The following is a 51,482-nucleotide window of genomic DNA, read 5'->3' on the forward strand; positions in this document are numbered from 1 at the left end:
CTCGGCGTCACCTAGTGCCGCTTGTTCCCCTCTTACCGGGCACAGTTCACTGCCCTTCGTCTACAAGGCAGTCGTGTAATTGCGGCTTTCTTGACATATTGATGAAGGTCTGACTGGACGAGCGAATGATGCCTCTCCCCCATCCTCAAGCTCGCTGACAGATTGAAATGGAAAGTGCTTCTGTGGCTCGTTGGTTTAGTGGTATGATTCTCGCTTAGGGTGCGAGAGGTCCCGGGTTCAACTCCTTGATGAGCCCTTGTGTGCTCTTTTCCTCCTCTTCCACAAGACTGGGAACTGATATCCACATCACTTCGCAGCATCTGCTTATGGCAAACGATGGAATGTGACTAATGACTGAACGAGCCTGGTGAATTCTCATCACGTGGCACAATGAGAGCGTGCAGTCAGCTGTCCGAGGCGGCAACCTCATTGCTCGTTCAAAAGAACACGTACTGAAAACTCATCACCACTATGTCGTAGATGAGCACCGCGATCGCTTGTTGTCATGCGTCCTTACTTGGGAAATGCAGAAGCAAGAACTGCCCTCTCTCAGCCACCGAAACGTGTGCGGCTCGCCTTGCGCTCTCTGCGCCTCGCATATTTGTGGAGCTGTCTGCTCTTCTTTCTGTTGAAGTAATCAAGTTACGGGGCGTCCTGCAGCCTATGATGTTCTCACTGAGAGCTTTCAAGATTTGAAGGAAAACTACGAGCTTGATTGCTCAAGTCGAACGAATGTGATTGTTAAGCAATCGATGATCAAAAGCACGTCTTCTAACAATTCCTGAGAGTATTATCAGCACTGTTTTCACTCGGATATACTTTTCACTTGCTAAGCTGACAAATTGGACGAGAAAATGCCGGAGACGCACTCAGTGCAGACTGAGGTTGGGAAGGAGGTGTGGCCCTTCAACGCTTGACAATTGAAGGACATTCTCTCCGCAACGGAGGAGCACCTGTCAGAAGTCACAGAGGCTAAATGAGAGCACCAGGCTCCTGGAGCTCTAAACTCAGACCTGGAGGATGCGGGCATCAATCCCGCTACCTCTCGCATGCTAAGCGAGCGCTCTACCATTTGAGCTCATCCCCCTTGGTTCATGCTTCTCGGCATCATGTCTTACCGCCTCTGCCCCTCTTACCGGGCACTGCCCACTGCCCTTGGTCTGCAAGGCAGTCCTTTCAAGTGCGATGACGACGCTGGGACCTTCGTTGCCTATTGTACGAGCTGAACTTTTGTGCTCTTTCCATCAACTCATCTTGTCATCTTACAGTCTGGGTAATTGGAGACTGCACTGTTCTGCTTCCTAAGGTAATATACGGGTTTTTCGCATGAAGCCGTATTGAACAGTATTTCTCGCATTGTGAACATGTGCACACAGCGGTCCCCCGGGTTCCAGTTAGTGCATAATTATGCATCAATGAAAAACTAAATTAGCTCACTGAAAGTTTGATGTAGAGAATGTGGAAATTTCCAGAAGTTGTGGTCTTTTAAATGCATTTGGTTTGAAGACGTTCTGTGCTTCCATTGTGAAGATATGGACAAAACAATATTTGAGCGTGGTAAAAAAAAGTCATAAAAATGACAAAGTGAAGGCTGAGAAAGCATTCACAATGCATTTTATACACAAAGCAAGTGTTTTTGTAACTCTAAGAGATTTCCCGAAAGCACTACAGGCGTGCCAAAATCGTTTTCGAACTTCAAGCTAACTTTACCCCCGTCTTAGAGAAAGGACTGCCTTTCACTTCTCTGTGTTTTCTTTCACAGCACTGTGCACCTTTTCATTGCTCTCGCTTTCAGAGCCTCTGCACAGCACACGACTCGACATCAGGAGGCACATTGAAGTGAAAGCAGAAAGCGCTGCGACATGCACTGTGCAGATCCCGCCACACTAAGAGGTGAGTGGGTCTGTTCGATCACAGCGCATAGGCGAATCCCCAAACAGTGTGCGTGGCAACAAAAAAAGCTGCTCTGTTTTGAACTGGGGACATTGCACGTGTGAGGCTAACGTGATAACCACTACACTATGGAAACGGTGGGAAATTGTGCCCAGTGGCCCACTGCTGAGCTTCACCAATGCTAGTCAGGGACCAATGCTATTCGATGTGAATTAAATGCTATTCATCTGTCCAATTCTATTCAGGGGTGGAAAAGGGTGGAGCCGTGTGTGTCTTTTGTTCAAAGACACCCCCATCTCAGAGCCGGAAGTACAAGCCTTCCTCCCGCAGGTCCACAAAGATGTTATTGTTTAAGAAGATCCTGCGAAAGTCGGCCATCTGCCTTTCAGCCCTGCAGTAGTCCAGGCTGAAAGAGAAGCAGCCCTTCACCCTGGCAATGTACAGCCTGACAAGGTCTGGCTTCAGGCCATTGTACATCATGAGGTTCCTCCTCTCCCAGACAGCTGTCCTCGTTAGGCTGAGGAGGAGGTTCACTAAAATGGCATTAACCCCCCCCCCCCCCCTCAGACCCGCGGTACCCAAAGAGGAACAGCTCTTTCTAGGGCACCCCGTCAAGAACAGCTCCTCGAACAGAGCGAAACAGACAATCCAGCAGAACCATCAAGTACGCCCTGGCTCGAGCTGGGGGAAGATCTTACCCCAGAACACCTCTGAGACCGGCACTCTGAAGCGTTTCACCATCATCAGCCTGTAGAACATGCTGGTGGTGCACCCCAGGAGGTCCACCCCACGGTCCCCCCACTTCACCCTCAGCTCCGGCCAGCCCGGGCCTGCTGCCCCGTCTTGTAGATGGAGCTTTTTCAGCCAACTGTCCGGGAGACCGAGTTTGAGCTGCTCGTAATCCTGACGGATCTTACTGACAGGCAGCTCGTCGTCGACCTCTCGCACAGCGTCGACAATAGCCTGGGTGGGCAGAAATCCGTCCTTTACTTCATAAAGAAGATCCTTGACCTTGGATATGCCAGCCCCGTAGAGCTGCCTGTTCCATCGAGACACCAGCAGGGGGTTGAGGAACAGAGGCTGTTCCAGAAGCTGGGCCCGGGTCTCCGGCGTGTAGGAGACATGCTGGGACATGAACTACCCCCTCGCCAGCAGGACCTCCCTGTAAAAGGAGGGCAGATGTTTTATCAACCCCGGAGTGAGCCTCACCAGGAGGGTCTCCTGCCCCAAGCCCCCGCAAGTCTCGAGGTAGCTTGCCATACCAATCTTCCAAATGCTGACATTATCCAGGTCAAGGAACTTCTTCACTACTTTCAGCCTAAAGCTTTTCAGCTTCAGGCCTACATCACACAGCTTCAGCCCACCCCTGGAGATTTCCCCAATAAGGATGTCATGAGTGACCCGCGGAGGCTTCCCCTCCCACACGAATCCAACCACCAGTTGCCTGATCTCATTCTCTACCCGTTCAGGAAGAGGCATCACAGACAATGGGTACCACAAGAGGGACAGGCACAGTGTGTTAACGAGCAGGACCCTTCCCTTTAGGGTCAGGGACCTGTGTCTCCACCGATTTAATTGGCCCTCATCTTAATGAGCTTCTCCTTCCACAGGAGAAGCCCAGTGGCCTGCTCATCAGCGTTAATGTAGACGCCAAGGACCTTCAGGTGACCCGTCTCAACCCTGAAAGGGTAGCCGAAGAGCGGGGCAAGGTCTGCCCTCCCCACCGGCATGACCTCAGACTTCTCCAAGTTTACCTTGGCGCCCGAGGCAGCGCAGTAGGCCTGCACCACCTCTAAAATGGCCGAGATCTCCGCCAACGTCAGTCTGGTGTCGTCAGCATATTGGTAGATCAACGAGGTGGCGGTGCCCCCAGGCAAGGTCACTGGAAAGAAGCTCGTGAGGGAACCATTCACCTAGACACAGCTCACGATCCCCTTGTCCCCTTGACCCTCACACCTGAAGAGTGCTGGCTGTGATGAATTAAACCAGTTTTACAGGTTTCAATCACAGACCATGTGACATGGGACTCAGTAAACTAACAGCGCCATCGGATTTGATAATACCTAACCAAAATCCGCAATATGGAAACAGAACCTGTGTGATTGTTGATAGATGATGTACTCGTAACATTTTTTCAAGACGAACTACAACATTTAAAAAATGACTTGTATGTACTTGATATCTCTAATCAATCCACGGGTTCCAGCACAAAACGAAAGTAAAACGCATACCGTTTCGCGCTTCTTATTAGTTGCTCAAAAGTAATTTGACCGTATGAAATGCATAATATAAACCTAGAAACATAAACGTGAGCAGTACTTAAGCACTGTAGTATCGGTGTTAAGACATACCTCTCAAAAACTGTAAATCAAGTTAAAAATATCTCAAGACCGATTCTGGTCGTAATGAAACCATGCAAGGGAGTTTTTATGTCCGTTGCAGTTCTTTTGCAACATGAATATAATTATATCGTTATTAATTTCTTGAGATACGCGATTCCATATTATATTCCCTTTTAATCAAATTCTAAAAGTATGCTTGTTGACTCCGGTATCACGTTAGTTAAAGACTTCGAAGCTTACAATGTTTAGGGAGAAATGGAATACTGGTGTGTATTTTTTTCTTTTCATGATAGGTGTCGCATTTTAAATCATTTTCGTAGTTAGAAATTATGAAACGCCCTGTTAAAAGCAAGGAAGTTTTTATGCCCGTTGAAGTAAAACAAAATGCCTGACAAAGTATGGCTTGGACAGATTCCAAGTGCTTGTACAAATGTGCTAAAGAAATTATACTTTGAGTATACAGCTTGTCCAAGGTCATCCATTATTAATACTATTAGTAATATCTTCAGTAAAGGCTTTGATGCATATATATTTCTGATAAAGGTAGGTTGTGTACTTTTGTCCAACTGAGCAATCTTGCTTTCATAAAATATACCAACATTTTAATGACTGATGATTAACATGCTGTAATACACAGTTCAAAATTAAAGGCTCAAATGCTGTACATGAGAGGTTAAGCTCCCCCTGGCGGTTTTACAAGGCGACGCCGGATAGTTAGTCACGTGACACACGTGAACTGCGTGATACCGCGTGATACCGCGACACGCCCACCGGGGTATGCCGCGAAATACCTCACCCATTTTGAATGGCTGCATCTGTACATGCTCGGGAAAGCGAATCCGAACAAACCTCATGCAATCAGCAATGGTGGTCCCAGGGTAGTGGCGCATCCTGATGTCCGAAATCACTCTCACCCCCCAGCTACTCAGCTTCTCCTTGATAGTCTCGTTTGAGATATATGCCGGGAAATGGAGGAAGGACACCACTACCTCCTTCCGCTCCAGCCAGCGGCAGTAGCAGGGTGTGCCCTGCACATCCAGCCCCACAGCCACCGCGTCTGCATGTTCCTTTGAGTCCAGAGTCAGTTCAAACTCTTTTGGCGTCCGGCGGTGGCAGGCAAAAAGAGAGCCCTCCCCACAGACGCCGTGCACAGCTGCGATAATAGCACCCGCAGACGGTTTCTCCACGCCGCTCACATCCACCACAACAGTATGCGCCCTTGCAAAAAGCCGCCGGGGGGGTCGGTCCGAATTCCTCATCCTTCTCTTTCCTACACCACTCTCCTCCTCCACTACAATAACATTCTCTGCCTCCATGTTTTTTCCTTCCATTAAAACACAAACAGGACTCAGAAAGCAACAAAAAAGCAACAAAAAAAAAACCAAAAGTCTCTCCCCTCCCCAAACAGAGCTAGGCTGAAGGGGAGGGCTTCAAAAATCAACAAAAAAAACCAAAAAAAACACAAAAATTCACAAAAAACAAAGTCTTACTAAAGACAAACAAATCCTCTTCTTCTTCTCCTTCTTATAGAGAGGACAGCTCCGTCACCTCTTTTACGACGCTGGTTTTTTTCCCTTGCGTTTTTCTCTTCTTCCCACGTTCTCTCTCTTCACTGCCTTCGTCCCCGCTCTATTTCACTTCAGCCTTTCACTCTTGCTTCCTTCCAATGAGGACGGAGCTGAAAGGGCGCTATAGAGGATCGCTGTGGAGAGCTGCTGCTGTGCTTTGACATCTGAGCTCTGTGGAAAACGATCTCAATACAATTCTGAAAAACGCGACTCCCCGAACGCCAGCCGAACAAGTCTCCACAGCCGAAGCGCTGTGTCTCTTTTCAGCTGGCGATAAACCTTTCCTCGATCCTTTGCGGACTTGTAAAACTGTTCATGATCAGAATAAAAAACGCTCACGCTAATACACAAGCACCCGTGTCTCGCCAAAGCTGACAAATAAACAGACGGACAAGCCGCACTGCACGTGTGAACAGGGGAATGAGCGAGCGGGGATAGGGCGCCTCCTGCGCTTAAAAGCTTACAGCACCTGGTATTCCCAGGCGGTCTCCCATCCAAGTACTAACCAGGCCCATCCCTGTTTAGCTTCAGAGATCAGACGAGATCGGGCACATTCAGGGTGGTGTGGCCACAAGCGAAAGCAATGGTGCCTGACTCGCTACTTGAAGCTGTGTGTGGCTGGGGCTCCGTGCCCCCCGAGCGGGACTGAAGGATCGTTCGTGTGCAACTCTTTGGAAAGGAGCTGCTTTCCAAATCACATTGCGTACCTGGATGTTGGCAAATGTGCTCCCTTGTGTTGGCTTGTCCCGCACTGGAGGAGAACAAACAAACTGCTTGGAGGAGCACAAGGCAAGTCTTCACAAGACAAAAACCTCCAGTGCACAGCACTCAAAACATTTCTGGGCTGTCGCGTGTTTATTTCAGCACATAAAGCACACCAGTCCAACATGTCGGCCGGGCGCTCTGCGCCTCCGCCCTCTTGTGGCCTTGCGGCGTCAGAGCAAGAGGCTCCTTCTCGCTGCCTTTCCGCTGTGTTGCAGAGCCCCGAGAGGGAACCTGGAGCGCACACTTTGTGGGGGGCAGGGGACCGCGTTCGCGCTCTCTTGCGCGAGTACTAAATCTCACGGCGCCAGCCAGCGGCCAGGGGACAAATACAATATCGCGGGACAGGGGGGCCTCGTCATTGATTGTTACATAAGAGACGGGGATTAGGAGGAGACCCCGACTGATTGGTAAAGGGGAACACTAACACCAGAGTGACACCCCCGGCGGCTCTTTTTGAGAGACGCCCTGGGATTTCTTAATGGCCAAGGAGGGTCGCCATCAGGATGCTGGGGCATAAGAAAGCCACACAAACCGCAGGGTGAGCGCTCCCTACTGGTCCCAGTCACACCTCTTGCAGGAGCAGCAGCAACCTGAGCTTTTCCGGGGGGAATCTCCCATCCGGGTGCCGGCTAGGCTCACACCTGCTGGGCTGCCGTGGGTGAGCCCAGTCGAGAGTCGCAGGGTGAGATCTAGTCACAGGGGAGAAACGATACAAGCGAAGGATTACTCGGCTCCCAGCACTTGAAAAGACCGACAAATGACTCGTTCCCGCCGGAGCTGAATGTACCTGCATGTGTCGTGTCGTCTTCTTCCCCCGCCACGCTGTGTTTGCTTTATTGTCTTTGAAGCCGGCCCCCAGGACGAGACGGGCTGTTCCTGTGCCCCAATTAACACTTTACAGGTGCCATTCCCCGACATTGTGGCCATTGTCGGTGGTCACACGCGATAAGATAAGGTGGAGGAGAGTGGGGCATGCCCAGCGCCAGACATTCGAAGAGGGGGCTGTGCGAGGTGAGGTGAGGTGTGACACGCCGGAGCCCTGACGCCGCTAATGCGGAGCACTTGTTGAACTGGCATTGAAAGGACGTGTGCACACGGAGCGAGCCTTCCCTGCGGCGGAGCGTGTTGTGTGCGCTGCAGTGGTGCCGAGAGAACAGCACAGAAGGCAGCAGGCTCTGGAGAGCGGGTAAGAGACGGAGCCTTGTGGGCAGGCGAGCAGGCCCATTTTTTGGAAATTGCTGAAAAGGCTCCAGTGTTTGTTCGGTGCGTGGCAGGCGCACGACGCGAGCCTGCGTAGCGATTTGTGGGTCTGGTGTTATGCAAATGAGGCCGAATTGCATCCCGGGACATGCAGCGAATGCGCATTGGCGACTGCAGATGTGTAGGAAACGGCGTGCTCGTTTTCTCGTTTTGCCCACCCTTTTGAGTGTTAGTGTGGCGTGTGAGTGTGCGAAAGAGTGGGCCCAGCAGGAGGCAGTGGCGTGCGGGGCGAGGAGCTGGGCTAGGCTGCGCACTTTGTGCTGTGGGTCCGGGCCGCTTGCAGGGCCTTATATAACTTATACTTACCTGGCAGTGGAGATACCTTGATCATCCTGTAGGTGGAGTAGTTGGATTGTTTGCTTGTTTTGTGGAAGCAGTGTTTGTTTTGCAGTTTACGAAATGGCAACTTTTGGATCCCGCAAGAATGCTGTGCGTTTTGAGGTTTTGGATGACCTCTTCATGGATCGCATGCAGTTCAGTAGAAAAGTGTTGCAGAAGGAACTTGGCTTTGAACCTCGGCACTTGGATTTCATCTTCGCTCTCCCAGGTCAGAAAGCATTTGAGGTTGTTTTTGCTACCTATTCTCTGTTTGAACGATGTGTGGATGTGTTTGAGGCAAAAAGAGGGAAAGTTCCTGCCCTTGAGAAGATCAACTTGCAGCCTCTGACACAGAGAGAGAGGAAAACAGTGCATGTTGTTATGTTCTCGAATCTGGCAAAGACGGAGGACATTCAAACCTGGCTTAACCAGTACTGCACCGTCCACCATGGAACTGAGGTTAGAGATGTTGACAGTATAAAAACAGGAGGCAAGGAAATTCGAGGTTCGTTTGCTACCGGACAATGTAAATGGAGGCTTAAGGCACCTGCCCTCTACAATCCGGCTGGGCACCTGCAATGGCTATGTTTTTTATGTGGGACAACCAAAGGTGTGTCAGCGCTGTGGTGCTGTGGGACACCTGGCATTGTCCTGCACTGTGAAATGCTGCAAGACCTGTGGCAAACAGGGACATTTATCCTCTGACTGTTCAATGCTGCCAAATTGCAATTTATGTGGCTCGGAAGGACACGTTTTTAAGAACTGCCCTCACGCCTACGCCAATAAACTCAAAATGAGAAAGGATGAGGCAGTGCTTGTTTCAGCCAAACCGGCCTGAAAATCCAAAGCAAATAACAAGTCAAACAAAGAACCCTTGTTGGACAAAGACTCTCAGCCTCCAGCCAGGATCAGTCCTGCTGTGGCTCCGGGGCCGGTGGAAGAGAAATCCACTACGCCCCCACAACTGCAGACTGCACCAGACAAGCACGAGGGTTTGAAAACCCCCGAGAACAGCGAGGACCCCTCCCCCACTCCTGCTCCTCAGAACGAGTGCCAGTGTGGGGCCCCCCGGTGAAGCGGGTCCAGCGAGGATACCCAGGATTCAGCAGAGCTGCTTTTCTCAGACTCTGCAAGTCCTACAGATGCCCTCCTCTCCTCCATCCAGTCCATCACGGAGGATCTGCAGCAGCTGGTGGGTGAGGGGGAAGAGGAGACTGGTGCATCGGCTGCACCCCTTTTCCCTCAGTGCTCCCAGGAGCTGGACTTGAGGAAAAGGAAAAATGACTCTGTTTTCTCCCCGAGCGAGGAGGAAGGAGAGCATGGTGATGGGGACAGCTGGAACCCCTGCACCCCTCCCTCTACCCCCTTCCCTGAAATGGACTCCGTGAACGCTATTACTGCTGCCACCCTGATGAAGGCTCATTCAGAGGATGGCTGGCAGGAAATTGGTAAGAAGAAAAAGAAAAAGAAGTAAATCAAGAGAGGTATAAAAGCTTTGAAGATAGGTGGGATAAAGGGCCTTCTGATTGGTCAGGGGACAATAACAACAGAACCTCTGGCGTGGCCATTCTTTTCAAAGGATGGGCATTCAAATTGAAAAGTATTCAGAGGGTCATAGATGGCAGGTTGCTGTGTGTGGATGTGGAATGGGGGACCGTTAACCTGCGTCTAATCAATGTGTATTGTCCTACTGACGTTGGAGGAAGGGTGGAGCTACTCAAAGCACTCTCTCCCCTATTGTTATGTAGCACAGACGTGATAGTGGGAGGGGATTTTAATTGTATCTTAGAGCACACAGATAGGCAGTCTAGCTCTCCGATAAAATTGGATTCCAGCTCACTGGCCCTGCAAAACTTAGTTCAAGACTTTAAACTCTCAGACACATATAGATGTATATATCCCACAATAGCAGGATATACATGGTCAGGGAGGAATAGCAGCTCCAGAATTGACTATTGCTTTGTTTCAGAGAGAGTGAAAGTTGTTGGGGTCACTCTTCAGCCTGTCTTCTTCTCAGATCATCAGGCTTTAGGGTGTAGAGTGGAACTCCAGGGCGGGACTGTCTTTGGCCCAGGCCTCTGGAAACTCAACACAAAGCTGCTAGAGAATGAGGGGGTAGTATCCCGCTACAAGGAGAAACTATCACAGTGGCTGTCCTTGCAGTGTCTGTACGAGTCAGTAGGAGAGTGGTGGGAGGAGGTGAAGGTGAGGACAAAGGCCTTTTTCATGGATGAGGGAAGGAAGGCTGCTGCCAGACGGAGAAGAGTGCTAGCCAGGAAACAGAGGCAGCTGCAGCGTCTCTACACGAGACAGTGGCTTCGATGTGCTCGAGGATATCACCCTTTTAAAAAAGGATGTCCGGAGCATAGCGGAAGAAAGTAGTCGAGGAGTGCTGTTAAGAAGCAGAGGTCAGTTCTTGGAAGAAAATGAGAAGTGTACTCGCTTCTTTTTCAGTAAAGTGGTAGGCTCCAAGTCTGTCATGGAAAGTGTAGTTGATGAGGAGGGAAGAGAGAGTACAGAGCTGAGTGCTATCCTCTCCTGCATCGAGGCCTTCTTGTCACGGACGTCCAAGGGGACTAACCGTGGGGAGCAGGAGGGCGGAAAAAGACCCATATGCTTAGCGGCGATACGGGAAAAAGGCCCGGGCTCATTAGTGCAAAGAGTTCAGGAATGCCGTATAGAAACCTGTGCCCTCAGGGAGCGGACGTGGGGCGCCCTGGTGCTAGGCGGGTCTCAGGACATCCGAACGTCAGTGCTGAGCGAGGACAGAGTGCAAGACCCTGAAATATTTAGCCAAGGGAAAGAGAGGGACAGGAAGGACAGCAGACCAGAAACTAGGGACAGGACAGAGAAGGACCGCCCTCTGGCTGCAGAGGGCGTGACACTTCTACTCAAGACTGTACAGCTCTACAGAGGTAAAGGATGAAGAAATTCATTTTTTTACCTCAAAGCTAGAAAACGTTTTGAGTGAAGAAGATAGGGAAGTACTTGAGGGGGATTTGACAGTAGAAGAGCTGAGAGGCTATGGAGAGCTTACAGAAGGGGAAAACGCCGGGTGCTGACAGGCTCCCTAAAGGGGTGTCTGCTTTTACTACTTGCACGAATGAAGGCAAAAAAAAAGCCAATCGATGTGAACGAACGGCGCTTTACAGAGGAGTACTGCCTGACTGGATCGTTGATGAACGACAGAGGCCACTCCGACCTCTTCTCGGTTTTCTTCAATGACTTACTAAGGATCTTCTTCACATTCGCCCATGCAGGGGAAGCCAGTTACACCAAAGCAAACGCAGGAAAGTGCATTTCAAGCAGAGACCAGGAGGGACTTGTTTACACCGACAGTGGGCGGAGAATGGAACAATGCGCCCAGCCCTGTTGCTGGAGCCGATTCTTGATGAGCTCTTGGGCTCACTAAGAGGCCCCCGCTGGATGCTAATCTTTCTGTTGTTCTTGCAGGTCCTGCGCTGCTTTTGAGCCGACAGAGCTCGTCCTGGTTTGCCGGCACAGCCCAATTGCAAATGATCGGCTACGCGTACAGGAGGAACGTGCGTTTGGTACAAGAGTGCACGAAGGCACCGGAAATACATTGGGAACAAATGACCGGTTGCTCAAGACCTCTGTGAAGTACAGGAGCGTGCAACACGAGGCTGTTTCCGCCCGGTCTCGAACCGGGGACCTCTCGCGTGTTAGGCGAACGTGATAGCCGCTACACTACGGAAACCTGCAGGGACTGCTGCTGGTGTCTCGCTTGCGTTTCGGGCTGAGAAAGGGACGCGTCACTTTAGGAAGGGGGTGCTGGAGAGAGGAACAAAGGGCGCGATGAAACAAAATGCCGAAACCCGGGATCGAACCAGGGACCTTTAGATCTTCAGTCTAACGCTCTCCCAACTGAGCTATTTCGGCGGTGCGCAAATCCCACAGCCACCTGCTCCAGCCTTCCTGTGTTGTGGCATGAGCGCACCAAGAGTAGCGGGAGAGTGTTGCAGGAATGTCACTCAGAAGGAAAGCCACCCAGCTGCGCCCTCTGAGCTCTGTCCAGCGCATCTTCCTCGCATGGACTCCTGCCTGCGACGGGCAGGAAACAATTAGCAAGAACAGAACGACACCCCATGGGTGTCTCATGACCGCACCTTAGGTTGTGACACGTGCAGGTGTGAGGGGTTGCCGGGCTACTTTGGAGCAGAGCTTGGGCGGAGGGGGGGCGGGAAAGCAGACAAAGAGGTGACACCTCAAGGTCTGCACGATCACAGCTCTCCGCCGCCCCAGGCTTCCGCTCGATAAGCTACTGGACACACCCGCCCCTCCTCACACAGACCGTGGAAAAGCCCCCGAGTGAGAGGGCTCTCTCTTCCTCCCAGGAGCTCTTGGACACGACGCACAGACAGGGCGCGGGGAGCCGCTGCCTGCAAACACGGCTCCAGGAAGGACTCCACTCCGCAGGAGCCGCAGAGCAGAGGAGATGAGGGCAGCTTAGCTCCTGTGCAGAGACCTGAGCTGTTGTTGCTGTGGATGCTGTCTTTTCTGCACTCGGGGTAGGAGTGAATGTTGAGTTGCCCTTAGAAATGAAGCAGAGCACTTCAACGGCACGGGTGTGTGTGTGTGTGCGCCCTGGTGATTCTGGGAGACAGATCGAACCTGGGCTAAAAGAGAGGGGGCTTAGCCCTCTTCCATTTGCTAGTTCAAAGTTGTACAACCCATTTGTATCTGCTAGGCGGCGCAGTCGTCGTGCACAAAGAACGCTTTGAAAAGCGTCAAAGGCAAGTCATTCCGAGTTGGTCGTTTGTGTTTTCCGTTCAGACGCGAAATGCTGAAATGATCTCTCGGCTCCTCGGTTGTCATTTCTGCTCCGTAAAGGGATCACAGCACGCGTCGGCTTCCAGCATGCTGGATCGGGACACGATGCCGGGGGTTGGAGAGAGCGATGTCTTCCTCGTTAGTATAGTGGCAAGTGTCCCCGCCTGTCACATGGGAGACCGGGGTTCGATTCCCCGACGGGGAGTAGCTTTTCTTTCACCTCCTTAGAGAAATGACTGCCTTTCACTTCTCTGTTTTCTTTCACAGCGTCGTGCACCTTTTCATTGCTCTCGCTTTCAGAGCCTCCGCACGGCACACGATTCGACATCAGGAAGCACATTGAAGTGAAAGCAGGAAGCGCTGCGACATGCACTGTGCAGATCCCGCCACACTAAGAGGTGAGTGGGTCTGTTCGATGCACAAAGAACGCTTTGAGAAGCGTCAAAGGCAAGTCATTCCGAGTTGGTCATTTGTGTTTTCCGTTCAGACGCGAAATGCTGAAATGATCTCTCGGCTCCTCGGTTGTCATTTCTGCTCCGTAAAGGAATCACAGCACGCGTCGGCTTCCAGCACGGTGGGTCGGGACACGATGCCGGGGGTCGGAGAGAGCGATGTCTTCCTCGTTAGTATAGGACCTGTCACCTGTCCCCACCTGTCACGCGGGAGACTGGGGTACATCAGGACACGCATTGAAGTGAAAGCAGGATGCGCTGTGACATGCACTGTGCAGATTCCGCCACACTAAGAGGTGAGTGGGTCTGTTCGATCACAGCGCTCGACGAATCCCCAATCCCCTTTTGTGCCTGGCGACAAAAGATGTCTGTTTCCGCCCGGTTTCGAACCGGGGACCTTTCGCATGTGAGGCAAACGTGATAACCACTACACTATGGAAACGATGGTAAGATGTGCCCAGCGGCCCAGTGCTGAGCTTCGCCAATGCGATTCAGCTGCTTCCAGTGCCTTTATTGGAGTGCACTGATGGACCGTGCTCTCTCTCCAGAGACCAGCACGCCTGTCATGGACAGAGCAGGAAAGGCGGCGCCACATTCTACAGCCCTCTCCACGCAATCGACAAAATCGGGCTACTGAAGTGGAGAAAAACGCCTCTCCAGAAAGTGCAAATATCATCTTGGAGACTATAAATCCTATTGCCGAAGGTCAGCCCTGTCTACCAGAGTAACCCTCCCACAGCGATGATCAGCTCGTCTCACACGCGAGAAGTTTCGGTTGGAAACAAGCGCCCCCTCTTCTCGCACGTTTTGCACGTTCGAGTAGTTTTAATGCGGCTCTTTCGTACACGGTGCTGATCTTTTGGAAAGCAGGAGGCAAAACCGAGTCGAACCGCCTGGGTGAAAACCAGGAACCCTAACCGCTAGACTATATGGCAGCGAACAACCATGCTGTTCCCGGCATCATGCAAGCAAACTACATAAATATGAGAAAACACGCAAGAGAGTTGTCACTCAGAGTGTCAAAGGGTCGATGTATACTGGGGCTCAGTTGAAATGCAACGTCAGGACTTTTCCGAATTATGTCACACGAAGAGAGCACAGCCCTTTCCGCCCTGCCGCGTGTGTCTCGGTAACTCGCTGTGATCGTATAGTGGTCAGTACTTTGCGTTGTGGCCGCAACATCCCTGGTTCGAATCTGGGTCACGGCAGAATAGGGGCGTCTGCTTTTACTACTCGCACGAATGAAGGCAAAAAAAAGCCAATCGATGTGAATGAACGGCGCTTTACAGAGGAGTACTGCCTGACTGATCGTTCATGAACGACAGAGGCCACTCCGACCTCTTCTCGGTTTTCTTCAAAGACTTACTAAGGATCTTCTTCACATTCGCCCATGCAGGGGAAGCCAGTTACACCAAAGCAAACGCAGGAAAGTGCATTTCAAGCAGAGACCAGGAGGGACTTGTTTACACCGAGAGTGGGCGGAGAATGGAACAATGCGCCCAGCCCTGTTGCTGGAGCCGATTCTTGATGAGCTCTTGGGCTCACTAAGAGGCCCCCGCTGGATGCTAATCTTTCTGTTGTTCTTGCAGGTCCTGCGCTGCTTTTGAGCCGACAGAGCTCGACCTGGTCTGTCGGCACAGCCCAATTGCAAATGATCGGCTCCGCGTACAGAAGGAACGTGCGTTTGGTACAAGAGTGCACGAAGGCACCGGAAATACATTGGGAACAAATGACCGGTCGCTCAAGACCTCTGTGAAGTACAGGAGCGTGCAAAACGAGGCTGTTTCCGCCCGGTCTCGAACCGGGGACCTCTCGCGTGTTAGGCGAACGTGATAGCCGCTACACTACGGAAACCTGCAGGGACTGCTGCTGGTGTCTCGCTTGCGTTTCGGGCTGAGAAAGGGACGCGTCACTTTAGGAAGGGGGTGCTGGAGAGAGGAACAAAGGGCGCGATGAAACAAAATGCCGAAACCCGGGATCGAACCAGGGACCTTTAGATCTTCAGTCTAACGCTCTCCCAACTGAGCTATTTCGGCGGTGCGCAAATCCCACAGCCACCTGCTCCAGCCTTCCTGTGTTGTGGCATGAGCGCACCAAGAGTAGCGGGAGAGTGTTGCAGGAACGTCACTCAGAAGGAAAGCCACCCAGCTGCGCCCTCTGAGCTCTGTCCAGCGCATCTTCCTCGCATGGACTCCTGCCTGCGACGGGCAGGAAACAATTAGCCAGAACAGAACGACACCCCATGGGTGTCTCATGACCGCACCTTAGGTTGTGACACGTGCAGGTGTGAGGGGTTGCCGGGCTACTTTGGAGCAGAGCTTGGGCGGAGGGGGGGCGGGAAAGCAGACAAAGAGGTGACACCTCAAGGTCTGCACGATCACAGCTCTCCGCCGCCCCAGGCTTCCGCTCGATACGCTACTGGACACACCCGCCCCTCCTCACACAGACCGTGGAAAAGCCCCCGAGTGGGAGGGCTCTCTCTTCCTCCCAGGAGCTCTTGGACACGACGCACAGACAGGGCGCGGGGAGCCGCTGCCTGCAAACACGGCTCCAGGCAGGACTCCACTCTGCAGGAGCCGCAGAGCAGAGGAGATGAGGGCAGCTTAGCTCCTGTGCAGAGACCTGAGCTGTTGTTGCTGTGGATGCTGTCTTTTCTGCACTCGGGGTAGGAGTGAATGTTGAGTTGCCCTTAGAAATGAAGCAGAGCACTTCAACGGCACGGGTGTGTGTGTGTGTGCGCCCTGGTGATTCTGGGAGACAGATCGAACCTGGGCTAAAAGAGAGGGGGCTTAGCCCTCTTCCATTTGCTAGTTCAAAGTTGTACAACCCATTTGTATCTGCTAGGCGGCGCAGTCGTCGTGCACAAAGAACGCTTTGAAAAGCATCAAAGGCAAGTCATTCCGAGTTGGTCGTTTGTTTTCCGTTCAGACGCGAAATGCTGAAATGATCTCTCGGCTCCTCGGTTGTCATTTCTGCTCCGTAAAGGGATCACAGCACGCGTCGGCTTCCAGCATGCTGGGTCGGGACACGATGCCGGGGGTTGGAGAGAGCGATGTCTTCCTCGTTAGTATAGTGGCAAGTATCCCTGCCTGTCACGTGGGAGACTGGGGTTCGATTCCCCGACGGGGAGTAGCTCTTCTTTCACCTCCTTAGAGAAATGACTGCCTTTCACTTCTCTGTTTTCTTTCACAGCGTCGTGCACCTTTTCATTGCTCTCGCTTTCAGAGCCTCCGCACGGCACACGACTCGACATCAGGAAGCACATTGAAGTGAAAGCAGGAAGCGCTGCGACATGCACTGTGCAGATCCCGCCACACTAAGAGGTGAGTGGGTCTGTTCGATCACAGCGCTCGACGAATCCCCAATCCCCTTTTGTGCCTGGCGACAAAAGATGTCTGTTTCCGCCCGGTTTCGAACCGGGGACCTTTCGCGTGTGAGGCGAACATGATAACCACTACACTATGGAAACGATGGTAAGACGTGCCCAGCGGCCCAGTGCTGAGCTTCGCCAATGCGATTCAGCTGCTTCCAGTGCCTTTATTGGAGTGCGCTGATGGACCGTGCTCTCTCTCCAGAGACCAGCACGCCTGTCATGGACGGAGCAGGAAAGGCGGCGCCACATTCTACAGCCCTCTCCACGCAATCGACGAAATCGGGCTACTGAAGTGGAGAAAATCGCCTCTCTAGAAAGTGCAAATATCATCTTGGAGACTATAAATCCTATTGCCGAAGGTCAGCCCTGTCTACCAGAGTAACCCTCCCACAGCGATGATCAGCTCGTCTCACACGCGAGAAGTTTCGGTTGGAAACAAGCGCCCCCTCTTCTCGCACGTTTTGCACGTTCGAGTAGTTTTAATGCGGCTCTTTCGTACACGGTGCTGATCTTTTGGAAAGCAGGAGGCAAAACCGAGTCGAACCGCCTGGGTGAAAACCAGGAACCCTAACCGCCTTACTATATGGCAGCGAACAACCATGCTGTTCCCGGCATCATGCAAGGAAACTACATAAATATGAGAAAACACGCAAGAGTGTTGTCACTCAGAGTGTCGAAGGGTCGATGTATACTGGGGCTCAGTTGAAATGCAACGTCAGGACTTTTCCGAATTATGTCACACGAAGAGAGCACAGCCCTTTCCGCCCTGCCGCGTGTGTCTCGGTAACTCGCTGTGATCGTATAGTGGTCAGTACTTTGCGTTATGGCCGCAACAACCCCGGTTTGAATCCGGGTCACGGCAGAATAGGGGCGTCCGCTTTTACTACTTGCACGAATGAAGGCAAGAAAAAGCCAATCGATGTGAACGAACGGCGCTTTACAGAGGAGTACTGCCTGACTGGATCGTTGATGAACGACAGAGGCCACTTCGACCTCTTCTCGGTTTTCTTCAATGACTTACTAAGGATCTTCTTCACATTCGCCCATGCAGGGGAAGCCACTTACACCAAAGCAAACGCAGGAAAGTGCAATTCAAGCAGAGACCAGGAGGGACTTGTTTACACCGAGAGTGGGCGGAGAATGGAACAATGCGCCCAGCCCTGTTGCTGGAGCCGATTCTTGATGAGCTCTTGGGCTCACTAAGAGGCCCCCGCTGGATGCTAATCTTTCTGTTGTTCTTGCAGGTCCTGCGCTGCTTTTGAGCCGACAGAGCTCGACCTGGTCTGTCGGCACAGCCCAATTGCAAATGATCGGCTCCGCGTACAGAAGGAACGTGCGTTTGGTACAAGAGTGCACGAAGGCACCGGAAATACATTGGGAACAAATGACCGGTCGCTCAAGACCTCTGTGAAGTACAGGAGCGTGCAAAACGAGGCTGTTTCCGCCCGGTCTCGAACCGGGGACCTCTCGCGTGTTAGGCGAACGTGATAGCCGCTACACTACGGAAACCTGCAGGGACTGCTGCTGGTGTCTCGCTTGCGTTTCGGGCTGAGAAAGGGACGCGTCACTTTAGGAAGGGGGTGCTGGAGAGAGGAACAAAGGGCGCGATGAAACAAAATGCCGAAACCCGGGATCGAACCAGGGACCTTTAGATCTTCAGTCTAACGCTCTCCCAACTGAGCTATTTCGGCGGTGCGCAAATCCCACAGCCACCTGCTCCAGCCTTCCTGTGTTGTGGCATGAGCGCACCAAGAGTAGCGGGAGAGTGTTGCAGGAACGTCACTCAGAAGGAAAGCCACCCAGCTGCGCCCTCTGAGCTCTGTCCAGCGCATCTTCCTCGCATGGACTCCTGCCTGCGACGGGCAGGAAACAATTAGCCAGAACAGAACGACACCCCATGGGTGTCTCATGACCGCACCTTAGGTTGTGACACGTGCAGGTGTGAGGGGTTGCCGGGCTACTTTGGAGCAGAGCTTGGGCGGAGGGGGGGCGGGAAAGCAGACAAAGAGGTGACACCTCAAGGTCTGCACGATCACAGCTCTCCGCCGCCCCAGGCTTCCGCTCGATACGCTACTGGACACACCCGCCCCTCCTCACACAGACCGTGGAAAAGCCCCCGAGTGGGAGGGCTCTCTCTTCCTCCCAGGAGCTCTTGGACACGACGCACAGACAGGGCGCGGGGAGCCGCTGCCTGCAAACACGGCTCCAGGCAGGACTCCACTCCGCAGGAGCCGCAGAGCAGAGGAGATGAGGGCAGCTTAGCTCCTGTGCAGAGACCTGAGCTGTTGTTGCTGTGGATGCTGTCTTTTCTGCACTCGGGGTAGGAGTGAATGTTGAGTTGCCCTTAGAAATGAAGCAGAGCACTTCAACGGCACGGGTGTGTGTGTGTGTGCGCCCTGGTGATTCTGGGAGACAGATCGAACCTGGGCTAAAAGAGAGGGGGCTTAGCCCTCTTCCATTTGCTAGTTCAAAGTTGTACAACCCATTTGTATCTGCTAGGCGGCGCAGTCGTCGTGCACAAAGAACGCTTTGAAAAGCATCAAAGGCAAGTCATTCCGAGTTGGTCGTTTGTTTTCCGTTCAGACGCGAAATGCTGAAATGATCTCTCGGCTCCTCGGTTGTCATTTCTGCTCCGTAAAGGGATCACAGCACGCGTCGGCTTCCAGCATGCTGGGTCGGGACACGATGCCGGGGGTTGGAGAGAGCGATGTCTTCCTCGTTAGTATAGTGGCAAGTATCCCTGCCTGTCACGTGGGAGACTGGGGTTCGATTCCCCGACGGGGAGTAGCTCTTCTTTCACCTCCTTAGAGAAATGACTGCCTTTCACTTCTCTGTTTTCTTTCACAGCGTCGTGCACCTTTTCATTGCTCTCGCTTTCAGAGCCTCCGCACGGCACACTACTCGACATCAGGAAGCACATTGAAGTGAAAGCAGGAAGCGCTGCGACATGCACTGTGCAGATCCCGCCACACTAAGAGGTGAGTGGGTCTGTTCGATCACAGCGCTCGACGAATCCCCAATCCCCTTTTGTGCCTGGCGACAAAAGATGTCTGTTTCCGCCCGGTTTCGAACCGGGGACCTTTCGCGTGTGAGGCGAACATGATAACCACTACACTATGGAAACGATGGTAAGACGTGCCCAGCGGCCCAGTGCTGAGCTTCGCCAATGCGATTCAGCTGCTTCCAGTGCCTTTATTGGAGTGCGCTGATGGACCGTGCTCTCTCTCCAGAGACCAGCACGCCTGTCATGGACGGAGCAGGAAAGGCGGCGCCACATTCTACAGCCCTCTCCACGCAATCGACGAAATCGGGCTACTGAAGTGGAGAAAATCGCCTCTCTAGAAAGTGCAAATATCATCTTGGAGACTATAAATCCTATTGCCGAAGGTCAGCCCTGTCTACCAGAGTAACCCTCCCACAGCGATGATCAGCTCGTCTCACACGCGAGAAGTTTCGGTTGGAAACAAGCGCCCCCTCTTCTCGCACGTTTTGCACGTTCGAGTAGTTTTAATGCGGCTCTTTCGTACACGGTGCTGATCTTTTGGAAAGCAGGAGGCAAAACCGAGTCGAACCGCCTGGGTGAAAACCAGGAACCCTAACCGCCTTACTATATGGCAGCGAACAACCATGCTGTTCCCGGCATCATGCAAGGAAACTACATAAATATGAGAAAACACGCAAGAGAGTTGTCACTCAGAGTGTCGAAGGGTCGATGTATACTGGGGCTCAGTTGAAATGCAACGTCAGGACTTTTCCGAATTATGTCACACGAAGAGAGCACAGCCCTTTCCGCCCTGCCGCGTGTGTCTCGGTAACTCGCTGTGATCGTATAGTGGTCAGTACTTTGCGTTATGGCCGCAACAACCCCGGTTTGAATCCGGGTCACGGCAGAATAGGGGCGTCCGCTTTTACTACTTGCACGAATGAAGGCAAGAAAAAGCCAATCGATGTGAACGAACGGCGCTTTACAGAGGAGTACTGCCTGACTGGATCGTTGATGAACGACAGAGGCCACTTCGACCTCTTCTCGGTTTTCTTCAATGACTTACTAAGGATCTTCTTCACATTCGCCCATGCAGGGGAAGCCACTTACACCAAAGCAAACGCAGGAAAGTGCAATTCAAGCAGAGACCAGGAGGGACTTGTTTACACCGAGAGTGGTCGGAAAATGGAACAATGCGCCCAGCCCTGTTGCTGGAGCCGATTCTTGATGAGATCTTGGGCTCACTAAGAGGCCCCCGCTGGATGCTAATCTTTCTGTTGTACTTGCAGGTCCTGCGCTGCTTTTGAGCCGACAGAGCTCGTCCTGGTCTGTCGGCACAGCCGAATTGCAAATGATCGGCTCCCGTTACAGAAGAAACGTGCGTTTGGTACTGTTGTAACAGAAGGAATAAGGTTCTTGATCCCAAGATGAAGTAAAACAGATGAGTTTATTGCATGCAAGGAACAATAAAGCCGAAGTCTTGTTTCCCGCAAGAAACAACAAAACCGAAGTATTGTTCGATGTGCCGGTACAAACTTTTAGGTTATATAGTCCTTGCTTGCTGCTTCAGACGTCATTCAATGTTATGGTAAGGGGTGGGGTCATGGTATTTGGCCAGTTAAGAGGCCCTGGCCAAATGGTCAGTCTAAGATTATGCCCCCAGGGGGTTCCTTGTTCGCATCTGGAATCCTTATCAGTTAACCCCCTTTCCTGCCATAAACCCCTGTTGCTTAGAAGTCTAATTTTCAGGCAGAACTGACTTAAGTTAACCCTTTTTACATCTTATCTCTTACTTCATTCCCCCCTTATAAAATATGGCATACGTCAGGACTGCCTATTTTTACACATACAATGTCAGGGCAGATCTTTCCTTTTTAGATGTACAGGCATGCATTACCATGACATTGTGTGTTCCACAGTTACAACAATATGTTATTGATGTTTTTGTACAAGTGATAGTTACAATTATACATATAAAACAACCCTAATCCTACAAATACATAAAGTCCTACTCCAGGACCCAAACGCAGACCTCAGCCATGTGAAGATCTATCGTCAGGATCTTGGAACAGCAATACTGACCCAACTCCGATAATAATTTTTTGGCTTATAGATATGCCAACACCCGGAATGTATTGATACCATATCCCCAGAAATGCTCCTCAGGCCTAACAAGCACACTGTTGGTCTTAGGAAACATCAGACACAGAAACGGTAACAACATCCTTCTTTCTGTTCACTCAGTCTCTGGTGCCGTGGGTCGGTGAAAGTGCGATACGCGGATCCAGCGATCTCATCCTGTCACTCAGATGGCACAGTCAGTAGTTGGTGGCACTTGATATGGTCCCTCCCAGCAGGATTGCAACGTCTGGCAGGGTATCTCTTCTTCACCTACACCCACTCGCCAGGTATCCGGTCGTGTCTCACCTCTACTGGAGGTCCCCAAGCGTCCGGCACCTGTTCACGAGCCCTGTGCACTGCTTCAGTTAACAAACCTACAATACTTTAATAGAGAGTTAGTTAATTCATCAGTGCGTTAGCCAAACTTGGCCTCCAGGGAGTTTCTTTGGCTGCCCGTGATGATCTCAAATGGGCTCAGTCTCACAGTTCTGTTTGCTCCAGCCCGCAAACCGCACAGGACTGCAGGTAGAGCATCTACCCACGGTGTTCCTTCAGTTGATATTTCCTTAGTTGGTCTTTCAGACTGTGGGTGATGGGGGCAATGTGACTTCTAACTTACCCCTAGTGAGGCAATTACAGCCTGGCACACCTTCCCAGTGTAGTATGCCCCTAGATCAGTATCCAAGGGGAAGGGCAGTCCGTACCACGGGATCATCTTTGTCATACACTTGGGTATGTGCCAGCCCACATCCCATCATTATACAACCCCACATTTTTACACATTTGTTCTAACCACTATTAAACATCTATTAAAGCCCTCAACCTGAATTCTCCCCTTTCCCCAATAGAGGTTTCACAGGGGTCTCAGACTCCCGCTCTCCCAGTGCCGCTCGTCTGGCATCTGCATCTGCATGGTTGTTACCTTGAGTTACTGGAATTCTTTATTTATTGTGTTATTTACACCTTACTCAAGCTGCTTCTGTCGGCAGCTGTAAAACTACAAATCAGTTCAGAGACAAGCCCAGTATTCTTAACTGGAGTCCCTGCCGTTGTGAGAGAATCCTATTTCTCCATAGCCATCCAGAATTGTGGCCTACATGCAACAAATACATACATTATATACATATACAGTAACCCTTTGTCCACACTTACATATAAAGGAATGGTTGATCCATCTGAGGAAACCCCAGTCTCAGCACCTGTAAGAGAGCTTGTTTCAAATTATTACAGGCGGCTTTTGCTGCTGGAACCAAGGCAATCTTGTCCTTGTACTGCACTCCCCCCTTAAGCAGATCTGTTAAAAGTTGTGCTCACCCCGTAAAAACATTGCACCCTGGCCCTGTTAAAATTCCACAATGCTCGACACAAAAGGGCCTTATTATAACTGCTTAATATTAGACACTCTAAAGCTGAAGCAACTCAGACTTGTGGGTTTCCTCGTCAGGGGAAGAACTCAGAATACCATCAACATACTGAGTGATCACAGTCAGTTGAAGCCACGTGATACCCTGTTCTGGATAGTCATTCTTTGTAATGCATAATATTCCAACCCAATAGATCTGGGATAAAACCACCCATTAAAATCTGGTACTCGGCAAGTAAAACCTGCTGCCCCAATACTCCTGTGGCTTCCTGCCGTCTCCCCATATACATTACTCTATAGCACACTGTTGAACAGAGGAGTGAAACAAGCATGACAGTAGTGCTCCAGTATCCCCTAACAGAGAAACCAACACTCCATTAACAATACATTTTTATCCACTGGACTGGGACAGACTTAGGGAGGCTACAAGGGATTTACAGGATCTAATCGTTAGGTAAACAGATCTTCTCACAAGACGTTATTCTCCCCAGTCTCGATTCTAAACCTACAGCGTTTCAGCATGTCTGGTTTTGAGACATTCGAAAAAATCCAAATTGTTTCCACTATTGCAACTAATTGTATAAAAATACAAAAACTGTTTATCTAACTACTTTTACGTCCACCTGTACTGTACTTATACGTTTCAGACGCTCTTATATTTTCCAATCTCCTTACAGATGCAGCCATTCAAAGTGCGCGGTACAGACACGTACCGGAGGTAATTGGCTACGGCGTCGTGCATCGTGACGTGCGATGACGCAAAATACCGCGGTGCGTGATTGGTTGACCGACAGGGGCACTCGTGGTCCGTTGGTCTGTCGTAGAAAGACTTACTGTAAACGTCTTTACTGTGCCCGTTGTAGATATTGAATTTTACCACTGAAGGGAAATCTTAGTAGCTGAGCATAAAAAGAATAGGAGCTTACTGTAACGCGTGTGTAGGCCATAAACGATATTAATTTTGGAACATAAACATACAGTATATAGCTGGTCTTGGTACTTTAAAGAAAAAAATACACACCAGTATTCCATTTCTCCCTAAACATTGTAAACTTCGAAGTCTTTAACTAACGTGATACCGGAGTCAACAAGCATACTTTTAGAATTTGATTAAAAGGGAATATAATATGGAATCGCGTATCTCAAGAATTTAATAACGGTATGATTATATCCATGTACTGCGACAGGGCTCTGTAGGGCTGTTTCGCCTACGTGTTCATGCGAGCTGTCTTGTAGCCCACTGGTCTAGGTGCGTGACTACCAACTGGCAGGTTGTGTGTTCAAATCCAGCTGGTGCTGGACTTTTCATTTTTATTTATTTATTTTTTAATCGCGTAACATAAACATATTACCGTATGCAAACTGTACTGTATACAGTATGAATATGTATATTTAATGTCTTAACTGTGCCCATTTAAGTATTGAATATTCATATCTAATTTACCACTGAAGGGAAATATTATTACATGGGGATTCAGTTGTCTGAAAAAACGCGTTTATTTCGGGCTGAAAAACACGTTTTGAAAAGTGTGCTGTTACTGCCCCATAACTTACATGGGGTTGACCAAACTTGCAGAAACATGTTTATTTCTGCTGAGAAACACGTTTTGACCCTTTCTGCACACTGGGGTTAAGAGCTGAGTGTGTGGGCTCTTCTGAGCATAAAAAGAATAGGAGCATACTGTAACGCGTGTGAAGGCCATAAACGATATTAATTTTGGAACATAAACAGACAGTATATGGCTGGTCTCCGTACTTTAAAGAAAAAAATACACACCAGTATTCCATTTCTTCCTAAACATTGTAAGCTTCGAAGTCTTTAACTAACGCGATACCGGAGTCAACAAGCATACTTTTAGAATTTGATTAAAAGGAAATATAATATGGAATTGCGTATCTCAAGAAATTAATAACGATATAATTATATTCATGTTGCAAAAGAACTGCAACGGACATAAAAACTCCCTTGCTTTTAACAGAGCGTTCCATAATTTCTAACTTCGAAAATGCCAGGTGAAAGGATTTGTAAACATATTTTGTTAAAGCAAGTCAGTTTTTTCCGCAACATATAAAATACATTTTTCCAAGAAAGTTTAGCCTTTGTCACTAATGAAACCACTAAATAAAGACATAAATATAGAAATCTTAAGATTTGTTTTATTTAATGTTGGTAGCAGGATGAACTGTCAGAGTGTATATTTTGTTGCAGAGTTGCTGCAAGATGTTAACAGTGAAAAAGGTATTTAGAAATGAGTTATTTCAAGATGAAAAAGAAAACATACACGAAACATGGTTTCATTATGACCAGAATCGGTCTTGAGATATTTTTAACTTGATTTACAGTATTTGAAAGGTATGTCTTAACACCGATACTACAGTGCTTAAGTACTGCTCACGTATATGTTTCTAGGTTTATATTATGCATTTCATACGGTCAAATTACTTTTTGAGCAACTAATAAGAAGCGCGAAACGGTATGTGTTTTAGTTTCGTTTTGTGCTGGGACCTGTGGATTGATTAGAGATATCAAGTACATACAAGTCATTTTTTAAATGTTGTAGTTCATCTTGAAAAAATGTTACGAGTACATCATCTATCAACAATTACACAGGTTCTGTTTCCATATTGCGGATTTTGGTTACGTAATATTATTTTCTAGATTTCACGTTGTGAATATATGATTTGGGCAAACAGAGCCGCAAAGAAGTACATTATTGGTTGTTGTTTTTTTTTTTGCAGTTTTATCTAGAACAAGTGATGCTTAAACCTTTGTCTGATTCTTGTGAAACTATCCACACTACAGTTACAGTACCTAAGAGTTGACTTCAGTGATGTCACTGATGGGATGTTTCTAAAAATCCATCCTCTGTAAAACGTCTTCTCTAGTTGTCCTGCATATGTATTCGCTAATGAAGCTGTGTGTTCTGAGCCTGGATCTCTACATTTCTGTATGAACCAGCTTAGAGGGCTAAAGACAGCTTGTGTTTAAATTGAGTGTAAGGCAATTTATGCTTCTAAAGTCATGGTCAGCATTTATTTTTGTACTGCGCTGTAAACTTGTTCTGTTAAAGTCACATTATTTTATAGCGTTTTTATAGCGTTATCAAATCCAGTGGCGCTGTGTGTTAGTTTCCTGACTCCCATGTCACATGGTCTGTGATTGAAACCTGTAAAACCGGTTTAATTCGTCACAGCCAGCACTCTTCAGGTGTGAAGGTCTTCTGCTCAGAATGAAATGCTAAAATGTTTGTGTATTTTCTAATGGTAGTGGGGGCAGGGTGTGTGGGAACAGGTTTGGTTGAAATTGCATTGGAGATCTATGTTCTTCACACCTGAAACATTTTCTCTGAAAGCATTTTCTTTGCAGTTTAACCGATCTTGTTACAGCATTTTACAGTTTACTATTATTAACCATATTAATTTTAAGTGCTTAATGTAAAATCTTGTAAAATATATTTTCATTGTTCAAATATACATTAAGTCTGACTATCATATAATAAGTTAAATACAAAACTAAAGAAAAAATAGGGTTAAATATAATTCAAAATATTTTGCTAACAATGTTAACTGTTGATGAATAATAAAATGTATTAACTAAGGAGTAGGATGGCACAGTTGTTAGTATGTTTTTTGTTTTGTTTCTTTTTCATAAATACAACAGTAGTACCTGATGTCTCAGTGGCTTTCAAAATTAAATTATGCATGCAAACCTGTGAACTAGAAAGATAACTAAGATATCCATCCATTATATTCCATAATATCCATGAAATATATGGCGCTGAAATATGTGTGACGCAGTGGTGGCCTGACACGGTGAGGTGCCCTGGCAGCTGTATGATGCAGTGGTGGCCTGGCACGGTGAGGTGCGCTTGCAGCTGTGTGGCACGGTGAGGTGCGCTGGCAGCTGTGTGATGCAGTGGTGGTCGGGTATGTAGAGGTGTCGTGCGAGGCATGCTTTTTGCACGCATGAAGTAAATCCCACGATCGCTTTTGAACTTGGACAAAGTACTTCCAAAGGAGCGCTATGCGCAAAGATTTAACAAGCTCAACCCCCGCCGACGATTTGTTGTGAAGAAGCAGAACATTCAAGTTTCACAGACAGAAGCAGCACGCCAGCACAGCCAACATTAAAACGGAGGGCACACTACGATTTGCATTGACACAAAAGTGATCTGGGCAGACGTCGTTCCCTGCATAACGCAAAAAGTGGCAAAGCGCTTTTGGGTTGAGAGGACGCAAGAAGGTTTTTGTTTTGTGCCTTGATGTCAAGCTGAGAAAGTATCTTTAAACACTTTGCTTAGTTTCTCGAGAGGTTGCCAAAAAGCAGTTGTTTTTCTCCCTTCCGTCTGAAGCCAGCTGAAAGGGGGTCTCGACAGAAGCACCTGGAAGCGGTGGGATTTGAACCCACGCCCCTGAAGAGACTGGAGCCTTAATCCAGTGCCTTAGACCGCTCAGCCACATGACCCGCTGCGTGCTGTCTCTTTGTCTCATTACTTGCCTGGAGGAAGCCGGGTGGGTTTTGCTCTTGTCGCCCGACTTAGTGGCGTTATGACCGTGGAACTGACTGCACCTGCTTTTTCTGAGATGCTTCCCCTCTCATGGCGAGATCTCGACTTCTTTAACACCTCTGGATAAAGATCTTCTGTGGAGCAGGTTTCAGACCTCTGCGTACAGCACCCTTGATGTCATTTTATTTTTACAGCAGCCGCATCTGGAAAGTTGTGTCTTTTACGTTTTATTTGAACAACAAAACTACATACAATACAAACAAGAGCACATATAACGTATCAAGAAAACCATCAAGGGCACATGCTATAATACAATTACACTTTATGAAAAACGATTACACAAAGGTATTCGGGTTTGCTTGAACCTTTAAAAAAAAGTGATCTGAAACTACCCAGCTTACAATCTCTGAGGTAGTTGTCACTAAACTCGGACGTGATGTGCCACACATGTGCCGTGTGCCTTTACTTTTGTAAAAAAACTGGTATCGGGAAAATTAAAGTCGAAAACCAAAACAGTAACATATTTAAGAGTAAATGCCTTCTAATAGCTAGCAAGCGCTCCTAGTTAGTAAAGTTGTTTGTGTCCCTGCCTGTCACGCGGGAAACCGGGGTTTGATTACCGACGGGGAGACAGCTAGTTTTTTTAATGTCCAGATTCCAGTCTTTAATGCTGTGTGTGAGAGTTTACGTAACTTTCCTTTTCTCACATTTTCTGACGACTATTCTGACTACTCCTAATACTTTTCAAAAATCTGCCTGCATGTTTGATTAGTTTTGTTTTACTTAGAAAAAATTCAATATCGATCATAACTAAAGAAAATTATGATCAGAAACAAAAACAAAATGTTGAAGATGCAACTCGATCTTGAATCAGTGCTGGGTGACATGGGCAAACTTGTCCTGCACTGATCAGACTAATTGAAATGGTCTGATTCAGAGCCTGTGCAGCTTGTGCTAATACAACAACACCAGTATTGAACCCTCAGCACCATACTGACTACTGAGCACAAGTTCAGCTGCTCTCCAGCTTTGTTACGCATGTTTTTTTATTGCAAATGGAGCTGATCTCCAGACAGTACAGTGTTAGTCAGCAGCCTCTACTAGTAATACATCGCCCCTGTCCAAAATCTCTAGGTAAAAAAAACACATTTTATACATTTGTCTGTTTAAAGATATAATCTCTTTAAAAAAGACAAAGGGTTTGTGTGTCAATTGTTTCGAATTAATTTCGAACGCAAAGAAAAGTAGTTTTCTTCCTAGAAATCACACATTTGTCGCATCCTCCATACTATACTTCTCTCTTGTAGTAGTAAAGCATTTTGATTTAAACTGAACAATATATTAAATGTTTAATCTATACACTTACGATTAACATAGGCAGCCTTGAACGGATTGCGGAAATCAAATATACAGATGGATTCAGAGTGTGCTTTCCAACTTTTGTGTAACATTTTCCTTTGATAGGGCGGAGTTGTTTTTAAAATCTGGATTAAATAAAAAGGAGTGACGTCAGTGTAAAACAGCTTTACTTCATGGGGAACAACGGTTGTGTTCCATATTTCTAATTATTTTGGTTTCAAGATAGCAATTTAGTATGAAACATAAAAGCCAGCTGGATAAATCTGTTACACATCATTTACAATGGTCTTTCAACTAATAGCCCGTGCAGGGATCAAACCCCAACTGTTGTTGCGAGTTGCATAAGGCTCTGCAACATGCAGATGAGAAACTAACCTCCGCTTCTTCATTATATACACAGTGAGCTATATTTGCGAGCCTACTGCCCCCTGCGGGCTCTGTATTTGATTGCGGTACAAGACCGGCCGTGGAGGTAAAGTGAGACGGGTGTGTACATTAAAAGGCTCATAGCGTCCCTGGGAAGGCTCAAACCACCACCCTTTTTGTTAACAACCGAGCCACAAAGACTCATGTACAGCTTAACACTCCTCGGTCTCAGTGAAAGTGATACACTCCGTAAAATTTCTGGAGAATCATTTGTCAGTTTCCCTACGGGATTAATAAAGTATTATCTATCTCTCTTAAAGGAAAATCGCCAACAGTGGCCGATATCTATTAGAGTTTTTTTTCATTCTATACTGCAATTTCTGAAGGGTACAGGCTTGGGGAATTGGACCTTATGGTGAAGGCTGCGGGCTCAGCAGCAGCAGAACCTGATCAGTATTGGTTGACTCTGATATACTTTGACAACTTAACTTCTGGATTTAGAGACATTTACCTTAGTGTCGGTATACTAAGATGTTTTGGTAACGAGGAAGGAGGGACAAAGCAAATTGGCAGAATGTGTGCTATTTTGTTGACTACAAGTCCTCACATGCCAGAGGGTCAATATTAAAAAAAACGTAACAGTATAATCTCTTGTACTTCACAATTTAATAGTGTCTGTTACATTGTGTCTCACACCTCAGTGTCAGAATTGTGAGACGAGTATGTAATCAGGAGGGAGGGCAATAGCAATTCAGCAGAAATTGCATTCATCTTTTCCCAATGCATTCTCACATGCCATTTTCTCACATGCCATGCTCAGAGGGTCATATTTTTAAAATGGTATCATAAAATGTCCTGAAGTTCAGGATTTTGACAGTCTGTTATATTGTGTCTCACACCTTGATGTCAGAAATATGAGATGATTTTAAAATCAGGAGGGAGGGCCCTAGAAATATAGCAAACATTGCATTTACCATTTGACAATGTATTCTCCCGTGCCATGTTCAGAGGGTCGTATTTAAAAAAAACGGTACAGTACAATGTCCTGAAGTTCAGGATTTTGATAGTCTTTTCCATTGTCTCTCACACATCTGTGTCAGAATTTTTAGACATTTTTATAACCAGGAGGTAGGTTCGATCACCCTCTGCTCATCCTCAGTTAACCATATAGTCTCATATGCCATGTTCTAAATGTCCCATTTAAAACTGCTATATTAAAATTTCTTGCAAAATGCAAGAGTTTGAGACTTTTTATGATCAGAAGGCAAGGTCGTGGAAAATATGCAGGAAGTGCCAGTGAATTTACGTTTTGCCTTTGTCTTATTTACTCGTGGTATAACATGCCAGTTTGTTTTATTGTGAGTTGTGTTTCTGAAATGTGTTTCATACAAAAATGCAATTTGGACAGTCTCTACTTACATATTCCCCTTTACTGAGGAAATGTACAATAATACATCCGGATAAGTATTTTTAAAAATGACTGTAGAGAGCCATCTACAGGCGAAAGACGACATAACATCACAGCAGTAGCATTTAAGATGGAACGAAAAACACAAAGCAGCAGCTGGCGAATAAGAAACCAACTTAAGCCTCGTTAATGCAATAGCATTAGGTGAGGTGGAAAAATATTTCTTGCTCTGAATCTTAACATTTTTATAGGAGGTGTTCTAGGACCTCTTACCTCAGAAAAAAAACTGCCAGTACATCACTTATTTCTACTCCATCAATAGAAGCAGTGTTATCAGTACTGAGCCCTAAATGTACAGTAGGTCCTATCATCATATAAAAAGTCGAAAGTATCGACTGCATTCAACTGATAAAATGTATCTTCTATGAGAGTTATATCGTTATCCAAAATACATCAGAAACAAATGTGCACGTTTTTTGGGGGGGATCCTGAAGACTGAGACTCAAAACTTTTTTTTCCTTCTTTCCAGGAGGAAGGATTATTCAGATGCAAACATTGTCCCAAAATCGATGTACTCTTCAATGATATTCAAATCCTCAAATTCTTCATCTGAATGTCGATATTGAAATATGATATCGTACAAATTGTGGTTTTCTTTTTAAAGCAAATTTTATGCTTTAAATTAAATAAATTGTATTTATTATGAATGTGCCGGAATTTTTTCAGTACTTTAGAGGGTTCTGCCATTTTAGATGTTATGCTGTTCCTGTCTGATTTATCAAATGTGTCATTTAAATCTCCCGTCATTTCTATATCAGCCTGAAGGCCTTGAAGTAAAGATTGCAATTCATCCAAAAATGCAATTCATCCAAAAAAAGTTTCTCACTGGTGATAAATACAAGGAAATGAATGTACATTTTCCCCCCAAATCAACAAATTTAAAATCAAATACCTCCCTCATTTGCAGGTAGAGAGAATAATATCAGAATAAATACAGGTTTAAAAGTCAGGAGCATTGATAGTCCTATTTTAAAATTACACTAAAATGCTCACAATATATTAAAAAGCTCTGTAAAATAATAAAAAAATTAAAAAAGGTAAAAAGAAATAATACACAGTTATAAAGCTCAGGAATTATCAATGGGAACTTACAATGGGTTGATATGATTTAAAAAATAAAATATTTGAAAAAATCCACTTACAATATGCTAAAAATGGCAAGAATACTTAAAACAGGTTTTAAAATTTTTAAAAAATAAAACAAGTTAAAAATAAATACTAAAAGGGTTTAAAATTCAGGAATGTGATTGGTCAGATGCTTACAATGAGTGTTGCTGGTGTTTCGTGTGATTTACTGAAATGAAAAAATATTCAATTTAAAAACGGCAAGAGCTCGTATGAAAAAAAAGTTCTTAAGTATCTTTGTTGTAAGAGCTGCACCAGAACTAGTGTATTCATATACATCAGAAAAGTAGCTGAACGTGACTGGTTTATATTCAGTTATATGCATTGGGGACGAAAAGGAGACTTACATGGATTTTATTAGGTTTTAGGAATCAGAACATTTATTTTTACACATTTATGCCTACGAGCAGAAATAACTTCCTGCTTTCAGCGCTTTTATTGTTTCTGCTTGTAACCTCGAACAGAGAAACCTAGTACTGACTCACAGAAACGCCCCGGAGTTTCTGTGTTTCTGGGATTTAAGAGGGATGTACTGTATGAAGACAGTAAAGGGAGTTTTTTTTTCCCGCTATAGAGTATGAAGGCGGTTTGATGAGTCTGGAGGGAGGAGACGAGCATTCCGCACGGGGAGCGCAGAACAACGAGTTTCACCTGCAGCTCGCCGAGTCCTGTCCTATATAACCGCTGAGCCTGGGACACACTGAGTCTCTAACCAGTGTTTGAGATGTAAAGGGTTAAACCCAGAAGTCGAGAGTGGAGTTTTTGTATAAGTGTAAGATTAAGGGAATAGGGTTTTGGTGGGTTTGGTGCACAGCAGAGGTTTCGGTTTAGGTTAAGTTTGCTTTTGACACATTTGTAACGGCCATGGTGGCCTGTAGAGTCGGCATGCACCATTACTTTTGCTCACTTTTGGTGTATAAGGGTGGTGAGGGTTCGGCTCACTCGGGTGATATTTCACGGTTGGACTTTTCAAGGAAGGTGTTACAGAAAGGATTAAGGCATTAGATGTCAAATGCTTAATCACTTTGCTGAAGGGAATTGGTTTTGACATTAGTTTCAATCGGCGAAGTTACTGGATCAATTTTGGATAAAAATAGAGTAGAAAAAAAGATGTGGGCCTGATTAGAATGTTTGAATGGCAGAAGCTGATGGATGTTTCTAATGTGGTGTGAGCCTGGTCAGTACCTGGAGGGGAAACCTCCTGGGAAAAACCAAGGTTGCTGCTGGAAGAGGTGTTAGTGGGGCCAGCAGGGGGCACTCACCCTGTGGTCTGTGTGGGTCCAAATGCCCCAGTATAGTGACGGGGACACTAGACTGTAAACAGGCTCCGTCCTTCGGATAAGATGTAAAACCGAGGTCCTGACTCTCTGTGGTCATTAAAAATCCCAGGGCGTTTCTCGAAAAGAGTAGGGGTGTAACCCCGGTGTCCTGGCCAAATTTCCAATTGGCCCTCACCAATCATGGCCTCCTAATAATCCCCCCCTATGAATTGGCTACATTACTCTGCTTTCCTCCCCACTGATAGCTGATGTGTGGTGAGCGTTCTGGCGCACTATGGCTGCCGTCGCATCATCCAGGTGGATGCTGCACATTGGTGGTGGTGGAGGGGAGTCCCCATTACCTGTAAAGCGCTTTGAGTGGAGTGTCCAGAAAAGCACTGTATAAGTGTAAGCAATTATTATTAATTAATAGGACTGTGATTGTTCGCATGTTTAATGAGATGGTGATGAAGGAAGATGTTTTGACATGGTTGTCTAAGTATTGTTTAGTGAAAGGTGAGCTTCAGAAAGTCTTGGATGATGATGGCATCTGGAACTGTGCATGGAGAGTACCTGTTTCATTGCATGAAGACAAAAAATGGTTATGGTGGATTTAAACACATTCCTTCTTTGATTGGATTAGGTGAAAATAGAGGCCTTGTGTTCTACCAAGGGCAGCCAAAACCGTGCAGGAGATGTGGGGAGCTGGGTCACTTTGTGGATGCCTGTACAAAGGTGGTGTGTGTTAAGTGCAAGGAAATTGGACATGCATATACTGAATGTACAAGCGTGAGGAAATGTAATCTCTGTGAGTGTGAAGGTCATGTGTTTAAAGACTGTCCAAATTCCTTTGCAAATAGAACAAAACTGGGAAGACCATTGCTCTTCCAATAGCCTGCCACCTGTGGAGACTGAAAGTGCTCAAATGAAATGTACAGAACAGAGGGTGCAGTCTAAAAGAGACATTGGATTTAGAAAATGATTGAACTCCGAGTAGAAGAGTGAGAGAAGATCATTTTCCGAGTCCTCAGGTAGGTTCTCCCATGGGTTTAGATGTCTCTAATATATGTGATCTTACTGACCAAGCTTTAGAACCAAAGACTCAGGAGGGCAGGTGGTGAAATATCCTATGGATTGTGGGGGTGGTGGAGGAGGAGACAATTAAAGCAAAAGGGGGGGGGAGGCCTGTTGGGTAGGTGTCACCTACTGAATGATTGTAGCCAGAGCTTTTAGTCTCCCCTGGTCCTACTTTAAGTATGGCTCTTAATATTGTGTCAATAAATGTGAGAAGCATTCGCTCCAAGTTAAGGGCAAGGACTATACTATCATTTGTGAGGAAGGTAAATGCTGATATTGTGTTGTTACAGGAGTGTGGGTTACGCTTTAAAAACTGCTATAAGGATATGGAAGAACTGTGGACATTGGGCCCATCAATCTGGAGTGGGTCCAAAGAAAATAAATCTGACGGTATAGCTGTTCTAATTAAAAATAAGATGGTAGAGGTACGTCAGCACCTTGTAGTGAAACCAGGGAAAGCACTGGTGGTGTATCTGGGTTTCATGAATGTCTAATTTACACTCTTAAATATATATTGTCTGAGTTGCTCACATGACAGATATGTCCTAATTCAGAAACTGAGTATATTTATTGTGATGGGAACCAGTGGTTTTAGCTGGGGATTTTAATTCTCTTTTAGAAAGAGAAGGCAGAATGAGGGGCGAGAGACGGGTCAAATTTGATAAATCATCAATATTATTGCAAACATTATGTAAAGATTTTAAACTGAAAGATGGCTTCAAACTTCATAGTCAGGGGAGGGCAGGTTTTACATGGGACTAGTCTAATGGGACCCAAGCCTCACGCATTTTGTTTGATACGTGATTTTACTTGCACGACCGCAGGCCTAACCCCTGTTTTTTTTTCTCTGACCATTGTCTGCTGTCATGTACAATTTCTATTCCAACAGCTGTTACTGTGGGGAAGGGTGTGTGGAATCTCGATATTTTGCTTCTGGAAGGTGAGGAAGTGACGCACAGGTTCAGGGAAAGATCTAAGGAATGGCGGTCTTTGTATGACCTGTTTGACACAAGAGCACAGTGGCCGACCCTGCGCTCTGACCCCCAGCTTCTCTCCCTGTCTGTGTGTCTCATGGAGTTAGAAAGACTACAAGCTGTGCAAACTTCCAAATCTTTAACATCATTTCAAGGGTGTATGATAGATCATTCACAAGATCAAATGGCTGTTTATTATTGTAAGAACTGTAGTTCACTACTGTTCTTTTTACTCTTTTGCTTGCATTATACAGCCGTTAAGTGCATTTAGAACCTAAGAGATATCCAACTGATTAACCTGTCTGATGAATGTTAAATGGGTTGTGACGTTTGGCAAAGTTTTTTGCAACATTATTTGTTTCATGAATACCATTCATCTCTCTAACAACTTTCCTGTACCCTGAACATATGTTTTAAATTGCTTGATCCCATTTGGTGCAACCTTTCCGTTGTACTCGTAATGTGTTGTTTGCATTAGGAGTGTGTTAAATAAGCAGAAAAGAAGCCCGTTTCTTCTACTGCTTCTGATCTTATACAGTGGTCAGAATCTCTCATCCAAAAGCTGATGAGTGGGAGGGGGGGGATTAGTGCGTAAAAAAACATTAAAGAGCATAAGGGTTTTCATCACATGGACTTGTTTGACTGTTTAGGATTAATGTTTTGGTGCCAGATCAATTAAAGGACAACAACCAGAAACACTGGTTCTCAGACTGAACGCATTCTCCTTCAATAATTTTTTTTACCAACAGGTGAGTGGAGTTGCCATGGGCACCAGAATGGGACCCAGCTATGCCAATATCTTTGTTGGCTGGGTAGAAGAATGCTTCTTCGCTTTTATACACTGGCTATGTCCCTGACCTCTACAAGCGATATATTGATGACTGTGTCAGTGCCGCCACATGCTCCAACGATCAGCTTAAGTGCTTCCTGCATCATTTCACCAACTTCCACCTGTCCCTCAAATATATGGTTAACATATCTTCCACTACTCTTCCGTTTCTGGACATCAACTTCTCCATCAACTACCCCAGACTCTCCACTTCTGTTTATTACAAACCCACGGATTCACACAGCTATCTCTTGTTTTCACCCCAAACATACTAAAAATTCTCTCCCTTTTTCACAGTTCCTTCGGCTACAACAAATATGCAGCAACGACATCGACTTCCAGAATCAAACCCTCAAAATCTACTCCTTTTTCATCAACAGAGGATACCCCAGCAGTGTTATTGACAGGGCCCTTGCCCGAGCCAAAAACACCCCTCGGACCATCAACCCAATCAGGAACTCCCACCATAACAACCGCATTCCTTTGGTGCTTCCCTAACACACTTCCTATCCCCAGGACTGTTAACGACAACTTTTCCATCCTACAGGATGATCCCTCCATTGGGGCCCTCTTTTCTGACCGCCCCATCATCTCTTATCGCCAATCACCTAATCTGCGCAACCTTCGTGTTCACAGCTCCCTTGACCGCTCTCAGCAACCATCCACACCAGGTACTTTCCCCTGCAACAGAGCTCGCTGTATCGCCTGCAAGTACACATCCAACACCACACTCATTCAAGGCCCCTCAGGACAATTCTGGATCACCTAGATGGCATCTTGTACCTCCAGCAACCTTATTTACTGTATCTCTTGCAGTAAATGCCCAGTTTCTCTCTATATTGGAGAAACAGGAAGGAGACTTGGAGACCGCTTCAGAGAACATGTCAGGGCTGTGAAGATTGAAGATCTCTCCAAAAACCATTGTTTCTCATTTCACCTCTGATGGCCATGACCACTCTAATCTCTCCGTCTGTGTTCTCAAAGATGGTTTTCTGAACTCATACATTAGAAAGACTACCGAAACCAAACTTATCCTGCAGCTAGGATCACACCTTCCCCCTTCTCTAAACAACAGACTACTATTCTACTAAATTTTCTCCATTCATTGGAAGTTGTATTTCACACCTCTCAACACCTATTCTGACTTCACACCTCTTGATTGCCCTCTCTTTCTGTCCCCTGCTCCCATCTCTCACTCCTCCTCCCTCCCAGCCTTTGTTCTCCCACTACATTACCTTTGCCTACTGCCTTCTCTCTCTCACACCTGAAGAAGGCTCCACAGCCGAAACATTGTTTTCTCTCTTCTTTTTTTTTCAGCATGGAATAAACCTATTACTTGTTCCTTAACAACCGGAAACAATATCTTCGGTCTTTCCAGAGCTGTAAGTAGTCATTCCAAGTTTATTAACTTGTCTCTGTGCTTGTATGTACTCTTCAATAGCCACTGATGTTATTTACAACAGCTATTTTAAAAAAGTAAATTTGCATTCTTTTGGACTTCTTTCTAAAGAATTGGCACATTTGGCAGAATGGTGGCTCTGTGGCTAAGGATCTGCACCTGTGGCTGGAAGGTTGCTGGTTTACATCCCACCGTCGGCAGAGGAATCCTACTCCATTGGGCTCCTGAACAAGGCCCTTAACCCCAACTGCTCCAGGGGTGCCGTATAAATGGCTGACCCTGCGCTCTGACCCCCAGCTACTCTCCATGTATGTGTATCTCAAGGAGAGCAAGCTGGGGTATGCAAAATAGGAATTCCTAATGCAAGAAATTGTATATGGTCAATACAGTGATCATATCTTATTGGCACATGGTAATATCCAAGGAACAAGTAATAGGTTTATTCCATGCTGAAAAGAGAAGAAGAAAACACAATGTTTTGACCATGGAGACGTCTTCAGTTATGATTTGATTTTTTACAATCATACCCACACAAACTTTGCAATTTTTAAAAATCTTGCAAACACAACCCAGATATGTTGACTTTTAAAAAACAAAAACAATTTGGGGGTATTTTTTTTAAAGAAACACATACTTCTTTTCTAGTTTTTTTTATGTGGCTTTGACTGTCAGAAATCCTCAGTGAAAAGGTATGCAGATCCTATGCAGATGCAGGAGCAAGTAGTTATTGAGACAGGCGAACAATCTAGAACGTCAGGTGAGATTGTTAGGTGAAAGGTAGATTGAAATACTTGAAGTACAGAGAGAAACAAACAATCCAAATCGGAAGGTGAGGTCCAAGGTCCAGAGGCAAAAGGGAGTTCAGTAACCAGTAAGCGATATTCAGAGTAAATGCGAGGTAGAGCTCTAAAAGAGAAGACTCAATACCAAGTAGCGGGAAGCGGGTTTGAATGGTTAAAACAATGCTGCTTGCCGCACAGTAGAGCATGTGCTGGTGGATTAACACATGTTATTATTAACCCGCTGCTGGTACTGGTTAGTTCTTTTGTGAGTTGATCTCCCCGGGCTGGTGGTCGTGACATTGACAGAATGCTGTTTTGTGATTGATGCTATATCAAAATATAGGGTCCCTCAAAAATTAAACACAGAAATAAAAACATTTAATGGACTTGTACATCTGTTGGGTATTGAATTTCAATTATGTTTCCACTTCATTCAGATGTGTTCCCTATTTTTCAGATTGTTGGCAATGCCACATGTTAAAGGAGGACAGAGAAGTAGGAGGCCAGAGCTGTGGTCAAGGGCTGGTGGAGTAGGGAGTGAGATCAAAGAATTTCTGAAGTTTTCTAAGATAGAAAAAAAAATTAGGTGGCATGACAATACAGTATGTGGTCAACACTGTCAAACAGAGTCCTTGGAGAGGATTACTCCAGCAACAGGAAATGGTTATCAGTGATTTGGCATGAAGATAGAAAAAAAGTAAGAATCCAAGTGCTTAGGGCGCAGAAGGGGGTGAGTATTGGTAAGGATTCAAAACCAGATGACAGTACACAATCTATAGTCCATATTTCAAGTCAAAGTGAGGGACATAGTTTGGAAGGCAACACAGAGCTCAGAAGTTCATCAGAAGATACAGAAGATGCATGGGCTGCACACGGCAGCACAGACAGTGGTGACATGTTTGAAGGAGAAAAAATCTGTGTAGAATCAGAAAAAAATCCTGAAGAGCACAGTGAATATTCCCAGGGGGCAAGCTCGTCTGGGACGTCACCTCAGGATAAAAGGGGATTAAGAAAGATTATGTCTGTGCCTAAAACTTTCCAAGTATGTTTAAAGGCTGAACAATGGAGAAAAATAGCACCTCTAAAAGGTATATCTAAACTAAGACGACCATGGACCCAGATCTTATATAACGAGTTCAGGAAGATAAATCCTTGTTGCCCAATAGCCTTCAAATACCAATACATCAGGAAAGAGAACAGCAGAAAAAAAAAAACTTTCTGATGATAAAAGCAGTCTGTACCTTCAGGTCCTGCAATGTAAAATACATTATGACAACAAGACAAACCAATGGGCAATGATGACATCACAATTGATGTTGTACGAGCAGGGCAAATACAGCACAGTAAAAGGGAAACAAAATTTCGACAAGCACGTCAGCCTTATCGTCGAAAGATTGCCCGTGCCCTCACAAAAGGAATCAGCAATGTGTACTACAGGAACCTGAGCAGAACACCGCTTGCTGAAATTGCAGCAGGCAATTTATCTAAACCACTAACACAGAATGTCCTGAAAGTCATTTCATCAGAGTTCAGGAACAGTAAACGCATTCACTATGATCCAGTGTTTGAATTACATATGGCACAAAAATATATGAAAGCATGCGACTTCGACATTGTCCATTTCCCAGGATATATACAGATTTTGCAGTTAGACACATTTGCTGCCTATCTTTACACAGAACAGAGTATGCGAATTCTTATTGCCCATCTAAAGATGAAGGAGAAAGTCAGCCTTTACCTGGATGCAACAGGAGGGGTAGTCAGAAAAATTCCATCGGAGAACAAAAGAATTTTGTACTACAGTCTTACGTTACCTGGAGGTGGAAAAAGAAAGCCTCCATTACCAGTGTCTGAAATGTTGACAACTGACCACACCATTGTCAGTATAGAACGTTGGCTACGGAAATTCATGTTTGACATCTCAACATGTACTACCAAGAGAGTGCAGCATGTAGAAACTGACTACAGCTGGGCCCTGATTCACAGTGTTCTTTTTGCCTTCAATGGGGACACCATCCATGCATACTTAAATCGTGCAATGAAAGTCTGCCAAGGCAAACTTAAGTACACAGAACTTCAGATGTTCACTGTTCTGCACCTTTGCTCTGCCCATGTCATAAAGGCTGTCTCTCAAGCAATTAGTAAAAAAACAACAGACAAAGGACTGCGAGACTTTGCAACATTTTCCTTTGCCATCCTGCAAAACAGCACAACTTTGAGTGTCGCCAGAAATGTTTTCAAACACATGTGTATTGTACTCTCAAGCAGGAGGTTCACAAATGAAGTCCAATCTAGTGTCTGCCTCCTTAACGCTTACATTTCTCAAACAACCACACCAGACCAGATGGAAAAGGAAGCAGAAGTCAAAGACACAGATGAGGTACTGTACCCAAAAATGAGAGGCAGCCTGGGCCGCTCTCCTTTCGCTGTGGAGTTCAAAGGTATTTATGAAGACAGCATATCAGCTCAAGGACATGATGACTATGGGACACAACACAATGTGAACCCCTATTTCTGTGAAGACATAATAAGATTTCTGTTGCAAAGATACATGGCACTATTTCCACTGTGGAGTGGAATTTTGTTGGGTGACCTGGCAAGATATGCTTCAGACAGCAAAAAAGACATATCAATGTCAGAGGTAGCACAAACAAGAGCCACTAATTGTCATGTTGAGACCTGGTTTGGCATTGTCAAGCATTCAATACTTCAGCACAGGAGGAAACTGAGGCCAGCAGAGTTTATTACGATAATGAGACAATCCCTCCAAGGCCGGTACAGAGAACATATAATCCAAAATGCTCTCCCCAAAAAGGTTTTGACGGCTCCATTGATCACCACTAAGACACGTCATGAACATGCACAGGAACAATGGGCAAAGAGAGCACCAGGTGTAGGCAAAGAAACAAAAAATAAATTCTACAGCGCACCACAGAAAATTCCAATCCCCAAAAAAATGAGAACACAGGAAAAAAAAGTTAGCAATAGAAATATTGAAACAAATGAAAAATTGCCAGATGACAGCAACGGCCTGCAAGTACAGCAGGGGAAAGCAGGAACCACAGAATATAAAGAATGGCAGCACAAAGAAGAAAGGAAAGTGTCACCCAAGCAAGCTGCCGTGGGCATGGCTGAAGTGATCACACCACACTGTGATGCACGCCCCATCTCAAAACTTATAAAAGAGAAAACAGATTTCAAAAAGAAGGTAGGATTTGTATTTCAAATATTTCTCTGTGTGGACATTCACTTCTTTTTCAGAGCTTATGAATGTCATCTTCTACTACTGTAGGTGTTCTTTGTCGTTTCTCTCTAACTTGTTATACTTGTTGACATACTTGTGTTATACTTGTGGTGTGTAATCTCAATTTTCATTATGTTAGGTCCAGTGATCTCTTGTGTATGCTTTTGGCTTGGTAAATCTTTTTTAGGTACACGCCCTTTGGAACATCAATCCGAGTGAATTAGTGGTTGCAGTTTTGCCATCCATGCACAGTGCAGACACATATATTCTCAGACACTCGGAGTTTGTGTCTCTGAAACCAGATGAGTGGCTCATAGGCGAGGTAAGATGAAAGTGTTTGATTGCATGCATTTGTTAAGGTTTCTGAGCTTTTGTGTAATCAAATGTGTGTGAGTGCGTGAAATCACATCTTCTTCAATTGTGTTTGCTTTTTCCATAAGACCATTGAGTGTTACTTTCAAGTAGCGAAATAATCCATGGACTTGGGGAAGAAGGTTTTCCTAATGAACCACTACACAACTGGTGTAATCATGAGTGGGAATAGATAGCGCATGGCTAGACAACGTTTGTCCAAGGTAAGGACATCAAACACAAATGTTGATGGATTACATTAGTGAGGGGCAAACATGGTTTTTCACTAACTGATGATTGTTTTATCAATAGAGAAACAAGGAGAGCTACAAGCAATCAAAACAGGTCACAACTGTGCCCATGGTGCTGCCTAAAGAAACTACCTTTATAGTCAGAAATCAAAATTCAAAGGTAGCACACCATCCCTGTGAGGCAGCCTGTTGTACTAATCTTGTCATTCTTTTCATTACAGGTCAACTTTGAAAACTATGAAGCCATTATTAGCTTTTTTAACACTGGTGTCCACTGGAAATTGTTGGTAGGTGTGGTGCAGGTTATCCAAAACAGCGTAGGTTTATAATTACACCTGGAACCATTACAGTTCAAGTGATTATCCTTGTTGCATCTAAAAAAATTACAAAGTCACAATGTATGTGTTCCTCTCCTGTTAAAAAAGGTGGACATTGATAGTGAGTGTCCAAGGCAATGGTGACAGTGCACTTTTCCTAAATTATTATTGTGAATACTGCTGTGTAATGAACAGACAACCAAACAAGTCAAAGTGTCATGTAGGAAAAAAAGTACTGTTAGGTCATTTCCTGACTGTCTTTGCCGAGGTTTGCAAAATATTAAATGTTAAATAATATATAAATATAAATATTATATATATAAAACATTCAAATATTAAAAACCTTTGTTTAAACAACATAAAACTCCTGAAACTGCCTGTGTGTCTGGCCCCACATTAAATGCAACTTCATGTCTGATGATGGGCCCTTTGTTTCTTGCAGTATCTGTATGCTCCATCCCAGAAAGTCTTTGTGGTCGACCCTATGGGGAGTGATGAGATGGGAGACTCCACTGCAGCGGCAAAAAGGTTCAGGTAAGAAATCAAGCATTAGTTTCGTGGTGAAATTCTGCAGGGGCACACATACATTTCAGGTTCAAGTTCAGCATGACAAATATTTCCTCATTTATCAATAACCTATTGTTTTGATTCACAGGGACTTTTTTAAGATGCGAAGGAATGTCCTAGGAAAAGAAGACTGGTTGAATATCAACTGGCACCCAAGCGTGATTGGTCACACCAGGCAAGCAGATGCCTCAAGCTGTGGGGTCTTTGTGATGCAGGTCAGCATAACCTTTCCACGCCGAAATTTTGGACTTAAAACTATTGTATGAGAGATTTTTAGGGAAATAATTGCAACAAACTTTTGTCTGTTAGATGGGCACAGACATCATTAACAATTTCCCGGATATTCCAACATATATCGAAATAAACAGCAGTGTCAAAGAAATGAGAAAGTTGCGGGAAGACCTGTCAATCAGAATTCTTGAGGCTTCAGGTATTGTACCATTTGATCCTCATTGCCTACTTTTCTTGGTGTATATTATTTTCCTGAAGCATGTTCTCTCTCTGTAACAAGTCTGGATGAAAAAGATTTATTTATATGCAGAACTCATTTGGGTATTCTTTTTGTACTATATAACACAGTGATGAAAAGTTAATTAAATCACATTTCACACAGTTAAAATTCAATGACACTTTGGCCTTCGTCGTGGTTGACACAACCATTGTCTGGGAAAAGTGTGGGTCTAAATTGCCCATAGTGAAGCAAAGCAAACTGAAACATGATAGCTGTGTTATCATGTGCCCCCTTAAAATCATAGCAACACACGCTGACGCAAAAAAGGGTAACAGGTGTTGACAGGAGTATTCTGAGACATGACAATGTGCGGTTTAAGAAGCAGTAGAACACCTAATCAGGAAAGTGCATACGAAAAGGTCACTATCAAACTGTCTTCAATTATGCAACAATGATCTGTAGATAACATTGGAAAAATCAGTCTATTTGGCATGTTTATTATAGCTCCTCTCCAGGACATGTGCCTGATGTGTGGAGAAACACCAGTGCGGCAGACAAACTGGGTAAGTGAACATCATCTCTATCTGTATGTGTAATGTATGCACATAATAACAAAACATGCCAGTGAAATGTGATAGCTGAAGTGATATAAGGTTTACTGTCCGTGTAGATTCAGTGTGACAGTTGTGAAAACTGGTTCCATGAATTGTGCATCTCAAAAGAAGAGTATGAAAGCGCAAAGAATGAAGTAACATGGATATGTACATTTTGCCAACCCCAGTTTGGTGAGTATGCTCTGCATGCAAACTATCACTATGAAAGGGTTTTTTAAGCAGGACATGTAGTTTTAGATTCAGCAGAAACATACAGTAGGATGACATATTTCAGTGGACGTTATAATTGTTTGTTATTGTCAAGAAGTTTGGATTGCAGGCTTGTCTTCTGGCATTAATGGTTCTATAAATTAGAGATAACTTTTCAAAAAACACACCAAAGAAGGCACACATAAAAGATTACTGATAATCTGTGCAATTTATTACATGACACAGGCATCTCAAAGATAGAATTACTGTGTCAGATTAATGATTAGACATGGATGCATCAAATCACTTACTAGGTTTCTTTCCAATAGTATAGAAACAAAGACACAACCATGAACACCTAAAAGAGCTTGCCATTTAGCACAGAAACAATATAACGTCTTGCTGTAAAAACACAAAGTAAGAAAAAAGGAGTTTGATTAAGAGAGATCTGGCAAATTGTGCAAATACCTAGATCTTGATTTGTGACCCATTTATTCTCCTTGGATCCTTTGCAGTTCGTAACCCTTCTTACGGTTTTATATTTCAGGCACTGTTGATGAGTGAGCATCCACCCCCTACTCCCGAGCATTACATAAAAGACATGCTGGAAACTCAAGAAGACTGTCAACGTGTTCTCAGCAGAATTCACCTCCAAAAGACACGTAAGTACAAGTTTCAATATCCCCCCAAAAATTTTATCTTGGGTAAGAGTAAACTTTCGTACACTTTGCCAAACAATAATGAAAAACACTAGAACACAAAATCACTAGAAACCATTTGTTATCTATTGCCAGAAACCAAACAAAGTCTGTATGAAAACAGTAAAAAAGTTAATCATGACACAACACAGTCCCTTTTAAATATGATCACTACACACTGTTAACATCACTGTAGTAGTGCAAAGAAATGTAAAACGACAGTATGTCACCATGACATGATTTATGTGAAAGATTTCCAGATAAAATTGTATCCATCCTAGTAAGATAGATTAATCAAGAAATTCCACTCCGTTGTGAGAAAGATCAAAGAAAAATGGCTTCTATCAAATAGAAGTGTATCTAGGGTGATTCCTTTTTATTAGGTTTCCAAAACAGTACTCTATCTACCTTCAGACAGGGCACAGTGCTAAAAGGATTCTAACCGGAACAATAAAACACAATTGCATCATCGAAGTCCGAACCCCACTGGCTTTCAATATCGTACCATGTACATCTCCAGGAGTGGAGACTCATGAAAAAGAACAGCCTAGACACCAAAGTGATACTTTTCTTACAGTAAGGTTAAGGTAGTTGTAGGATGCTGTCTAGATCAATGAACAGATTATGTTAACAATAGCAAGCACGTAGCAGAGCATTTAGGCACACAGCCCCTAAATTGTGGAAATATATGTCAGACCTTTTTAAGGATGCCCCATACCTACAAGCATATTTAACAATGCTGTAGTCTTCTACATCGTCTCTGTAGTCTTCTTTATCCCAAGTGATCTAATTCTTTAGGAGGTGCAGAAACATAGATATCAAGTGGGTAAGTAGACAACCACGTTGCAATTGTTTTTTCTGTGTCTAACCCTTTTTTTTTCTCCACACCATGCCTGCCACTGTTCTCTCTTCGGTGCCTTTGGTTGATATTGAGCTCCGTCCCCCATGACAAGGGATCCTCCTGGATTTCTGAAGCAAGGAACCCAGCCTACAAAACTCAAGATCCTGTACTGCTCAACCCAGTGGATGGGACACACTCAACATTAACATCTAGTCTCACATAATATATGAAATAGAATTCACCGTGTCAATCTGCATGGTTGTGCATGTGAACTGTTTCTAGTAACTATTTGTCATACACAACCAGGACCTGGAGGGGAGGTCAACCATCAGGCCTTGGACCCCCAGAGATTTTTTTTCTCCTTTGGAGTTTTTTGTTTTTCTCTCCTTCGTGCCTGATGGTTACACAGTCACATCATCAAGACTGCATACCACACCTTCATTGTGATTACAGATATAGCTTATTTAAAATGTGAAATTAGGAAAAAACTAAACGAAACATGGGAAATAAAAAGAATGTAAAATCTAAAATTTTCAGATGTTGTGATGAAGCTTTTGACTCATGAATAGCACCCCCCTATCCCAGTGTATTACCTGTAGTGTTATCTTCAGAAACTCATTACAAAATAAAGACAGGGGCCACAGCCACAGTAAGGTTGTATGAGGTTCGGGGGCCTGTCTGGTGTGTAAAACACTTGGTTTCAGCAGAGTGGGTGCTGTATTTGAAATGCTATTGAGCCATGAAGACGACCCACCTGTCCCAGTGTATTACCTGTAGTGTTATCTTCAGAAACTCATTACAAAATAAAGACAGGGGCCACAGCCACAGTAAGGTTGTATGAGGTTCGGGGGCCTGTCTGGTGTGTAAAACACTTGGTTTCAGCAGAGTGGGTGCTGTATTTGAAATGCTATTGAGCCATGAAGACGACCCACCTGTCCCAGTGTATTACCTGTAGTGTTATCTTCAGAAACTCATTACAAAATAAAGACAGGGGCCACAGCCACAGTAAGGTTGTATGAGGTTTGGGGGCCTGTCTGGTGTGTAAACCACTTAGTTTCAGCAGAGTGGATGCTGTATTTGAAATGCTATTGAGCCATGAAGACGACCCACCCGTCCCAGTGTATTACCTGTAGTGTAATCTTCAGAAAATCATAAAAAATTAAAGAAAGGGGCCACAGCTACAGTAAGGTTGTATGAGGTTTGGGGGCCTGTCTGGTGTGTAAAACACTTGGTTTCAGCAGAGTGGGTGCTGTATTTGAAATGCTATTGAGCCATGAAGACGACCCACCTGTCCCAGTGTATTACCTGTAGTGTTATCTTCAGAAACTCATTACAAAATAAAGACAGGGGCCACAGCCACAGTAAGGTTGTATGAGGTTCGGGGGCCTGTCTGGTGTGTAAAACACTTGGTTTCAGCAGTGTGGGTGCTGTATTTGAAATGCTATTGAGCCATGAAGACAACCCACCCATCCCACCTGTAGTGTTATCTTCAGAAAATCCTAAAAAATATAAAGAAAGGTTCCACAACCCAAAATAAAGCTGGGAAAAGTCAGAGGACCCGCTTAGTGTGCAAAACACTTGCAGCATTGTGGGTGCTGTGGTTTAAATGCTATTGGTTTGTGAACAGAATACCCCTATCCCAGTGCATTGTGCCATATTAAATAAAAGCATGAGAAAAAGAGATTCAGAATGCAAAGCTGTGTCAGTGTTCTGTGTAAAAAATCGGTTTGAACATCATGGGAGCTGTTTTTAATAAGATGCTGAGTAAAGAATATTTTAATCTTCCTGCTGTCAGTAGTATTTTCAATATAGTTGACCCTTACCTGAATGAAAACAGGACGTAAAGGAAGGGTTTCAGAAGTCAAACAAAGCTTTATTCCCGTGCTTACAGTCTGGGTAATGGGAGACTGCGCTGTTCTGCTTCCTATGGTCATATACGGGTTTTTCGCATGAAGCCGTATTGAACAGTATTTCTCGCGTTGTGAACGTGTGCACACAGCGGTCCCCCGGGTTCCAGTTCGTGCGTAATTACGCATCGATGAAAAACCGGAGGTTTAAAAAAAGATAATTAGCTCACTGATAGTTTGATGTAAAGAGTGTGGAAATATCCACAAGTCGTGGTCTTTAAAATGCATTTGGTTTGACGGCGTTCTGTGCTTCCATTGCGAAGATATGGACAAAAGAATATTCGTGCTTGGTCAAAAAAATGTCATAAAAACGAAAAAGTAAAGGCTGAGAAAGCATCCACAATGTATTTTATACACAAAACAAGCATTCTCGCAATTCTAAGAGGTTTCGTGAAAGCGCTACAGGCGTGCCAAAATCGTTTTCGAACTTCGAGCTAACTTTACCCCGGTAGGAAACACAGCAAGAAGCAGGCTCCATTCCCCATTTAAATCTGTCGTGCGAGGCATGCTTTTTGCACGCATGAAGTAAATCTCACGATCGCTTTTGAACTTGGACAAAGTACTTCCAAAGGAGGGCTATGCGCAAAGATTTAACAAGCTCAACCCCGCCGACGATTTGGTGTGAAGAAGCAGAACATTCAAGTTTCACAGACAGAAGCAGCACGCCAGCACAGCCAAAATTAAAACGCAGGGCACACTACGATTTGCATTGACACAAAAGTGATCTGGGCAGACGTCGTTCCCTGCATAACGGAAAAAGTGGCAAAGCGCTTTTGGGTTGAGAGGACGCAAGAAGGTTTTTGTTTTGTGCCTTGATGTCAAGCTGAGAAAGTATCTTTAAACACTTTGCTTAGTTTCTCGAGAGACTGCCAAAAAGCAGTTCCCTCCCTTTCGTCTGAAGCCAGCTGAAAGGGGGTCTCGACAGAAGCACCTGGCAGCGGTGGGATTTGAACCCACGCCCCCGAAGAGACTGGAGCCTTAATCCAGCGCCTTAGACCGCTCGGCCACGCTACCCGCTGTGCACTGTCTCTTTGTCTCATTACTTGCCCGGAGGAAGCCGGGTGGGTTTTGCTCTTGTCGCCCGAATTAGTGGCGTTATGACCGTGGAACCGACTGCACCTGCTTTTTCTGAGATGCTTCCCCTCTCATGGCGAGATCTCTACTTCTTTAACACCTCTTGATAAAGATCTTCTGTTGAGCAGGTTTCAGACCTCTGCTTACAGCACCCTTGATGTCATTTTATTTTTACAGCAGCCGCATCCGGAAAGTTGTGTCTTTTACGTTTTATTTGAACAACAAAACTACATACAATACAAACAAGAGCACATATAACGTATCAAGAAAATCATTAAGGGCACATGCTATAATACAATGACACTTTATGAAAAACGATTACACAAAGTTATTCATGTTTGCTTGAACCTTTAAAAAAAAGTGATCTGAAACTACCCAGCTTACAATCTCTGAGGTAGTTGTCACTAAACTCGGACGTGATGTGCCACACGTGTGCCATGTGCCTTTACTTTTGTAAAAAACTGGTATCGGGAAAATTAAAGTCGAAACCCAAAACAGTAACATATTTAAGAGTAAATGCCTCCTAATAGCTAGCAAGCGCTCCTAGTTAGTAAAGTTGTTTGTGTCCCAGCCTGTCACGCGGGAAACCGGGGTTTGATTACCGACGGGGAGACAGCTAGTTTTTTTATGATCAGATTCCAGTCTTTAATGCTCTGTGTGAGAGTTTACGTACCTTTTCTTTTTCTCACATTTTCTGACGACTATTCCGAAGGAGCGCCCTATCAACTCCTAATACTTTTCAAAAATCTGCCTGCATGTTTGATTAGTTTTGTTTTACTTAGAAAAAGTTCAATATTGATCATAACTAAAGAAAATTATGATCAGAAACAAAAACAAAATGTTGAAGATGCAACTCGATCTTGAATCAGAGCTGGGTGACATGGGCTTCTGTTCTGATATGGTTGTACGAGAAACAGGAGGAATCTCTTCTCTCCTATGGAACATGAGCTGAATCAGGAATATCAACGCATGACCTACATCGTAAAACTAAAATAAAAACTAACTAAGTTATCAGAGACATCCATTTATATACAAACAAGAGACAGACAAAGCAATAATTCTACATTAACTTGTCCTGCAGTGACCAGACTAATTGAAATGGTCTGATTCAGAGCCTGTGCAGCTCGTGGTAATACAACAACGACAGTATTGAACCCTCAGCACCATACTGACTACTGAGCACAAGTTCAGCTGCTCTCCAGCTTTGTTACGCACGTTTTTTTATTGCAAATGGAGCTGATCTCCAGACAGTACAGTGTTAGTCAGCAGCCTCTACTAGTAATACATCGCCCCTGTCCAAAATCTGTAGGTAAAAAAAAACACATTTTATACATTTGTCTGTTTAAAGATATAATCTCTTTAAAAAAGACAAAGGGTTTGTGTGTCAATTGTTTCGAATTAATTTCGAACGCAAAGAAAAGTAGTTTTCTTCCAAGAAATCACACATTTGTCGCATCCTCCATACTATACTTCTCTCTTGTAGTAATTAAGCATTTTGATTTAAACTGAACAATATATTAAATGTTTCATCTATACACTTACGATTAACATAGGCAGCCTTGAACGGATTGCGGAAATCAAATATACAGATGGATTCAGAGTGTGCTTTCCAACTTTTGTGTAACATTTTCCTTTGATAGGTCGGAGTTGTTTTTAAAATCTGGATTAAATAAAAAGGAGTGACGTCAGTGTAAAACAGCTTTCCTTCATGGGGAACAACGGTTGTGTTCCATATTTCTAATTATTTTGGTTTCAAGATAGCAATTTAGTATGAAACATAAAAGCCAGCTGGATAAATCTGTTACACCTCATTTACAATGGTCTTTCAACTAATAGCCCGTGCAGGGATCAAACCCCAGCTGTTGGTACGAGTTGCGTAAGGCTCTGCAACATGCAGATGAGAAACTAACCTCTGCTTCTTCATTTTATACACAGTGAGCTATATATGCGAGCTTACTGCCCCCTACGGGCTCTGTATTTGATTGCCGTACAAGACCGGCCATGGAGAAATGAAGTGAAGAGGGTGTGTTCATTTAAAGGCTCAGCGTCCCTGGGAGGTCTCAAACCACCACCCTTTTGGTTAACAACCGAACCACAATGACTCACATACAGCTTAACACTTCTCCGTCTCAGTGAAAGTGATACACTCCATAAAATTTCTGGAGAATCATTTGTCAATTTCCCTACGGGATTAATAAAGTATTTTCTATCTATCTTAAAGGAAAATCGCCAACAGTGGCAGATATCTATTGGAGTTTTTTCATTCTATACTGCGATTTCTGAAGGGTACCCTGTGAAAATACGAATTTTGATGAGAAGGGATGGACATATAAGGTTAGCAGGCTTGGGGAATTGGACCTTATGGTGAAGGCTGCGGGCTCAGCATCAGCAGAACCTGATCAGTATCGGTTGACTCCGATATACTTTGACAACTTAACTTCTGGATTTAGAGACATTTACCTTAGTGTCGGTATACTAAGATGTTTTGCTAACGAGGAAGGAGGGACAAAGTAAATTGGCAGAATGTGTGCTATATTGTTGACTACAAGTCCTCACATGCCAGAGGGTCATTATTAAAAAAAAACGTTACAGTAAAATCTCTT

At 45.3% G+C, this 51,482-nt stretch overlaps 2 long non-coding RNA genes and 8 other non-coding genes across 10 annotated transcripts; 2 read left to right on the top strand and 8 right to left on the bottom strand.

The window, feature by feature from the left end:
• Positions 1 to 6,260: 6,260 nt before the first annotated feature.
• Positions 6,261 to 6,379, bottom strand: LOC148663479 (5S ribosomal RNA). Its single transcript, XR_015938078.1, has one exon. It is a non-coding gene; the product is annotated as a 5S ribosomal RNA (ribosomal RNA).
• Positions 6,380 to 11,791: 5,412 nt separating this feature from the next.
• On the bottom strand, positions 11,792 to 11,864 carry trnav-aac (transfer RNA valine (anticodon AAC)). The gene has a single exon. It is a non-coding gene; the product is annotated as a tRNA-Val (tRNA).
• A 109-nt stretch (positions 11,865 to 11,973) lies between these two features.
• On the bottom strand, positions 11,974 to 12,046 carry trnaf-gaa (transfer RNA phenylalanine (anticodon GAA)). Its single transcript has one exon. It is a non-coding gene; the product is annotated as a tRNA-Phe (tRNA).
• A 3,124-nt stretch (positions 12,047 to 15,170) lies between these two features.
• trnav-aac (transfer RNA valine (anticodon AAC)) lies at positions 15,171 to 15,243 on the bottom strand. The gene has a single exon. It is a non-coding gene; the product is annotated as a tRNA-Val (tRNA).
• Positions 15,244 to 15,352: 109 nt separating this feature from the next.
• trnaf-gaa (transfer RNA phenylalanine (anticodon GAA)) lies at positions 15,353 to 15,425 on the bottom strand. The gene has a single exon. It is a non-coding gene; the product is annotated as a tRNA-Phe (tRNA).
• A 2,773-nt stretch (positions 15,426 to 18,198) lies between these two features.
• Positions 18,199 to 18,271, bottom strand: trnav-aac (transfer RNA valine (anticodon AAC)). Its single transcript has one exon. It is a non-coding gene; the product is annotated as a tRNA-Val (tRNA).
• Positions 18,272 to 18,380: 109 nt separating this feature from the next.
• On the bottom strand, positions 18,381 to 18,453 carry trnaf-gaa (transfer RNA phenylalanine (anticodon GAA)). Its single transcript has one exon. It is a non-coding gene; the product is annotated as a tRNA-Phe (tRNA).
• A 23,987-nt stretch (positions 18,454 to 42,440) lies between these two features.
• Positions 42,441 to 43,332, top strand: LOC148663486 (uncharacterized). The gene is made up of 3 exons (XR_015936429.1): positions 42,441 to 42,508; positions 42,981 to 43,072; positions 43,194 to 43,332. It is a non-coding gene; the product is annotated as an uncharacterized LOC148663486 (long non-coding RNA).
• A 129-nt stretch (positions 43,333 to 43,461) lies between these two features.
• On the top strand, positions 43,462 to 46,428 carry LOC148663487 (uncharacterized). The gene is made up of 4 exons (XR_015936428.1): positions 43,462 to 43,535; positions 44,061 to 44,119; positions 44,227 to 44,341; positions 44,907 to 46,428. It is a non-coding gene; the product is annotated as an uncharacterized LOC148663487 (long non-coding RNA).
• A 2,309-nt stretch (positions 46,429 to 48,737) lies between these two features.
• trnal-aag (transfer RNA leucine (anticodon AAG)) lies at positions 48,738 to 48,819 on the bottom strand. Its single transcript has one exon. It is a non-coding gene; the product is annotated as a tRNA-Leu (tRNA).
• Between the last annotated feature and the right edge of the window lie 2,663 nt (positions 48,820 to 51,482).

The sequence above is a fragment of the Lepisosteus platostomus genome, chromosome 5 (assembly GCF_059453375.1).
Source record: "Lepisosteus platostomus isolate fLepPlt1 chromosome 5, fLepPlt1.hap1, whole genome shotgun sequence".
Classification (NCBI taxonomy): Eukaryota; Metazoa; Chordata; class Actinopteri; order Semionotiformes; family Lepisosteidae; genus Lepisosteus; species Lepisosteus platostomus.